Source organism: Helianthus annuus, chromosome 16 (genome assembly GCF_002127325.2).
Source record: "Helianthus annuus cultivar XRQ/B chromosome 16, HanXRQr2.0-SUNRISE, whole genome shotgun sequence".
NCBI classification, from domain to species: domain Eukaryota; kingdom Viridiplantae; phylum Streptophyta; class Magnoliopsida; order Asterales; family Asteraceae; genus Helianthus; species Helianthus annuus.
This window is the reverse complement of record NC_035448.2, coordinates 194,957,535-195,028,844: the sequence shown is the minus strand read 5'-3', so window position 1 is coordinate 195,028,844 and position 71,310 is coordinate 194,957,535. Positions and strand designations below refer to the sequence as shown.

Below are 71,310 nucleotides of genomic sequence, written 5' to 3'. Positions count from 1 at the left end.
CCGAATGTGTTCTAATATGCCCCCGCAAGATGGACAATCGTGAGAGGCGACCAATCTTGAAGGTGAGAAGTTGAAACCGTTGTCGTGGTATTTAAAAAAGAGAAGAAGTTGATGAAGTTGAAGATGTAAACGGAGATGAAGTAGATGAAGCAAAAGAAGATATATTTTGTGTTTTTTTTTTTTTTTTTTTTTTTTTTTTTTGTAGGGTGAATGCAATAAAAGATAGAAGATAGAATGATGGTTGCGGTAGTGACAGGATTATAGGTTTTGCAAAACCTAACTGATATTGACAGAGAAGTTGTGTTTGAAGATGTAACCATGTGTAATGGTGATGTAGGTCGAATGTTTTATTTTTTTATTCTTTTTAGGAGAAGATGGATGGAAAATGGAATGTAGGTGACAGAGGGTGGTGGAGTTTGAGGAGAGAATGATAGTTGTGGCAGTGATAGGATTATATGTTTTGCAAAATCTAACTGATATTGACGGAGAAGTTGTGTTTGAAGATGTAACCATGTTTAATGGTGATGTAGGTGGAAGCTTTTTTTTCAATTTTTTTTTTTTGGAGAAACAGATGGATGGAAAATGGAGATGAAGTAGATGAAGCAAAAAGAAAGATATTGAAGTGGGAATGGAGGAGAAGTCATTGCTAATGGTAGACTTGTTTAGGAGTGTTGGCTAAAGAAATGATGGTTGCAGGATCAAGAGCTTCTCGGTGGAGATAAGTGCTCTGATACCATGATGTGTGTAAAATGCAACATATAAAACACATCAATTAAGGCATAAAACTAACCCTTTTTAAGTACTAATGTTGGAAAAAGAGTGTTTTTGTCTTCCTTTTGTATTTTCAGGATGAAATGAGCTCAAAATCACAAAAGAAGCAAAAAGACCACTAATTCTACCATAAATACAAGAAAAGGAACAAAAGTGGACTGCCCGGACCCTCAACGGCACCTCCCAAGACAAAGAGAAGAAAACAGAGCCTGAACACGCCCCGTGTCCAGCGAACACGGGGGCGTGCCCAGGAAGCAGCAGATAAGACAAACCAGTAGAAGCTTCCATTGCTGGGCACGGGGCCGTGTCCAGCGAGCACGGGGGCGTGTTGAAAGTACAGCAGGCGCATTAATTGTAATTCGCAATTACAATTAATGAAGAGAGAGAGTGTCAGACGGGCACGGGGCCGTGTCCAGCGGACACGGGGCCGTGTCCAGCGTTCTGTCCAGCCTATAAATAGAGGAGCTTGGTTTCATTCTCTCTCATCCCTTGGCACACCACCTCTCTCACACTTCATCCACCACCCACCACCACCATAACACCATCATCCACCACCATCATCCATTGTCCATCGTAGAGTGTGTGAGTCGTCTCGGGATCCAAGATTGATCGTAAGAGTTCTTGACAATCAAGGCCATGTTTGCCTAAGTCTCTTACATCACTTGGTGAAGACAAGTGTTTAGTATAATACTTTTTATTTTTAATCTTTTGCACTTTTTATTTGGTTTTGTATTAATGACTTTAATAACTAGTTACTTATGTTGAAGGTGATCTTTCCTTATCGTTTGTCCGTGGTGTCTTGGCATTATTTTACTGTCTATATAAAATAAAAGATTTTCACCATTCATATCTCCACGGTCTATATGGAGGTATGTTGGCTACCTGGTCGGGGGTTAAGGGAACGGTTTGGTAAGGGTCTTGCCCTTGTTCAGCGTTTAGAGGTCCTGCTTGGGACCTGGGTCAAATTTAGTAGGATCTCCTTCAATGCCCATAGGTATTGGATGGCGGGGATCCAAACTCTTTGACCCCCTCATAAGCTAACTACTATTAATACTATAACCCGGCTATTTAGGACTGTATCCCTGCTGACTCAGACTACTTAGCCGAGGGTAACGTCACCGCCAAAAGCGGGGCCTACCATAATTTGCATTAATAACTTAATTCATTATCTTTCAATAATCCGACCCTTTAGGATTGTATCCTTGCTGACTCAAACTACTGGGTTGAGGGTAACGTCGCCTTCAAAAGAGGGGCCTACTACAATAACTAAGATAATCTCTTAAACAAGTGCAAAAGTGCGAAAATAATCAAAGGTTATACTAATACACGTGTCGGATCCAAGTGATTCATCTTGTCTATCTGTTTTTATTTTATTTTATTTTTCAGCATTTAGTTAGTTTTTATTTTTCTTAGTTTAAAACATTTTTCTAACTTTTTGATTTGGTTAGACGTTGAGGATAAACCGGTATTAAAAGCTCTTGTGTCCTTGGACGACCTCGGTATCTTACCAACACTATACTACGTCCACGATGGGTGCACTTGCCCATATGTGTGTTTAGTGTTAGTGAATATCGTGTTTTATAAATTTAAAACTTGGCTAAAAGTGTAAAAAGGGCTTAATTATACATCAAAAACATATACACACTGACACGCATCAAGTTTTTGGCGCCGTTGCCGGGGACACAAGGATTTTAAGAAAGTTAGGAATCAACGGCCTAATCATCTTTTTATTTTTCTTTAATTTTTAGGATTTTTTTTAGATTTTTTTTTAGCTTCTGCAGAGCTCGACACGGGGCCGTGCCCGCTGAACACGCCCCGTGCCCAATCATTGGAACTGGCAATCCTGTTTTATATCAGACAGTAGGCTGAACACGGGGCCGTGTCCACTCAACACGCCCCCGTGCCCAAGATTCAGTTGCTGAAAACAGAACCGTTTGATCCCGGCGGTTGGTAATTTCTGATACAAACATGAGTGATAATGATTCTTTTTACTTTCGGCACTCTTATGGTTTGTGGTGTCGAATATGTGGAGGCGAACATGAGGAATTAAAATGTTTCTTCCTCACTTATAGGCCACACTATATAGACCCACCAATTCCTTGTAACCTTAAGAGGGGCGAAAGTAAAAATAAACATTATTTCTCCCTTGAATGCGCCCAGCCAGATATTCTAGGAGAAATGCTCCTTGACGAGCTATTTCAACTAGAAGAACTACTTCTAAATTGGTCAAAAGAACTTAGGAAGGATTTCTTAGATCCATCCCAAGATGATGACCATGAGGAAATGTTGGAACCGCATTCTGACAACCTCGTTACTCCCGAAAATACCTTCCTTCCTAAACAAGACGTGGACGATAGTCGTCCCTGTGCCGATTGTGCCGTGAAGGACTCCCCATCGACCTCGTTCGGTGCATACATAGACCTGAGCGATTCGGCATACACCTTCTTTAACGAGAGCCCGGGAAAGGGTTGGACTTGTCCACCTAGAATAAAAATAGGAATTACCCTCACCGACAACCTCTTGCGTTCTCGCCTTAGTATAGGACAATTAAGGTATCTTAGGCACTTTGGGGTTGTTCCAACAAGTCAGGAGCCACCCGATACAAGTTAGCTCCTTAGAAAAGACAAAACTCCATAAAACAGCCCTCCGACACGGGGCCGTGTCCGGCCACCACGCCCCCATGTTCGCTCAGAAGATTTTCTGCTGATTCTGTCAGAATACGGACAAAATGTGTCAGGATTTTCTCTGCACACGGGGCCGTGTCCAGCGGACACGGGGCCGTGTTCAGTGTGCTGTCGTTTTCTTTAAATGCAGCCTGAATCCTGCTCATTTTTGACCACTCCACCAAGCAGAGATCCCTGGAATCTTCACATATACCATCCTAGGTAAGTACCAAAAGAAGGTTCCTAAGGACCATCTTGTCTTTTCCACTTTTGTTCATTTCCTCTTCTTCCAAAAATTTTTCAAACCCTACCTCCATGGAAGCTTGGAAACCCATGATTCCAACCTTCTATGCAAGGTTTGTAGGAATTTTCGCTATGGATTCTTGTCTAAAGTTAGTTCTATAACTTTGTTTTTAAATTATCTGAGCTCATAACGCAACGTAAGTATATGGAAATAATTTAAAAACCTAGAACCATTAGACAAAAATTCCTGCAGACAGTTGAACACGGGGCCGTGCTCACTGAGCACGGGGCCGTGTTCGAGGTACTGTTTTGCAAAAATTTAGTTGTCCTCGGCTTATTTCGCAGAAAATGGCCAGCCGAAACAGCGGAGCATCTTCAAGGAACAACCGAAATGGAAGGAGATCGTCCGCCGCGGAGGATTCCCTAGTAAACTACGTTTACGCTTTAAGGGAAGCCGTGGACGAAATGACAAGTGTAGAAGAAGCTTTAGTGGACCGCGTTAATCATCTGACGATAAGTTTGGAGGGCTGCTTGCAAGAAGTGAACCTTCTGCACCAAAGGTTAAACCTTCTTGCTTCCCCGCCTTTGGTTCCGGTGATAACACACAGGGCGTGGAATGTAGTACCCGAGGTTATCATCCCAGCAGAATGGCACGCCTTGCACCAAGTGCCTTAACCAAGGGTAGTGCAAGGAGTCCCGGTAAGCGCTCCTCCTCAAGAAACCGAAGAGAATGAGGCTACCTTCTACCTCCCAAGGGAGATAGAAGAATGGCTTTGAGTGAAAACCAAGGAGCCATGGGCTGAAGAATGTTTCTACATCGAGAAGCTATTCCCGAAATTTTCCTAAATAAGTAGAACCTTTATGATAACCTTATGTACCCTTTAGTTAATTAACTATCTTTATGTAATTCCTCTATGGTTAGCAATGCTATGATGGTTTTTATGATTTATGGACTCATGGTGGTAATGGATGAAAAAGGGAACGAGAAAAAATGGAACCATGCAGAAAAACAGAACAAACCGACAAAAATCTCCATAACAGAAGGCTCCACACGGGCCGTGCCCAACCAACACGGCCCCGTGCTGAGCCCCCTGCAGGAAATCACCCAGTTCAGGTAACTGGACACGGGCCGTGTTCAGCGGACACGCCCCCGTGTCCAGGCTTCTGTTTCAATTCTATAATTTTTGTTACTGGCACTTGACCACGGGGCCGTGCCCGGTCAACACGGGGCCGTGTCCAGAGCGCCAGTAACACAAAACTTTGTTTTTAAACACACTTTTACATATTCTAATCAACCAAAAACTTTATTTTTGGACACATTGAGGACAATGTGTAATTTAAGTGTGGGGGGGAATGCTAAAACCTTGAAATTTTGCAAAATCCTAAAACAAGCCTTACACAAAACTCTATTGGAACCGCTAAACACCCCAAATTTTTTTTTTCAAAAACTTTTTCATTTTTTTTTTATTTACTTGTCTTAGTTTAAGTTGGGAATAACAAGTTATAAAAGGGTTATATTTTTTTAATTTTACAACCGATAGCGTCGTGATAAAAAGAACTAACATAAGAAAATTATGAAACGGTATAACAAGTCTAGTTAAAAATTCGATTATATATGCTTGGTCACATTAAAAACCCATTCCCACAAAAGTGAATTTTGAGCCTTTATTGAGCATAAAAATATACATATTTAGATTAAATGCTCATTTTTCGTTTCTTGTGTGAATAGCCGCTCGGTCTTTACAAATCTAGAACTTGCCACGACGATACATTCCCGGTCCTTACCAACTTAAACCCAAGTAAGTAAATGATGGAGGCATTAGGACTAACTATTTTTCTTTCAAAACCATTATTTTTCATTTTTTTTTACCTACCCAAAATCCCCCTAGAAAAACCCCTTTGAGCCTAAACCTTTCATTTCATTACCCCCAAAACAATTTTTTTTTACCCACCAAAAACCCTTTTTCATTTTTTCACCCTTATTTTAGTAACAAGCTCGGTTTTTCATAAACATACCCTTTACGTGACGAAAAAAAAATAAAATAAAATATATATGAATAAAGAAGTCAAAAACAAACAAAAGCTACAAAAGCTTGTTTGGAGAAATACTTCAAAAATAAATGTCACTAAAAATAAGGTATTTTATGAAAACCGACACTTGTTACGATTTTCGCCCTTTTTACTAACCACTAACCAACTACCCACCTTTAAACCCAAGCCTTCACCCCAAAAGTCCTCTTGATATTTACAAAGGTAAAAAGTTAAAAAGGAGGAGGATTGATCGCTTGGCAAACCTATGGAAAACGTAAGTCCGTGCCGCTCTCGAGCGATTCACTTAAATATACACCTTCGGCCGAGTGATTGAGTGATCTCCCGTGAGGTATGTGAACTTGTATATAAATGGAATTTTGATAAGGCATGTTATGCCCAAATAAGTAGTTTATCTTATGAAAAGTTCAAAATAAATCATGACGAATAGGATTGTAAATAAAATAAAAATAAAACCTATACAAACCTTGGATTCCCGACACTCTAGGACAAGCTAAAAAACTTCTCTTCTACCTATTCCATTTGGGAGTGTAAGCCACATTAAAAGAGTTTTGCTTGAGGACAAGCAAAAGTTCAAGTGTGGGGGTATTTGATGTGTGTAAAATGCAACATATAAAACACATCAATTAAGGCATAAAACTAACCCTTTTTAAGTACTAATGTTGGAAAAAGAGTGTTTTTGTCTTCCTTTTGTATTTTCAGGATGAAATGAGCTCAAAATCACAAAAGAAGCAAAAAGACCACTAATTCTACCATAAATACAAGAAAAGGAACAAAAGTGGACTGCCCGGACCCTCAACGGCACCTCCCAAGACAAAGAGAAGAAAACAGAGCCTGAACACGCCCCGTGTCCAGCGAACACGGGGGCGTGCCCAGGAAGCAGCAGATAAGACAAACCAGTAGAAGCTTCCATTGCTGGGCACGGGGCCGTGTCCAGCGAGCACGGGGGCGTGTTGAAAGTACAGCAGGCGCATTAATTGTAATTCGCAATTACAATTAATGAAGAGAGAGAGTGTCAGACGGGCACGGGGCCGTGTCCAGCGGACACGGGGCCGTGTCCAGCGTTCTGTCCAGCCTATAAATAGAGGAGCTTGGTTTCATTCTCTCTCATCCCTTGGCACACCACCTCTCTCACACTTCATCCACCACCCACCACCACCATAACACCATCATCCACCACCATCATCCATTGTCCATCGTAGAGTGTGTGAGTCGTCTCGGGATCCAAGATTGATCGTAAGAGTTCTTGACAATCAAGGCCATGTTTGCCTAAGTCTCTTACATCACTTGGTGAAGACAAGTGTTTAGTATAATACTTTTTATTTTTAATCTTTTGCACTTTTTATTTGGTTTTGTATTAATGACTTTAATAACTAGTTACTTATGTTGAAGGTGATCTTTCCTTATCGTTTGTCCGTGGTGTCTTGGCATTATTTTACTGTCTATATAAAATAAAAGATTTTCACCATTCATATCTCCACGGTCTATATGGAGGTATGTTGGCTACCTGGTCGGGGGTTAAGGGAACGGTTTGGTAAGGGTCTTGCCCTTGTTCAGCGTTTAGAGGTCCTGCTTGGGACCTGGGTCAAATTTAGTAGGATCTCCTTCAATGCCCATAGGTATTGGATGGCGGGGATCCAAACTCTTTGACCCCCTCATAAGCTAACTACTATTAATACTATAACCCGGCTATTTAGGACTGTATCCCTGCTGACTCAGACTACTTAGCCGAGGGTAACGTCACCGCCAAAAGCGGGGCCTACCATAATTTGCATTAATAACTTAATTCATTATCTTTCAATAATCCGACCCTTTAGGATTGTATCCTTGCTGACTCAAACTACTGGGTTGAGGGTAACGTCGCCTTCAAAAGAGGGGCCTACTACAATAACTAAGATAATCTCTTAAACAAGTGCAAAAGTGCGAAAATAATCAAAGGTTATACTAATACACGTGTCGGATCCAAGTGATTCATCTTGTCTATCTGTTTTTATTTTATTTTATTTTTCAGCATTTAGTTAGTTTTTATTTTTCTTAGTTTAAAACATTTTTCTAACTTTTTGATTTGGTTAGACGTTGAGGATAAACCGGTATTAAAAGCTCTTGTGTCCTTGGACGACCTCGGTATCTTACCAACACTATACTACGTCCACGATGGGTGCACTTGCCCATATGTGTGTTTAGTGTTAGTGAATATCGTGTTTTATAAATTTAAAACTTGGCTAAAAGTGTAAAAAGGGCTTAATTATACATCAAAAACATATACACACTGACACGCATCAAGTTTTTGGCGCCGTTGCCGGGGACACAAGGATTTTAAGAAAGTTAGGAATCAACGGCCTAATCATCTTTTTATTTTTCTTTAATTTTTAGGATTTTTTTTAGATTTTTTTTTAGCTTCTGCAGAGCTCGACACGGGGCCGTGCCCGCTGAACACGCCCCGTGCCCAATCATTGGAACTGGCAATCCTGTTTTATATCAGACAGTAGGCTGAACACGGGGCCGTGTCCACTCAACACGCCCCCGTGCCCAAGATTCAGTTGCTGAAAACAGAACCGTTTGATCCCGGCGGTTGGTAATTTCTGATACAAACATGAGTGATAATGATTCTTTTTACTTTCGGCACTCTTATGGTTTGTGGTGTCGAATATGTGGAGGCGAACATGAGGAATTAAAATGTTTCTTCCTCACTTATAGGCCACACTATATAGACCCACCAATTCCTTGTAACCTTAAGAGGGGCGAAAGTAAAAATAAACATTATTTCTCCCTTGAATGCGCCCAGCCAGATATTCTAGGAGAAATGCTCCTTGACGAGCTATTTCAACTAGAAGAACTACTTCTAAATTGGTCAAAAGAACTTAGGAAGGATTTCTTAGATCCATCCCAAGATGATGACCATGAGGAAATGTTGGAACCGCATTCTGACAACCTCGTTACTCCCGAAAATACCTTCCTTCCTAAACAAGACGTGGACGATAGTCGTCCCTGTGCCGATTGTGCCGTGAAGGACTCCCCATCGACCTCGTTCGGTGCATACATAGACCTGAGCGATTCGGCATACACCTTCTTTAACGAGAGCCCGGGAAAGGGTTGGACTTGTCCACCTAGAATAAAAATAGGAATTACCCTCACCGACAACCTCTTGCGTTCTCGCCTTAGTATAGGACAATTAAGGTATCTTAGGCACTTTGGGGTTGTTCCAACAAGTCAGGAGCCACCCGATACAAGTTAGCTCCTTAGAAAAGACAAAACTCCATAAAACAGCCCTCCGACACGGGGCCGTGTCCGGCCACCACGCCCCCATGTTCGCTCAGAAGATTTTCTGCTGATTCTGTCAGAATACGGACAAAATGTGTCAGGATTTTCTCTGCACACGGGGCCGTGTCCAGCGGACACGGGGCCGTGTTCAGTGTGCTGTCGTTTTCTTTAAATGCAGCCTGAATCCTGCTCATTTTTGACCACTCCACCAAGCAGAGATCCCTGGAATCTTCACATATACCATCCTAGGTAAGTACCAAAAGAAGGTTCCTAAGGACCATCTTGTCTTTTCCACTTTTGTTCATTTCCTCTTCTTCCAAAAATTTTTCAAACCCTACCTCCATGGAAGCTTGGAAACCCATGATTCCAACCTTCTATGCAAGGTTTGTAGGAATTTTCGCTATGGATTCTTGTCTAAAGTTAGTTCTATAACTTTGTTTTTAAATTATCTGAGCTCATAACGCAACGTAAGTATATGGAAATAATTTAAAAACCTAGAACCATTAGACAAAAATTCCTGCAGAAGAACGTGAGACCAAAGATTTCTTTTTAGTTTTCCATGATATTGGAGCACCCCCCAAGAGCAGAAGATATCCGGTTCTAGACCGTCTAGTGTAAGGACATCCTAGCCAGTCGGAATCACAATAAGCGACCAAATTTGTTCCTCTGTCTCGTGGTAGAAGGATACCTTGACCGGGAGTGGCTCTGAGGTATCGTAAAATTCGTATGGCGGACTCCATGTGGCTTTGACGAGGGTCGGCTACGAACTGACTTAAAATGTTCACCGAGTATGCAATATCGGGTCGGGTGGCTTGTAAGTACAAAAGCCGCCCAACCAAACGTCTATATTCGTTGCCATTGACTGGTGACTCTGCTTCCCTTCTATCCAACTTCAAATTTTGTTCAATAGGAAAAGAACTCGGTCGACATCCTTGCATGCCACTATCTTCTAAAATGTCCAAGGTGTATTTCCTTTGGCCGAGGACCAAGCCTTCCGACGTTTTTGTGACTTCTATACCAAGGAAGTATTTTAATGGACCAAGATCTTTGATACTGAATTGTTCATTAAGAGAAAGTTTGGTTTGTTGTATTTTTGTTGAGTTATTTCCCACAATGATGACATCATCCACATAGATGAGGGCAACAACAAAGGTGTCTTTTGTTTTGTATGTGAACAACGAATGGTCTGCTTTAGATTGGTGGTAACCAAGGGTGAGAAGGGCGGATGTGAATTTTTGATACCAGTTCCGTGATGCTTGTTTTAAACCGTAAAGAGATTTTCGTAGCCGACAAACCCTTGTTTCGTTTTCTTTTGAGAAGCCTTGAGGTATTTTCATGTATACCTCCTCTTCCAAGTCTCCATGTAAAAATGCATTATTTACATCGAGTTGATGGATGATCCAATCTCTTTTGACCGCAACAGCAAGAAGCGTTTTAACCGTGACTAGTTTGGCAACCGGCGCAAAAGTGTCATGATAGTCAACCCCTTCTGTTTGTGTGAAACCCTTTGCACCGAGTCGTGCTTTGTACCTCTCAATTTCACCACTTGCCTTATATTTTATCTTGTATACCCACTTAGAGTCAATGGCGCGTTTACCTTCTGGTAATGTTTCAAGCGTCCAAGTTCCGTTTTCCTCAAGCGCCCGTATCTCCTTCTTCATTGCTTCTTTCCAATTCTCATCCTGCATGGCTTCCTTGAAAGATTTTGGCTCATTTTTTGAACTAATGGCCGTTAGAAAAGCCTTGTGAGTTTTAGAGAATTTATCATAAGAAATGAAATTAGCAAGAGGGTGTACCGTGGAGGTTCCTTGGTTGGAAGCGGGTTGTGCGTGGTCGACCGATGGGGGAAGGTTGACAATGAACTCCTGAAGGTGCTTTGGTTGAGTTCTATTTCTCTTGCTTCTGGTCTCGGTAGGAACACTACTACTGTCTTCAATGTGGTTAGTGTTATTTTCATGTTGGGCCATTTCATTTTCAGCATCACTTTCTACTTGGGCTGGTGTGGCATCTTCATTTGAGACTTCAAAAAACGGGTCTTCACTTGGAAGATTTATTTGCACAGTGGCCTGGTCATTGTGTTCAAGAGGTATAAAGGTGTTTGAATGGACTAACTCTTCTCCTTGGGCTGGCTCATTTATGAGTTCAAAGAACTCGTCATCAGTGGTTTTTACTTTGTTCATGGTCAAAGGAGTAAAAGGAAAATTTTTTCACAAAATTTCACATCTCTGCTTATTATTATTTTGTCACTTTTCATGTCATAAATTTTGTACCCTTTTACTCCTGGAGGATATCCCAAAAAAAAAAAAACACCCGGACTCCCCCTTTCTTCAAATTTGTCACATTTTGTCTCATTGTTTATATAGTAGGCCAGGCAACCAAAAACTTTCATGTGATCATAATCCGGTTGTTTGAAGTATTAATTCATATGGTGTCTTATTTTCAATAACCGTAGAGGGTAGGCGATTGATGATATAGGCGGCCATTAACACACACTCTCCCCAAAACCTTTTAGGCAAACTCGCTTCAAACCTTAGTCCATGTGCCACTTCAAGCAAGTGCCTTTCTTTTCTTTCAACCACCCCATTTTGTTGGGGTGTGTGTGGACAAGATGTTTCAAGCAAAATACCATTTTTATCGTAAAAATCTTTCATCATATTTGATGTAAACTCACCACCGTTATCACTTCTAATTCTCTTGATGGACTTCCTAAAGTGTACTTCTACCATTTTATGAAAGTTAATTAGGCATCTGCTAGCCTCATTTTTATACTTAATTAGGAACACCCATACGGCTCTACTATAATCATCAACAATGATGAGAAAATAATTTGCCCGAGAAAACGAAGGAGTGCGATACGGTCCCCAAATATCGCAATGGATTAGTTCAAAAGGTTCATTTGTCTTAGAGATACTAGTTGGGAAAGGAGATCTGGTATGTTTTGCTCTTAAACATGAATCACAATTTTTATTCAAAGTTTTAAAGGAAACATTACCAAGAGACTGAATTTTATTAAGTTTTTCCTTTGATGCATGACTCAACCTCTTGTGGCATGTGTCAATAGTTGTCTTCATCGCTTTTCTTTCACCCTCAACCATCCCCATTCGGTACAAGCCATTTTTATATCTACCCTCACCAATCAAGGTCCTCGTGCGTAAACCCTGCATAACACAAAAATCTGGAAAAAAGGTCACGGAGCATTGGAGGTCGTTTGTTAGCCGACCAACTGATAACAGATTGCAATTAAACTCAGGAACGTGGAGAACTCCTTTAATTTTGATTCCTCCTGGTAGAGTATATTCCCCTCTTCCATCAACAGGAATAGCCTCACCATTCGGTATAGTAACAGGAGGCTCATATGCCACTTTCTTTTTGTTTTTAAGAAGATCGTTTCTATAGGTCATGTGTTCGGTGGCTCCCGAATCCACAACCCAATCTCCCTCTTCGTGTGACTTACCTGTCATATTGGCAGCCGGTTGTGCTTCATGCAAATGCTTCAGGAAAGTTTGGTACTGTTTTTTTGTCAGACCGGATATGGGGCTCGGTTCCGCCTTGCCACAGGCGGCTCTTGGTTTTGCATTGGCACCCTCAGTTTGTTTGTTTCCCGGCCACCAATATGGGAATCCGATTATCTTGAAACATCCATTCTGGTTGTGACCATCCTTGCCACAGAAGTCACATCGTTCGGCTTTTTCGTTTCATCTCCAGCCCCTTGCAACAGTCTTGTCACGTGTTTTGGTGTAACCGGAAGCGTGTACGTAATAGGGAGAGTTTGCATCTGGTGCACTCCCATTAGCTTCATTTTTCTGGTTCTTGTCGTTCGTCATGGCGGCTGCCGGTGGAGTTTCTTAGGTTAGCTTTTGAACCTGCTCTGATACCATCATAAAATCGATGATATCAAAGTTGTCTGTATATTTCGATAATATGCAGTACAATGTGGAAGATGCAATAAATACAAAATGGGTAATATCTAAACATAGGAATAACAAAATGAATGGTGGAAAATATGGAATCGTGGATCAAACCATGGTTGGGATATTTAAAAAAAAGAGAAGGTTGACCAAGTTCTTTTACAGCCATCTTCTCTTTTCTACTAGTGTGCATTCCTCTATCCGTCTCATGGAAATACATGGAAAATATACTCGTTTTAATGGGCCAAAGTCCTTCGATTTCACATGAAGCTGGAAAATTGAGTAAATTGCCAAAATCGTCCCTAAGGTTTGGGTATGTTTGCCATTTTCATCCAAAACAACTTTTTTGTACAATGTAGTCCTTCACTTTTGGAATATTTTGTCATTTTCATCCAAACGTCTAAATTTTTTGCCAAAATCGTCCTTGAGATTTGAGATTTTTTTGCCATTTTCATCCAAATGTTTGATAGAAAAACTAAAGCAAATTAGATGTTTGGATGAAAATGGCAAAAATGTTCAAACCTCAGGGACTATATTGTACAAAAAAGTTGTTTTGGATGAAAATGACAAACATGTCAAAACCTTAGGGACGATTTTGGCAATTTACTCTATTAACATGGCTTATACCTGCGCTCTATATGCAACACTTCAACCACTTGTTAGATATTTCCAAATGTAAAGCATGTTGTTGGCTATGCTTATTAGCTCAAGTGTTGCTTTATGTATACACATTCCTCTTTGTTGGGTTCTAGTATAGTAGTATATAAAACAGGATTAAAAAAACACTGGAGTAGCCGTATCAATGGATATTGCAATGTGGCTTAATGTTACTTTTCTGTTTTTTTACATGAAATATTCTCCATCGTGTGAAAAAAACTCGTGCTCCTATATCGATGGAAGCGTTGCATGGGATGAAACAGTTCTTTAGCTATGCTATCCCGTCAGCTGTCATGTTATACACACACGTTTTACATAGTAAATAAATTTATAGCCTAAAAATTAAGCCCAATTATTGAATTTTTAATAGTGGATTTTAAATCCTTAAAGGCCCATGTTTAATTTTAGGTTTATAACCAAATAACCATCAAAGGCTTATGTCAAATTAATCGATTACAATCGTTTAACCTAAATTAATAAAAAAGGTAGCATATTATATAGTAGAGTATTCGTCGATAAACGAAAGTGTTTTGATAGACCCTGTGTCTCTGTTAATAATAAAGTCTGAAGACCGAGTGGAAGAGAAGGTTGCGAATTCCTAGGAATGTCTCATATATACTGAAGACCGAGTGGAAGAGATGGTTGCGAACTCCTAGGAATGTCTCATATATACAATAGACGGAGTCAAAGGTGTGATAGGATGGGCCAACAATTCAAATTCGACTTTAATAATCGAAGGTGCTCAAACCCACTAAATAGTTTAAGAGGGAAAGGGGAGCACAATGGAGTGGAAGAGATGGTTGCGAACAATGATTGTAAGCCGATGATAGATGCCTAGTCACCAGCAAAAAGAGTGAAAAAGAAAGAAAGAGTGTTTGTGTTTGAGTAAAAGCAAGTTTTTGGTCACTTTTAGGGCATGTTTGGCAAAACTTTTTGAAACAACTTATTGGCTTTTCGAAAAGTCATAAGCTCCAAAATGATGTTTGGCAATGAAAGTGTATGTGAGGGGAAAAAGCCAATAAGTCAATAAGTCACTCCATACTGACTTTTCCAAAAAACCAATAAGTCAATAAGTTGTTTCAAAAAGCTTAGCCAAACATGCCCTTATTTAACGATAAAATTTGGATGACATTAATTAGGTGGATGGAAAGGACAATAATTTTTTTTAAAGCACAAGAGAGATGAAGTGATAAAAAAAACAAGCTTTGATGAAAGTAAGGGTGGAGGGTACAATGTGCGGTGAGTGGTGAGGTGGTGCGGGGAGTGGGAGTCACCGATCGGTGACTATAGCCGGTTGATGAAGTTGATCGGTGAGTTGGAGAAAGGGTATGAAAATCGGTGTGTAGTCACCGAATGTGAGTGATGGAGGAGAGAGGAGTGAATAACCAATCAAATTTTTTTTATTTTTAACCTATTCAAACACCCTAGAGTGATTAACCATACCCCTGATTGAGTGCAAAATGAGAAGTGAAATAGGGAGTTGACATGACATACTATATTATTGGGTAGGATTTCACTCAATCACCCTAGATTGATTAAGTATACCCTCCATCCACCCTAATGAAAATGAATAAAGCAATGGGGGGTAAAAATGACACTTTACTAATAATTATGTTCCTCCTCCTCCTCCTCCGTTCCAATAAGAAAGAAAGAAGCCCTAGCTAGCTAGGGCTAGAAAGAAAGATTGAAAGATGGAAAACTCGTCGAGTAGAAGAGACGAAGAAGAAGAAGAACAACAGCAGTCGAAGAAGCAGAAAGTAGTAGGTTTTGATAACGCCCTGCTTCCACTTGCAGCATACGAAGACGAAGAAGAGGAAGAGGCAGAGAAGCAACAAGAAGAAGAAGAAGAAGAGGAAGAGAATGGATTTGGTGGTGAAGGGGGGAGGCGTAATAGGACTATTGAACTCCGTAGAGACTGTCCTTACCTTGATACAGTTAATCGCCAGGTATATCTCCTCCTCTATTTGCACTGTTTATCCCACAACTTACTTGGAAGACAATACACTAGAAGAAGAAGAAATATCAATAATAAAACACTCATCACTGTCCATGACATGAACACAGGATAGGACTAGCAGGGGAATTTTTTTCTTTTGTTGTTAACAGGATGGCAACTGATTTTTGGTGTCCTTAGTTTGTTCTTTATTTTGAATGAATGTCACTCACTGCAATTGATTTGTTTTGTTTTGAATGTCTTCCATGTTTCAGTTTCGACTACGACTGTGTGTTAGTTGTTAAATCATATTTGTTATTTGATTGATGGTTTATGTTTTTCATCATATGCATCCCAGTCTCAGTCCTTTAGGCTTTAACCCTGAAACTAGTAAAATTATTAATGGTGACAGTTAGAGATGGTGGGAGGCTTTCTACAACGGTATTGTCATTCAATTTAGGCGTGAAAATGTTCAAATACATGAGGAAGATGATGGGTAAATAGGAAATACTTGTAGGTAGTCATGGGTATTTTTGTAATTTGGCATACCTAATCAACTAATCAATGTGGTACAATGTAATCAAGGTATTGTTATTATTATTATTGTTGAGGATTTTGAATTTCTTTTTCAGGTTTTGGATTTTGACTTTGAAAAGTTCTGTTCAGTGTCACTATCAAATTTGAATGTGTATGCATGTTTGGTATGTGGTAAGTATTTCCAAGGAAGAGGCCACAAGTCACATGCATATACTCATAGCCTCGAAGCAGGACACCATGTCTACATCAATCTTCGCACCGAAAAAGTATATTGCCTCCCTGATGGTTATGAAATCAATGATCCTTCACTTGATGATATTCGACATGTTCTTAACCCAAGGTCTGCTGTCTTCTCTCCCTTTTTTTTTTTTGTTTATACCTTTACGTAACGTAAATAACTCCCAAGCTTTGTGTTTATTCATTTGTTCATCGTTATTACTTTACTGCTTTTATTGGTTTGATAGTTTGTGATTATTAAATCGTTTTTGTGCGTCTATTTATAAATATGTAGTAAAATGCGCGCATAATGAGTGATGCGCCCGTTGCGCTAATGAGAGCACATCGCAACACCTGATGCTTTGCGTTTACATGATGCGATGATATTGCACGCATCATTGTTTATTATGTTTTTCCCAGATTTTATGAAATGGGTTGGGTTGGGTTTTTTCAATAATTAATATTTTAGCATGCTTGATTTGAACCGTTATGGTTCTAGAAACATTTTAGGATGCTTGATTTGAACCTAAAAGCACAACTCTTTATCTTCTTATTACGACAATTGTTTTTAGTTTTAGTATGTTTTTACATACGTGATGCGCTCGTATCACGCGTTACGCATCGGAGCTCATTGCGCAATTTAAAACTCAGACTGGAGGTGTGATTTATATTAAGTTAAATACCTTTCTCATTGTATCGCTACTATGTACTCTCAAGTAGTACTTCTGGTGCATAACATAACTAGTTCTGGTATCACATCGTAGGTTTAAGAAAGACCAAGTTCTGCAACTTGATAGAAATAGACAATGGTCAAGGGCGCTTGATGGTTCTGATTATCTTCCTGGAATGGTAATTCATTATTGCTAATGTCTTGATCCACTTTTTTTTTTTTTTATAAAAAAATACTAATTGTGATATTTTCTTTTGGTGATTTTTCAGGTCGGGCTTAATAACATTAAGGAGACTGATTTTGTTAATGTCACCATTCAGTCTTTAATGCGAGTGACCCCCTTGAGAAACTTTTTTCTCATTCCTGAAAATTACGCTGACAGTAAATCTGTCCTTGTTCACCGTTTTGGTGAGCTCACAAGGAAGATATGGCATGCAAGGAACTTCAAAGGACAGGTTTGATTATAACAAATAGAGTTAATTACTGTTTTCGTCCCTGTGGTTTGTCAAAAATCACTATTTCAGTCCATTGGTTTAAAATTTGCGATTTCAGTCCCTGTGGTTTCACTTTCATAATCATTTCAGTCCACCTCGTAACCATTTCAGTCCCTGTACTTAACATAATAAATGGATTGAAATGGTTACGAAAGTGAAACCACAGGGACTGAAATCGTAATTTTTAAACTAATGGACTGAAATAGTGATTTTTGACAAACCACAGGAACGAAAACAGTAATTAACTCTTATAACAAATACTATGATTTATGCCTTTTGCAGACCTAATAGTTACTTGTTTGAGCTGTAGGTTAGTCCTCATGAATTTTTGCAAGCAGTTATGAAAGCCAGTAAAAAACGATTTCGTATAGGGGCACAGTCCGATCCTGTTGAATTTATGTCGTGGCTTCTCAATACACTGCACACAGACCTTAAAAGTTCAAGGAGAAAGACCAGTATTATCCATCAGTGTTTTCAGGTATCACTTGTTCTTATTGCAATCTTAGAGTTAATTACGTTTTTCGTCCTTGTGGTTTGTCAAAAATCACTATTTCAGTCCATTAGTTTAAAAATTGCTAAAACAGTCCCCCTATCGTTTCATTTTCGTAACTATTACGGTTCACCTCATCCATTTATTCTGTTAAATACATGTGAAAAGACCATAATACCCTTATTAATAAAAAAAAACTAAATTTATCTAAATTAAAACAAAACCACAAATAATCTTTACACTTCTCTTTCTTCTTCAATCATTTTAAACCTGCAACTTTCAAAAATCTCCTTTCTTCACAATTAAAACAAAACGTCAACTTTCAATTAATCTCGTTTCAAAAACCCACTGGCAGAATTCTCAGATTCAATTTCTTTTCATTGTGTCATATGAATCAGTTTATTTGAATTTTAGCAAATCACCTCGTTTGCACCAACAATTTGTTCAAATCGAGTATTATAATTATTTTCTAATTCATGATGATGAGTAATTTCGTTTTAGATCTAAAAAATAATGACAATCACCAAGGTTAACAAACCTACCAACGTAGTCGGCAGTGAGATTTGAACCTCCAGTTTCAGAACCTTTACTTCTCCTTCGGCAGTGAGATTTGAACTGGCGGAGGCCAAATAGAGGTTTCGTTTTTCAAATCCGTTGACTCAGTCAGTCGACTCGGACAATCCAGCCGCCTGCGCCGATATTCTGTCAAAACGATTCGGAAAAAAACGTTGGTGTCCTTCAGGTATGAGGCTCCGGCGATGTGTAGTTTATGCTTGTACATAAAAAGAAACCCCAAAATGATGCCGATGATGATTATGTTGATCCATTAAATTCCACTTAAAATGGTTTCGTAAAGGTGTTTTTGTTGGTGGGGGTGTTAATCAAAGGTGTTAATGGTTAAAGAAATGGCCATATGAAGGATCTAGTGTCCTCTGATCATGAGGCATACAGTCTTCATACATATATACCTTTTTTAAGTTTTTAAAATAAATAAATGAATGGTTTTGAGGAGATGCTAGTTCTGACTAAAAAACCAAGTGAAACCGAAAGAAAAAATTGAAAATTGTTGCCGGAGAAGATGATCGGAGACGAAGAAGATGATCGGAAAAGCTTAGGGTCTGAGAAAGATGAAGTCAAGATGAAGTCTTGTAACTTTGTGAAGTGGGACCCACCAATTGTTTATTATTTTTAGAATTTTATATATTGTCTTTTTTTATTAACAAGGGCATTATGGTCTTTAAGTCTTTTCATATGTATTTAACAGAATAAATGGATGAGGTTAACGGAGGTGGACCGTAATAGTTACGAAAATGAAACCACAGGGACAGTTTTAGCAATTTTTTTAACTAATGGACTGAAAAAGTGATTTTTGACAAACCACAGGGACGAAAAACGTAATTAACCCTAAATTTTATCACTGAACGGAAATCTATTCTTTCTAGGGAGAACTGGAGGTTGTGAAAGAGATAAATGCAAAAGATGGTGCTGAGACCAGTAGGATGCCATTTTTGATGCTTGGACTAGATTTGCCGCCACCCCCACTTTTCAAAGACGTAATGGAGAAAAATATAATTCCTCAGGTTTGTGCTTTGAATTTTAAATTCTTAACTTTTTGTCAACTCTTATTTTTCCAAATTGCCTGGCAATCAGGCTTACGAAGGTTACATGTATTGTCCGTGGAACAAAGGGGTTTGATAAGTTGACGATTTTATACTTGTAGATTATTAAGAGTGAGCTACATAGCTTATAATAGATAATATCGATTAGTTCCTAAGTTAATGTGTATGTACGCGGAGCTCATTTATAATTATTGTTTCTTAGATGCTATCATGTTGTGTATATTTCCTGCAATTAGGGGTGGCATATCGTGTATACCCGTACACGATAAGACACGACACGATACACGAAATCCCATACACGAACACGACACGATAACTTATCGTGTCCTTTTTTTCAAACACGAACACGACACGATATACACGAAAATTACCTGTTAACACGACTGTTCGACTGTTATACACGAAAATTACCTGTTAATACCTTATACACGAAAATTACCTGTTAATACCTGCTAACACGAACAAAAACACGAACATGACATGCTATATGAGAGTTACAGTGGGAGCTTAGGGTTTTTTTTTTTTTTTTTTTTTTTTTTTTTTTTTAAATTGAATGAGGAATGAAAATAGAAAGGAATTAAGGAACCCACACGCACATGGCTGATGAGTTTTATGTAATTTAATTTCTTATCGTGTACTAACGGGTATTAACAGGTAAACAGGTATTTAACCTGTTTATACACGAAAATTAACAGGTAATCTCGTGTCTACCTGTTAAGGCCATACACGATACCTGTTAACTTCGTGTAGGTTCGTGTCGTGTATTCGTATATTCGTGTAAAATTGCCAGCCCTACCTGCAATAGATATAGTCATTTGTTTGGTGGGTGCTGAGTTTTTTTTTTTTTTTTTTTTTAATTAAGAATTGGGTATTTGACTAAAAGGTTTACTGTTATTGTAGGTTCCACTTTTCAACATACTGAAGAAGTTTGACGGGGAGAGTGTAACTGAAGTAGTGCGTCCTCGTGTAGCCAGGATGAGATATCGTGTTACAAAACTTCCACAGTATCTTATTCTTCACATGCGTCGCTTCACAAAGAATAATTTCTTTGTGGAGAAAAATCCAACCCTTGGTGAGTGAGAAGGACTGGTTTATTATTATTAGAGTTAATTGCCCGGAAGGTCCCTGTGGTTTCACGTTTAGTCCCCACCTTTCGGAAATAGCAGGTATACTCCCTATAGTTTGTCATTTTGTTACTCGGATAGTCCCCTAACATTTACTCAGGGGACTATCCGAGTAACAAAATGCAAACCATAGGGAGCATACCTGCTATTTTCAAACTAACTGACATCTACTCAAGGGACTATCCGAGTAACAAAATATAAACCACAGGGAGCATACCTGCTATTTTCAAAAGGTAGGGACTAAACGTGAAAAAAACGTGAAACCACAGGGACCATCCGGGCAATTAAGTCTTATTATTATTATTATCATTATTTGATTGATAGATGTGCTTATTTGTTGAGTTTGTGTGTGTCAGTTAACTTCCCTGTGAAAAATCTGGAGCTGAAGGATTATATACCATTACCATTACCATCTAAAGAGGGAGAGGAAGAAAGAGTGCGTTCCAAGTATGATTTGATAGCAAACATTGTTCATGACGGTAAACCAGGTGAAGGAGCATATAGGGTATTTGTTCAGCGCAAGTCGGAAGAGCTCTGGTAGGCCTTGTTCTATTTCAATTCAAGTTGTGAGCTATTTATTGATTGAGTAAGAAGGATTTTGATATTTTTGTGTATGTTGGTTCAGGTATGAGATGCAGGATCTCCATGTTGCAGAAACACTTCCGCAGATGGTTGCGCTTTCTGAGGCTTACATGCAGATATATGAGCAGCAACATTTGGATTCTCAAAAGCAGCAGGTGGAGGCTGCAAAGTAATGAAGAGCTTTGTGTATGTTGAGAGTTTTAGCCATTTGCTTTGCAGAGATGAATTCGTGTTTCATTGACTTGGTTTTTCTAGACATGGCCAGGCCAAGATTATGTGTTGTTATTTTGATGGAATCAAATAGAATGATTAGATAAATGCAAGACGCATAGTTGGTTAACTAAATAAAAATTTTGTTTAATTGGCAGTCTCTTCCAGATATGTGTACATTTTCAATTCAAACATGGGTTTGATTTACGCTCCATGTTTTTTGAGAAAATAATTACCATCCTAAAAGAGGAAAATACCAAGTCTAAAGAAATAAATGTGGGAAGACATTTGTTGGAACAATTTGTTATAGTAAAATGTTAAAAGAATCATTTTGCCAGGGAGGAAAAAGACAAAAACTGGATGTTAACTGAAAAATCTGATTAGATTTTGATTTTGGATGAAAATGACAACAAAATTGAAACCACGGGAACTCAGATTCAAAAGGTTTGAGTTTTGGACTTAAGTGACCAAACCTCAGGCAAGAACTCGATCCGAACCGACCCGTTCCGATCCAAAACCCACCCCGTGCCAAAACCTGTCTCGGTCCGAAACTCAATTCGAACTAAAACCGTTCCAATCCAAAACCTGTTTCGTGCCATAACCCGTCTTGTGCGGATACTTGTGTCGGTCTGAAACCCATTCTTATCCGAAACCTGTCCCGTTTCTTTAAGGTGTTAACCCACATCGACCCATTTCTTTACAGTTGTCGACCCGCTTTCGCCCGAAAATAACAAGATGAAATTTCAATTGACTCGTTGTGACCCGTTTAGTTAAAATATCTTACCCAAACTAACCTGTGTAATTTTAAAAGCAACCAAAACTAACCCACTTGAAAGCCTTTGGGTCAAGATTGCCACCTCTACTTGTACACATATTTTAACGGCGGCATAAAACATTTTATCAAAAACAGACAAAAACGACTAGCAAGAAACTAGCCGGGTCAAAGAAGAAAAACCGTTACAAACACATCAAAGAGTTTATCATCCACTCTGTCCAAGTAACACGGCATTTACTAGAACGACTTGAATAATGTTAAGCTTTAACCCAGATAGTAAACAACCTCTAGTGAAATGCTCAAAATTTATGAAAGTATGAAACCTTATTACATATTCTAGTGAGATGCCAAAAATCTATGAAAGTAAGAACCATTATACATATTTACATTTACATTTACATTTACAATTTACATTTACAATACATACAAATAATAGTGGTCGCGGGAATAGTGAAACTACGTGGTTGGCCAAAAGTGGCGGCCACTTTTATTTGTTATTTTTTCCCTTTTTTATATAATAGTTATTTATAGGTCATGCCAAATTACAATTTTATCCCAAGTGTAAAATTACGAGTATGCCATCGGTTCAAAATAAAATTTTGCTTTTGCCCTCTGCTTAAATTTACGATTTTGCCCTCAGTTAAAAATTACAAATTTGCCCCCAATTCAAAATAAAATTATGGTTTTGCCCTCAGCTAGAGTCCTGCCAAATTACGATTTGGTTCCCAGTTTAAAATTACGATTTTGCCCCCAGCTAAAAATTAGAATTTTGCCCGTAGTTAAAATATTACGATTTTGCCCTCATTTCAAAATAAAAAAATGGTTTTGCCCTCAGTTCAAAATATTATTTTACCTCCATTTTAAAATTACGATTTTACCTCAGCTAAAAATTGCAATCTTGCCATCGTTTTTTTGGGCAAAACCATGGTAGTGTTTTATTTTACTTGGTTGACTCAATTTTGTTTTTATTCATGTCAAACAGCTGCCTAGCACTCGCTAATTGGTCCTGACAAATTATTGTTTTGCCCCCAACTCTAAATTACACGCTTGTCATCGTTTTAGTTATTTTTTTTAATCATAAGTATGGTACTATTTTTCTTTAATTGGTTAAATTGATATATCTTTTTTGATATCGTATTATAAGTAGCATGTATAACTAACCGACATAAAGACGTACATGTTATTAAACTAAGAAATACTCGGTTTAGCGCCCCTCAACGTGGACGGCCCATAACTCTGGTTAGAAATAATCAAAAGTTATTGGGGTTTATTATACCTTAACCCTTAGTAAATACAAACAAAAAGCCCAATAACATTACAACCCAACATGTTAGAGACATGGACAGTTGGACTTGAAAATTGGCCGTGAAAGCATAACGGTCCAGAGACCCATAAGGCCACACGGGGCGGGTGCGTTATGGCTCACCATAACGCGTTGAAGTAAAACGGCACACCGCCGCCGGTCCTCCGATAACGCGTGGTGGATTCAACGCGTGGTGCACATAACGCGTTGAAAAGTAATGAAATTCGACCGTTGCACAAATTTGACCGTTGATGAACGGTAACTTTAATAAAAAAAAAATCCATTTTATTTATATATATATCCACATTTTAACCATTTTTTCACACACCAAACTATATCTTTTAAACCATTTTAAACCCATTTCACACAATTTTTATATCTTTCTCAAATGGAATTCCCTACGGATTCGACGTTTCCGATGTCTAGCGATACCGATACCGAGTCGTCGTCCGACAACGACACGCTAAACTATTTTGTGTCGGTGTATAACGAGCTTGATGTCGAGTCGTCCCGCCCAAAGAAGAAGATGGTCGGCCGTGATCGTATAAGTGCCAACGAAGTTTTGATGAACGATTATTTTGTGGAAAACCCGCTATACAATGCCGAAACGTTTAGAGATCGTTTTCGTTTACCCAAAGAATTATTTTTAAAGATTGTTGGAGACATCGAGGCAAGCGAGGGATGGTTTCAAGAAGGTTACGATGCGAGGGGCAAACCAAGTTTCACGCCGATTCAAAAATGCACGTCCGCCATTCGCCAACTAGCGACAGGTAACCCACCCGATCAATATGATGAATACCTAGCTATGTCTGAAAGAACTTCACGTGAATGTTTGCAATTTTTTTTGCAATGCGGTCATTAAGTTGTATTCTAACGAGTTTTTACGTAAACCGACGAGCCACGACATCTCACGTATTTATGCCGCACACGAGGCTAGATGGCATTTTCCCGGGATGCTCGGTAGCATCGATTGTACACATATCGAGTGGAAAAATTGTCCAAGAGAGTTGCGAGGGGCGTATGTGAGGGGAGACATCAAAAGACCAACCATCATACTAGAAGCGGTGGCGTCGAATGATTTATGGATTTGGCATTCGTATTTCGGTGTCCCAGGTTCAAACAACGACATCAATGTGTTGCACACGTCGCCGTTGTTCCAAAGCGTAACGGATGGTACCGCACCTTCCTCTCCTTTCTATGTTAACGGTCGACATTACAGACGAGGCTTTTATCTTGTGGATGGTATCTACCCGTCTTGGTCTGTTTTTGTGAAAGCTCCCTCATTTCCCGTCGAGGCTAAAGAAAAGGCGTTCAAAAAATTGCAAGAATCGGCAAGAAAAGATGTTGAGAGGGCATTTGGTGTTTTAAAGGGTAGATGGGGTATACTACACCGACCGGTTCGTTCGATGACCAAGAAAGCAATACATAGCATAGTGTATGCGTGTATCATATTGCACAATATGTTGATCAAACACGACGGACGTGCAATATCCCCGGATTGGGTAACGGATCCTCCTACACAAGTTAAAGTTCCACAAGATATCAATTTACAATTGCGTAACGAAGAAACTCACTTTCGGTTGAGATTCGATTTAATCGAACTAGTAGGTTCTCTAGGTTTGGAGTTTCCGGATTCGGACGAGGAGTAGGTTTTTTTTTTTTTTTTTTTTTTTTTTAAATTGTATGTTTCTAGTATGTTAAATTCGAGTAGTAGGTTTTTTTTTTTTTTTTTTTTACAAATTGTATGTTTCTAGTATGTGAAATTGAAGTAGTATGTTTTAAAATTAATGAAATTTTTAATTTTAGTGTTTTATTGTTAATTTGTAATTTAAAATAAAAAATTAAAAAATTGGGAGGGAGTGATAGAATTCCATCACTAGTGATTCCACCCCTCCTACATTTCTATCACTAGTGATGGAAATTGGATTGATGACATGGCATTACTTGATTGGATAGTGGGAGTGATGGAATTCCATCACTAGTGAACCACCCCTAGTCCCCTAAGTGCTATTATCTTTTTGTTTTGAGGGTGTATACCAGTCGAGTCGTTCATAGGTATTCGAGATCAACTCACCAGAAGTCTGAATCAAAACGAGCTTAAACGATCCAAAGCGTAAAAGTAAGCTCCTTTAACAAATGAGTCTGAGCCCATGCTTCATATATTAATAAAGTATAGCCAATTTACCTAAAAGTTAAAATTGGCATAAGATAGAGAAGTTTAACTATATAATATCCGAAATAAATTATATCAAAATTTGGAATGCTACAAGCGCGGTTTGCTACGTTAAAACTTACTGGAATTAGAATCCAAATTTCATTCCTATTATGTAAGGTTCGCTGATTTAGTTAGAATTGAAATCCAAATTCATATAATAACATGTTTGGTTGGAGATTAAATGAAATTAGAACTAATACCCTATTTAAGTAAATTAGTTTAACTTTTTTTTTTTTGCAAATTATGAATAAATTATCAAAGCCATCACCATCATGTCACAATCACTACAACCACCACTACCACGGTACCAACACATATGTCATTGTCGTTGTGACTACCGCCCCAATTCCACCACCACTGACATCGTCACAACAACAACAACTACCACCACCATTCCGACACCCTAGGATGGATAACGATGGGATGAGTATTGATAGTCCCAGGCCATTGAAAAAACACGAGTAAAGGAAATAATTTAAGATAATTGACGTAAAATAGAGCAGGAGTAATATTTACCATTAAAAATACATGTCAGAAAATAAATGTATTAATTATCAGTTTTTTTTTTTTTTTTTTTTGAACGGCTAACTGCTTTCCACGTGTAAACCCACCCTTTCGGAGCTATGTCCAAAGGCCGAATACTCGACCACTGTTAGAAAGCGTAGCACACCCCTGATGCGCGGGAACCCCGTGGAAAGGGTAAACCCTCGCCCCCCGTTGGACTCGAACCCGGTTTAAATCCCGAGCTGAGCCTTCACCCGGATGTCACAACCACTGCGCTGCAGATGGAAGGACATATTAATTATCAGTTATAGTGATATTTTGTTTGACATGCATGCATTAACTGTCATAAATTAGTTGCCAGCAAAACCATAAATATATTGATTGCTCCTTCAATAATACTTACGTACTCACAGGGTCACAACAACAACAACAGCAAGAAGAAGATTATCGGATTCCGGTTGACCGAAGATGCAAGAGGGTTTATTATCAGAAACAAGAGATAGATATAGTAGACATATAACATGGAGTGTGTTTGGTGAAGAAGCAAAGAAATTCGGGTACATAGCAGGCCCAATGGTGGCAGTGACTCTATCTCAGTATTTGTTGCAAGTTGTCTCCGTTATGATGGTCGGTCACATCGGCGAGCTCGCTCTTTCTAGCACCGCCATTGCCATCTCCATTTCTAGCGTCACTGGTTTCAGCTTACTCGTATGTACCTACTCACTTCTGTCTATATATATATATATATCACACACACATAGACACTCTTATGTATGTAAGTTTTTACAATGCTGAATAGTGAATTTGAAAACTGCAAGAGTTTGCTATATTTTTCACTTTTCTAACTAATTTTGTCAACATGAAGCTTTAGGGACATAATATTGATTTGCGTAGTTTGGTTTAAGCTGACAAACATCCACGGATTGCAAGCGGGATATAGTATTATTGCTCGAGAAATTACAAGTACAAGATCATCATTTTATGATTAGACTATGATCAAATACAAAGGCTCCTAATTGTAAGAAGGGTACAAAGGCTCCTAAAAAAACCCACTACAAAAAAAAAAGGCCTTAAACATCCACCACCACCCAAAAACCTAAACCCCCTTACCCCCACCCCACACCCACCCAATTTCTTTTTTTTTTTCTTTTTGCCGAGGGGTGGGGGGGTGGGGGTTTAGGTTTTTGGGTGGTGGTGGGTGTTTAGTTTTTTTTAAATTTTTTTTAGCTTTTTTTTTTTGTGGGGGGGGGGGGGTGGGGGTTAGGTCTTTTTGAGGTTTTTTTGGTGAGGCATAGTTTTTTTTTGCCTGGGGGTGGGGGTGGGTGTTTAGACTTTGGGTGGTGATGTAGTGGGTTTAATTTTAGGTTGTTGGACACTTATCACTCTATAAATCTTTCTTACACTTCTTACAAATTCGGAGTCTTTGTAGAATAACTTGACCCATGATTACATATTAGGGTTTATAATTTATCCTTAAGAAAACAAGTAAATGGGCTATAATTAAATGAAACGGGTTGAGCCTGCCTTCGGTCTTCAGTTTAATTAGTATGTCGCTTTTGTGTATTCTAAAACGGGCCCAATTAACTAATTAAGCCTCCATAAACCCAACACCAACAACCCTATTTATACATGGACAGAGGTCTCATTAGAAGCGACGCGACACGACGGTTCCCCTAAAAGATGCAACGCATCGGTTAGTTTATTACCTATTACAACATTAACACAAACTATCTTCTAATTACACTTTAGGTAGTAACTCCACTAACGGAATTTTCTAACTAGACTTTAACAAACTAACGAAATCGGGATTAAACCAACAAAGTTGTAGATGCTTGTTCCCAGAAAACAAGCCAAACTCGAGCCTTTTGGAAATTGTTGTTATTATTATAAATGTCCTAAGTATAACTATAACCTAAGTACTATTATTAAATTGGTTATAAGTTAGTTATTTAACACCAACATGAAAAGGTATTATGGTTGAAGATGTCTTTTTCATGTAGCACATAAAAGGTATTAGATTACTCATGAGTCTATTAAGTATCAAATGTCCACTTAATATAATAGATAGAGACTTTATGCACTTAGATTCAATGAGTTTGAAGCAAATCTAATGATGTTTTGGACATTTTGAACCTACAGTTGGGAATGGCAAGTGCACTAGAAACATTATGTGGACAAGCATATGGAGCTCAACAATACCGAAAATTCGGAGCTCAAATATACACAGCCATCTTCTCTCTTCTACTAGTGTGCATTCCTCTATCCGTCTTATGGAAACACATGGAAAATATACTCATTTTAATGGGCCAAAGCCCTTCGATTTCACATGAAGCTGGAAAATTCATAACATGGCTTATTCCGGCACTCTTCGCTTATGCAACACTTCAACCACTTATTAGATATTTCCAAATGCAAAGCATGTTGTTGGCTATGCTCATTAGCTCAAGTGTTGCTTTATGTATACACATTCCTCTTTGTTGGGTTCTAGTATATAAAACAGGATTAAAAAACATTGGAGCAGCCATATCAATGGATATTGCAATGTGGTTGAATGTTACTTTTCTGTTTTTTTACATGAAATATTCGCCATCGTGTGAAAAAACCCGTGCTCCTATATCGCTTGAGGCGTTGCATGGGATGAAACAGTTCTTTAGCTATGCTATCCCGTCAGCTGTCATGATCTGGTAAATTAATCCTGTCTATATCTCTCCCGAACACACGCAATTAATCCATCAACACTCATATGTCCTTAGCTTTGTCCTTACAACTGTCAAGTCATGTCACGTCAGCAACATGAATTTGTTCTTATATCTTAAAAAAATGGAGTGACGTGACATGTCAATCATTCAATGGTAAGGACATAAATAAGGACACCTGACTAGAGATGATCATATACGCAAATATTTCCCATGATTTAACTAGTGTTTTATCTGCGGAAAAAAACCCCATCATATTTGTACATTATTTTTTGTCCAAAACACTTATTTTAGTAGACTTTATTCCTTGTCACATTTATTAATGTGTTCTAAACATCACTTGCAGTCTTGAATGGTGGTCATATGAGTTTCTAATATTGTTGTCTGGTCTTCTGCCTAATCCGGAGCTTGAAACTTCAGTACTCTCTATATGGTACGCGACAATTTCTTTATTGTTTCACTCATTTTCATTAACAAATCGCTATTCGAGGCTAGGAATAAGCACGTGTTCAGATGAAACCAGTTTTATATGCCAAAAAAGGTAATGATATTAGTTAATTTGTTGTGCATCTCTTGAACAGCCTCAACACTATTGCTACACTTTATGCCATAGCTTATGGATTTGGGGCTGGCATCAGGTTAGTAAACTATCATGTTTCATTTCTTTAACAGATGGTAGTCAACCGATTCGTAGGTAAACGAGTCATTATTATCAGTTATCACCTTTAGATCTAATATTACATACATGTATATATAAGGCTCAAACTATCCACACACCCTATCTGCCTATTTAGACACCATTTGCCACGTATATGCCTCGTATAGGCCTATACGAGGCGTATAGGGTTACATCAAATTCAGTGTCTGACTCATGTCAGTTCTGGTTTGACTGCTCCTATATGCCTCGTATAGGCCTATACGGGGCGTATAGGACCCCTCGTATAGGTCTCATATATGACCCATGCCCCATATATGCCACGTATAGGCCTATATGGGGCGTATATAAGTTTTTTTTTAATTTTTTTAACAAACATTTTATACAATATTAATCGTTTTAGCAAACTTTTATACAAAAACAAGTTTTCTATTTTAAATAAATAAAAATAACAAGTACATGATATAACACAACACCTGTATAGGCCTATACGAGACCTAAACTAGACCTATAGTCCTATGCGAGACCTATACTACACCTACAGGCCTATACGAGTTATTATAATTAATATGAGTTTTTATAATTAATACTAGGTTAAAACCCGTGTATTACACGGGTTGCATAAATATAATTTTATATAATAAATAATAAAAGATATACTTTTAAATAAACTCGTATATTACACGTGTTGAATAAAATATAATGTTATATGTTAATACAAACAATAATCAAGATTTATCTTTTAAAAATGAACATTGATGTACTATTTACTTACTATAGATTTATACTTTAAAAATAAACTTTAATGTACTATTTACTTATTATAACATTTTATTTTGTTAAACGTGTATTTTTAACTAATTTTTTGTTTAAAATTATTATTATTATCATCATAATAAAAACAAATGTTTATCCTTATCTAAGTATTTATTCTTATCTAATATTTTTATTTAAAATTATTATTATTATTATTATTATTATTATTATTTAATATTAGAGATAAATAGAAAAATAAGGTGAGAAATCACCAGGAAATGACACGTGTCCAAAAAAGATTTTCATTTATTAGTATAGAAAGATTAGAGTTAGTATAATTAATATGAGTTTTTTATAATTAATATTAGAGTTATTATAATTAATATGAGTTTTTTATAATTAATATTAGTGTTATTGATATTAATATGAGTTTTTTATAATTAATATTAGTGTTATTATAATTAATATGAGTTTTTCATAATTAATATTACTGTTTTTGAAATTTGGACTAAAATGGCAACAAAATGCAAACCTCAAGGACCCAGATTTAAAAATTTTAGAATTTGGACTAAAGTGGCAAAAGTAAGCAAGCCTCAGGGACCATTTTGGCTATTAACTCCTAATATGTTTGTAGTTGCTCTGCCTTTTCTTTTCCAGCACTAGAGTCTCGAACGAACTAGGAGCTGGAAACCCACAAAGTGCTCGTGTGGCTGTCCACGTTGTCCTTCTTATTGCGATTGTCGAGACAAGTATAGTTAGCACAAGTGTGTTTGTCAGCCGACATGTTTTCGGTTACATTTTCACTAATGAGAAGGAAGTTGTCGATTATGTCACAAAGATGGCACCTCTTCTCTGCCTAAACATTTTGATGGATAGTCTACAAGGAACCCTTTCAGGTTATATATATATAAAGCCTTTTGTCTTTAAGACTTTGATGTTAAAATATATTTGTTTTAATAATATGTTAATCTGTTGGTCATATATCAAACAGGTGTTGCGAGAGGCGTTGGATGGCAACATTTAGGGGCTTACATTAATCTTGCAGCATTCTATCTTGCTGGAATCCCGATCGCTGCTATATTGGGGTTTTGCACCTCACTACGGGGGGTGGGTCTATGGATTGGGATACTCGTGGGCGCCTTTATACAACTTACCCTTCTTAGTACTGTAGCGATTTGTACAAATTATGAAAAACAGGTATGCTCTACCTCTAACATATTTGTACAAATTGGTCGTATATTTGTGATGGGTTTTTATATTGTGTAGGCGGTGAAGGTGAGGGAAAGGTTATTCGAGGAAGAATCATTGTTGGAGGGATTAAGTGTACCCATAAGTAACATAGAAAGCACTAGTTTACTTAGTTAAATGGTGCTAGTTTTGTGACTATGCCCATGTTTTGTTGGTTGTTAAAAAGATTAGCATTGTCACTTCATGTTTTTGATTAGCATGTGTGTCATTGGCAATCTTTTTGTTATAAGGAATGGACTTAAAGTTTATTTACTCCCCCCCCCCCCCCCCATAATAACATACCATTTTTGTACAAGTTGTCACATTGAACTTGTATCTTGGGCTCTTGAGTCGAATGTGTTAGGTTTCCTTTGTTAAAAACTTGTCGTAAGTGGATTTACAGTGTTGTATGTTTACATAGCTTATATTGTATTTATCTATACTTTTTTTAGCGGCTTAAATTACATCAGATTTTGACAGGGCTCAAACCCTTGACCTTAAGGGGAGCAACACCTTAACTCCAACTTATATGTACTTGGGTGTGACTTATTAACCGTTATACACTGCAATAAGCTTTGCCAAATGTTGTTTCGCTATCACAATTGACATAACCATTTTGCTTCTTTTCGACATTTATCTAAAGCAATAAAATCATATTTCATCGTGGATAGTTATAAGTTTGAGTTTGGAATCTAGAAGCTGCTTCCAGTTAGACACCCAGCTCGATAGTAGTTTTGCATCAAGCCTTGGACATAAGACATATAACACTCAACAATTAAGACAAAGGCCGATTAGTGCAGATACCCTCTTGTCTCTCAGCTATCAACACCACCACATGATGCATGATTAACCGCCCCTGCTTTTAACGTTATTTTCACGAAATTAGTAAAATAACGTTAAAACTAGTGGACTTTCACTTTTGCCTGCCCGAGGGCCCACACATATATACATTATATGCACATACGCAAGCGAACTGTAGACGATTAAATTTACAAATATATCGAGCACGTTTTTCCTTTATTCAACCCGTGAATACACGTGTAATCAAATGTTGTATAAAAGAAAGTATTTGTAGATGTATAAATTATATAGTTTTTAGTTATAAGAAGTATTTACATGTTTATGAATTATATCATTTTCATTATTTAACTTATATACAATACATGAATTTTAACACAATAAAAAAATTCTCATAACATGTTTCTTAAGCAAAATGTTGTAAAAAAATTCTACATTGCACCATCACCTTCCTTTCTGGACATCATCTTCTTAAATTCTTCAAAATCAACAAATCCATCACCATCAGAATCAACAGACTTGATCATATTCGCGCAACTTTCAACCGTGTAGTTTTCCCCCAACCGACTCAAAATCTGATGCAACTCATTTGCAGATATCACTCCATTATTATTCAAATCGTATAACCTAAACGCTTGCTTGAGATCATCGATCGCGTCTCCTTCAGACTCTATTCCTTTGCAGAATGAGATAAACTCATCAAGGCTAATGAAACCGTCGGAATTAGCATCGATTTCAGCCATTACCCGCTTCACCTCGTCGTGAGATGTGTCGGACCCGAGTGATTTCAAAATGCCAGTTAGCTCGTCTTCGGAGATTTGACCGTCGCCGTTGGTGTCGAAACGGTTGAAGATTTTCTTGACTTCTTCTTTGTCCGTTGGGAATATTGATTGTTTGTTACTTTCTGGCGCCATTTTGAAAAGTTAGTTATGTTTGTTTTTAGGTTTGTAAAGAGGGAGGATGTTTTGATAAGATATTGAGAATGTTGGTACAAATGTGTGGAAATGTGATGTTTGGTATGTTAGTGGATATGAAAAAATGTTAATTTTTAGTTGGTTAAAAAGGTTATGATCAAATAAATAAGGGTGTATATATTTTAGCCAAAAAGTAACCAATAAAATTATATTGATATTGGTCAAAATTAATGGACACCATTGACGTTTGTCTCCTCTTTTTTGCTTTGTAATCGGCTTTTTAAGAGCACAAGGGTAAAGGTGTTAAGCCGCTTGCGAGTTATTTAAGATTGGTTTGTTAAAAGTTTAAATTGAATCAAGTTTAAGTAAGCTTGAACCTTTGTTTCACTTATCGAGCTCGAGTTGGGTTCGGAAGGCTAAAAAGCCTATTATTTATGTAAAGTTTTAATGATATGTCTAATGTATGTTTTATAATAATAATTATTAATAATAATAATAATAATAATAATTATTATTATTATTATTATTATTATTATTATTATTATTATTATTATTATTATTATGATTATGTGTACAAACTACGACAAAATTCCACTTCTAATCCTCCTTAATTACATATTCATCCGATCTAAAATTAAGATTGCATATTTTCAATTCCTTAATGAAAAAAAAAGCAAACTTGCCCATTTTTTTATTTGTTTTATTACAATAAATTATAAAATAACTATTTTATCCTTACTTATACGAAAACTTCAAAATTTCCCAAGTTTTCATATTTACAAATTTTAACTAATCTTTTTATTTCGCCTTTCTTAAAAAAACAAAAACAAAAGACAAATCTTTTAGTACTTGTCACAAAACTAGCAATTAGCTCGTGCTGCGCTGCGAATGTGGGTAGATTTTGACGTTATAGATACGTGTAAGTGAGGAGGTATAAGAAATATCTGTGTAGGTAACTTAGGACTCTTTGAACGGATTTTGTCAACACTATACGTTATCATACAAAAGTTTAAACTCGACTTATGTTGTATGCAGCAGGATTTTTGGCACCCAAAAAACATATGAACTAACTCAACCATTTAAATATAAAAACATTTATAAAACAGAACTCAACCCGCGAATCCTAATCTAACTCGATAGAAATGTTCTTACAACTCATCTTTAAGGATCTTAACTTTAAACTTAACAATAGGACTCTTAGTCTTAGAGCTGCCCTCCATCAGCTGGCCCATTTCACCCATAAAATTAGCTTAAAGCATGTTTAGTTTCCAGTTATGCATGTTTTACATCTTGCATTAAAAAAAACACATCTGTGATTTTAAAAGTCAAATAAACACATCTTTGATTGATTTATAAAAGTCAAATAAACACATCTTAGATTTATAAAAGTCAAACGTAGAATCTTTTGTCATAGGAGATGAAAATTACCAATTGAAACCTCCTTGATTTGCCAATAACAACACAGAAATATGGTTTCGTTGATAACGGCCAAAATTCAGCGCCATCGATGACATTTAGTCATTTGTGAGGTGTTTCTACCACCAATTTTGTTGATTGTTTAAGATTTTGGGTGATTCATCTGCATAAAACAGATTCTTGATATCATATCATATCATTTCAATAATTCATGTATAAAATCATGCCAAAAGGTTCCGAAAATAAAAATATTTGCTACAGGATCATATCGACTATTAATCACACATTATTATATGTATGTATAACTCCCTCCATTTGTTGGTAGTATATGCACAATCAAATTGACAAGTTTTAGTGGGTATGGTATTGTTAAAAATTAAAAGACAATGAATATATGAGCAACTGAACCGTCAATCAAGCCGCACTCTCTCTTCACTGTTTAACAGATAAATTTGCTCCAAGTTGCGCGATTTCACAAAAAAAAAAAAAAAAAAAAAAAAAAAAAAAAAAAAACCCCATTTTGTGTATCCAAACATTGTTCACAAGTAGAAGTTCTTGAAAGCGAGTAAATCGATGGCAAAATGCTTACCAGCAGAATCACAAGCATGAGTTACAATTGAAGCAAACTTCTCATAGTAAACCCATCTGACCCGTTATTCTAATTTCGCTCATTAGAGCATTAGAAAATAAGAAAATGATACGATACAAAAAGGATAGCGGTTAATCTATATAGGTAAACCAATTCGCATCAATATAGAGTGTTCGTTTTTGGGGTTGCTACCCCTCATACTCAACAACGGTCAATTCTTAGTATTCTCATAATCTTCGCAGACCACATTATTCAACAAAATAAAAAATTACAAGTAGGCATCAAAACAGATACAAGTGAATTTCTTTCATAACTCGACTAGTAAGTGTAGCCCTTGACAAACATTCCTTTCTTAGCATCCTCACTTTCACCTTCAGCTGAATACTTTCCAAGCTGGGCCAATGAGTTTGCTTTTGCACGGGCCAATAGTGCTTTCTGGCCCGCTTCTACATTCTCGGGCCTTCCTTGCCATGCCTTGAGCACGGAGTTTTGAAGTGCACGTGCGTACGAGAACGACACGTGCCACGGGTTTGGACTTTGATTCATTGCGTGTAGGTTTAGTGTAGCTTCCATTTCAGATTGTCCTCCTGACAAAAACTACATAACCAAAATTTCTTCACTTAGAAATCAACATAACAAGTTTAAAAGGTTAACTATACCAAATTTAGTTGAACCCATTTGACCTGTTCAATAGACCTATAAACGAACCGAACGTTCATGAACTGTTCGGCGGGAAGTTCTTTTATTTAATAAACGAACGAACGAACATGAACACAATGTTTTGTTCATTTAACATGAACACACGTTTTGTTCATTCATTTATGTTCGTTTATTTACGTTTCTTTATGTTCGTTCGTTTAAGCTTGTTTGTTTCAATTTAAATACATAAGTAGTCAGTCATATTTATATAAATATTAAACATAAAGGAAACTTTCTAACTACATTTATAACTATAACTAATTGGTAATTGGGCTTTCTAGTAATAAAAATGGGTTTTCCAATGGAAATTATCATAATTAATCACTAATTTATAAAAAAAATTACTTTCGTAATTAAAATTACGTTCAGTTGTGTTCATTTATGTTTCTTCAATTACATTCATTAGTATTGTTTACTGTTTGTTAAATTATGTTCATGTATGTTCGTGAACTGTCCGTTTGGGTTTTAAACGAACGAACACGAACGTGATCATTTTCTTAATATATGAACATGAACAAAAAAATGTGTTTGACTATATGTCCGTGTTCGTTCAGTTCATTTATGTTCGTGAACGTCCGTTTATGTTCGTTAGGAATGCATACCATAATTCCTGGAACAGCAGGTGGGACCCGCCTCTTGAGCATGGTGAGTGTATATTTAGCGATGGTTTCGGGATCAGCCTTTTCCTTGTGGTCCGCCCCTGGTGTAACCATACTGGGCTTAAGCAAAATCCCTTCAAACATAACATTGTTTTCCGCTAGGTAATAGAAAACCTCGGCCCAAACTCTTTCAGCGACTTCGAGTGTCGTGTCAATTGAGTGGTCCCCGTCAAGAAGGATCTCGGGCTCCACTATTGGCACCAACCCGTTGTCCTACACAAAGTGATCATAAGTATAATGAATTACATATCACATTTTGTCAAGTCAACTAAATACGTTAAAGATAAACAAACCTGAGAAATAGCAGCGTAACGTGCAAGTCCCCAAGCAGCTTCTTTCACAGCCAAAGCAGAAGGACCACATGGGATGCTGACAACAGTTCTCCTAGAAAAGAACATAAGATGATAGTTATTTATCAATACTATGTCACATTTATATTAGAGTAAAATGTCATTTTCGTCCCTCAGGTTTGACCAGTTTTATGACTTTCGTCCAAAGGTTTGTTTTTTCGCATCTGGATCCAAAAGGTTTGAAATCATTCCATTTTCATCCGGCTCATTAACTCCATCCATTTAAGTCAGGGGGTATTTCCGTCTTTTTTGTTGACTTAAAGGGCAATTCGGTCTTTTTCAGGTGTATTCGGTCTTTTTACATAAAGTGAAAAAGACCAATTTGCCCTTTAGGTTAGCTAAAAAGATGGAAATACCTCTGACTTAACATAGAAAAATAGATGGAGTTAACGAGCCGAATGAAAAAGGCAAGATTTCAAACCTTTTGGATCCAGATGCGGAAAACAATACCTTTGGACGAAAGTCACCAAACTGGCCAAACCTCAGGGACGAAACGGCGTTTTACTCTTTATATTATCTAGTACACTAATTATGATATATGTCTCACCACTTGGCAAAACGAGCTCCTTGCTTGTAATACTCGGCTGATCTAGAAGCCAACCCGTCTAACCCTTGGCACCAAGATTCATTGTTGGATCCTGGTAATGGAACCAAACCCTGTGAAAGACATACATAACTAAACATGTAAGGTAAAGTTATATGGTTAACGAATTGTTTTCGAGAATCTTGAACCATGGGTCGTAAACAGTAAACTCGTACCTTGTCAACTTTGATTCCGGGTACGATGTTCTGTTCACGCAAGCAGTCAACCATTTTCTTTCCATCTGTAGTTGACTGAAATAGAGTTTCCTCAAATAGGATGGAACCGGAGATGTATTGACCTAAGCCAGGTGTGGTCAACAGAAGTTGTCGGTACGCTTGTCTGTTGGCTTCAGTGTTGTCTAATCCGATAGACGCTAATCTCTTTCCACAAGTTGCGTTTGATTCATCGATTGCGAGGATACCGCGACCAGGTGATGCGATTGTTTTCTAATCCAAAAGGTAAAGAACATTTAGTAATTTACCAAAGATCACTTCAGATGTATTAATAGGCCTGTAAATGAACCGAATGAACACGAATAGAGGCACGTTCATGTTCATTCACTTAGTTTTAACCGAACACGAACATTTCATTTAACACATTTTTTGTTCGTGTTCATTTATTAAGAAAATGGACATGTTCGTGTTCGTTTATGTTTGTTTGTTTAAAACCTAAACGAACGTAAACAAACTTAAACGAACTTAATTTAACAAACAATAAACAACACAAATGAACATAATTTACTAAATATAAATGAAGTAATGAACATAAAGTAATTTTTTATATAAATTAGCGATTATTTACAATAAATTCCATTGGAAAAAAACCCATTTTTATTACTAGAAAGCCCAATTACCAATCAGTTCTATTTGTGTAAGTATTAGAAAGTTCTTTTATGTTTAATATTGATATAAATTTAACTACTTATGCATTTAAATCGAAACAAACAAACATAAATAAATGAACAAAAAATTGTGTTCATGTTCATTCGTTTAATATATAAACGAACTTCCCGCCGAACAAGTTCACGAACGTTCGGTTCGTTCACAGGCCTAGAAATATACTTCATTTCAGATGTATATAGTTCACAAATGAAGACTCTAAATTCAATTTTAAATTATCATAAATATCATTTTAGAAAAAGAAAAGGAATTTGGCTTCCAAAAGCAAAGTACATGAAGAATATAAAATCTAATCATGTTCAGTGCATTAGAAAAAAAGTCAACAAATAAGCAACAATTTTTTTTTTTAAATAAAGCAGGCAAGGCCACGTTCAAACATTAACATAAAATGTCCTTTGAACAAAAATAATAAAAATAAGAATAATATGACCACTCAGCCTACCACAACAGTAACCAAACTATCAATAATTAAAATATTAAATCTAATTAAACTAAACTAAACTAAACCCTAAGATCTGATTACCTACTAACTAACAAAGGCAATCAAATAATCAAAATCAGATCAACTTTGTAAAATTCTAAAAACTGAAAAAACAAAAATGAAATCAATTCACAATTAAAAAAAAAAAGAGAAGAAGAAGAAGCAGAAACTGACAGCGGTTTGAACAAGTTCTTCGGAGTAAGATCCGGCACGGATGACGGACACGCGAGCGGCAGGTGAGCGAGAGGAAGATCTGGAGCGTTGATTGAAGGATCGTTGACCGATGAAAGGTGAAGAAGATGTGTGTAGCTTTACGAAACTTGCAGACGCCATTGAAATGAGTGTAAAAAGGGAGTATTGAATTGGATGTGTTTATAAAGGAGAGTGCTTTTATGGGGAAGTCCGCAGGGAACGTTGGGGTTTTATAACAAGACGAAGGTGGTCTGCGGAACTACCAACCGTAGTAGTAGGTGTAATTTCTGAAGAAATGACGATTTTACCCTTTTAAATACTAAAATTTTGAAATATTGGATTTTAATAATCCCAAGTATCCGCCGTTGACCGCCAACCATCCCAACTTCAAAAATAATCACTGTCAGTCATTAACATATTGGCCTCCAATTGACCCTGACTAACAAAACCTTAATGCCGTTAGTCTTCGTTCGCCGAAAAAACGTTTTTTTGCCAGAAAAAAAGTTCCTAAAGGTCTCATCTAATGTTACAAAGAGGTTTATGACGAAAAAGTTGAGTTTTACGGGCAAAAGATGAGTTTTCTGGCAAAAAATGAGTTTTCCGGCGACCTCAATAATTGAGATTTTTACTAGCAAAAGGTTCCTAAAAGTTCGTAATAAGGTTACAAAAAGGTTTGGGACGAAAAAGTTGAGTTTTCCGGCCAAAACGTTTATCTGGCGACCGGAGACTAACGGTGTTAGGGTTCTGTTGGTCATGATCCATTGGAGGCCAATATGTTAATAGTTGGGACTGTAGTGGTTATTTTTTAAGTCGGGACTGTTGGCGGCCAACGACGAATAGTTAGAATTATTAAAATCCAATATTCCAAAAATTTTCTTAAAGGTATGAAAATGGGGATCCTTCGGGTTGAATTAGTGTTTAACTGTTATGACATGAAAATATGATTTCAAACACAATGTGGATCAGATATACCGGTTTTGATCATTTTCGGTTAAAATACATGAACACATTTAGCTGTGAGCATATCCATATTGTGTTGGGATCTACGTGATGGGATCATACGTTTACTCGTTTATATATTACCAAAGTTTACAAGATAAAAGAGAGATGAGTATTATGTTTTATAACTTTGTTTTAAGTATGTAATGTTTGAATATTATTCTATTAATATTAATATATTCAAAAAACTAAAGAAAGCAAAATTTGCTGGTTAAACATGGCGTGCTCTTTGTTAACCCATGAAAGCCCATGTCGTGCTTGAGCTCATTTGTCAAATATTCGGGTTTAACTCAATAGCCCGCAAGCACGTCCTATTTAATAAGCTAATGTTTTTCATGTAGCCTTATTAAGTTAATTGTTTGGATTATTTTAGAGGTGAACTTATTACTGGTTAAATATATATTTAGGGAGAAGATCATGCGAGAACCATCTCTTATTGTGAGAACCGCGAGAACCAATGTGAACACACAAAAAATGCTTAAAAATAGCTAAAAATCACACAAAATTTTTTTTTTAATATTTTTTATATAAAAATCGCTACTTTTCGAAGCCAAAAAAAAATTTTTTTTTTAAATTAAAAAAAAAATGCGATTTGAGCATAAAAAATATTAAAAAAAAATTAGATTTTTTTTTTGATTTTTTTAGATTTTTTTAGATTTTTTTAGGGGTTTAGTTTTTAGCATTTTAGCTTGGGGGGGGGGGGGGTTAGGTTTTTTGGGGGGTGGGGGTTAGGTTTTTTTAACTATTTTAGGTTGTGTTCACATTGGTTCTCAAGGTTCTCACAATAAGGGTGGTTCTCGCATGAGCCCCTCCCATATATATATATATATATATATATATATATATATATATATATATATATATATATATATATTGTTTTTGTATGTAAAAATGGACTTAATAACAAGACAAATCACTAGAAGCATGAAATAAAAACATGGTTGCATCTGCATTGCTAACTGGAAAACAAAACAAACCAAACCTACCACGATATCATATAACCCCAGTTAGACCTGGCAAACGGGTCGGGTCGGGTTGGGTCATGGGTCAGAACGGGTTAGGGTCAAAACGGGTCAATTAAAAAAAGGGTTGTTTTGGTTGGGGTCGAAACGGGTTCGGGTTGGAATGGGTTCGGGTCAGAACGGGTTCGGGTTGGAATGGGTTCGGGTCAGAAAGGGTTTCGGGTCGGTCAGTTAAAAAACACTTTTTTATAAAAGGATTGTACATCAAGGGGGCAATGTTTTCGGGTTAAACGGGTCCGGGTTGAGTACGGTTAATACTTTTTGACACCAATCAATCCATGCTTATTGTTTCATGAATCGTTGAATTGGCTGAGGATGAATCCATGGATATATAACATAAAATCATCCAATGTACAAGAAGCGCGCGTCACAAGCCGTTCTTTAGAAGCTCAACGACATGCAACTAAGGCACTCTGCTGCACCTTTTAAAACACAAATTTCAAACCAACAAAATAGGAACTCAGCATGCCAGTTTGTGATTCATGAATCATCTTTATATCATTTAAAAAAACAATACAAACTAACGAAATTGATTTCAAATAAAGATCATATCAACTATGTTTAGAAGCAGAAACATCAGTTAACTAATCTAAACATTGAAGTTGTCTGAAGTTTACTAACAGAATCATAATAACATAATATATTACTACTACTTGATTTAGCATTATAAAATTAGATTAAGCATACTTGATTTAATGAAGATCGAACTGAAACTAATCGAATAAACCAGTTGGTATTACGAACAACAATTGAATAAACTAATTGGTATTACAAAAAACAACTGAAATTGATCGAATGGACTAATTGATTATATCAAGAACCACTAATATTATTCGAATAAACTAATCGACTTTCACTAAGAACAACTGAAACAATCTAAAAAACTAATCGATTTTATGAACAACGAGTGAAATTAATCAAATAAAGTAATCAATTTTATGAACAACGAACTCAAAATTAAACAAAAAAAACTAATTGATTGTATGAACAACCGCAACTAATCGAACAAACTAATTGATTTTATGAAAGAACCAGTTAAATCAATAGAAAAAAAAACTAGCCGTTTTTATGAAGAACGGCTGAAACTAATCGAGTTTATGAACAAAGACTGAAACTGATCGGAAAACCCAATCTATTTTATGAAGAACAAATGAAAATTAATCAAAAAATCTATGAACATCGATGTGAAAAAAACCCTAGATGCGCAGAACACTTCAACCCGCCTCTGATATTCATAACCCGTTCCAGTTTACAATCAGAACCAAGTTGACCCATAAAATATATCCGTGTTTTAGGGGATGACCCAATTGGACCCGTTAGTTATTAGAAAGAAGCCCAAACCGACCCATTGCAATTTAAAAGAGACCCAAATCTATTAATGCGGGTCAGAATTGCCCCCTCTAACCCCAGTATACCAGTTGCATCTGCACGGCCTGTAAATACATACAATAAAGATATATAATATAACTACATATTCATATTCTAAAGATTAAAGAAAGTTACAGTCAGTTTGGTTCATACGGCGATTCCAGGTTCCAAACCGTTACTGTTAAAACCACCCAAACCAAACCGTACAAATCCTAAACCAACCAACCAACTCGCTTGAAAAAAAATAGTTAAACTAGCCGTTTGGTTTATAGGGCCGTTCCAAGTTCCAAACCATTAAACAGACCATCAAACCAAACAGTAAAGTCCAAACCAGCCAGCTTGCTTATGTTGCAGAGAGGTTTAAAGAACAAACCAACCAGCTTGCTTATGTTCCAGAGGTTTAATTTAGATTTTGAGATTCAAAAGAGCATTGCACATTCAAGTAAAAATACAGACCATTTAATAGATATGTAATACTCGAAGAAATAAAGATAAGGCCTAAACTCAAAAACAATAAATGATAACACAAAGTTCCCAAAAAACCTTTTTATAAAACCATCCATTCTATAACAAATTAACACAACACATAACTGGTTTAACCTTACAAAGTATCATGAAACAAAAACAATGATGAAATTCCATCTAAATAAAAATATCCCAAAAACGATCCACAAATTAGTTGGATTTGGTTTTAGATGCATGTCGCTTGGAATCAAATACCCGTAAAAACTGTAAAAACGCATCTTCCCGGCAGAGCTCGGCCAAAACTCGAAGCTGCAGCATCACACAAATGACATATATAACACAATATATAAAAAATCACTGAAGTATTTCATCGTAACCTGAAACTTGTATAAAAACTACAGTAAATATGTGATGATTAATAAAGAGTACCTTTTATACTGCATCTTTGGATTTGTGTTTCTTCTTTTTATTGCTTTTAGCTGTACTTCCTTCATACGCCATTCGCCTTTTATCCGATATCTTGAATTCCTTTAATCGCATCTTTCGTCGTTGTTTCCTGGATAATTCTTTCTGCTCTTCATTTTCTTTCTGCTCTTCATTTTCCGCATCCGACTTTGACTTTTCAGGTTCCGTTTGACCAACATCATGCTTCCGCTTCTTGCCGCCATCGGAGTGACCGTGACCATCAGACGACTCGCCTCGAAGAAGAGATTTAATCTTCTGCTTTTGCTCTTTCAACTTATGACGGGGAACAACAAACTCATCTTCCCTATACGTAGCCAACTTCTTTAACGGAACTATCTGATTTAGCTCCTTCTCGTCCACTAATAGAATCTCCTTCGGTTTTAAACCGTAAGTGTTTTTATCAACCGACTTGTATCTAAACCTTGTCTTTAAATCCCCGATTGTACCCTCACATTCCAATTTATACATCTCTTCCAACGATTTTTTAATTAACTCTTCCTCTAACTTCGATCTTTTTCTTTTTCCTTCTTCGTCTTGTAATTGTTCTTCATTTTGTTCTTCATTTCCCTCATTTTTAACCTTTTTCTTCAAGATTTTTTCTCTAAAAGCCAAGAACCCATCACCCGACCCGTGTTCATCATCCCATCCTTTTGGAAGCCCGAGCAAATCATCTTCTTTATCGAAGTCCGGTTTTTCCAACTCACCATGTTCTTCATCACTACCAAAACCGGGGTCCACATCATCCGCATCATAAAAGTTATCACCAAAAGTATTTTTCATTTTTCTATCGTATTTGTCCGGATCAAACTCCTCTTCAAGATCATGTTCGTCTAACAAACAATCGTCGTTTTCACCGAACCCTGCTATTTCTCTAATCTTTCTAAGTTTTTCATTCATTTCCTTCTTTTTTAAGTTTTTCAAACGCTTCAATTCCTCATTCCTCTCTAACTCTGCTTGTGCCATTCTCTCTTTTTTATTCATTCTCTGTATTTTTCTCGAGCTTTCCTTCTTCCTCACCGAACCGTCAACTTTACGCGAATGCCCCATTACTCTATCCCCTGCGTTTTCTTCGTATCTAAAATTAAACTCTCGTTCGTAATCTTCTTGCTTCACTAACTCTTCCTCGTCTTCCGAAACGTCTATTTCAATATCGAACCCTTTACTTTTACCGCTATCTTTATCCAACCACATCTTTTTCCTAAAATAATCCTTCAAAAACTTCTCGTTTTCATCTAGTTTATCGTCTTCTTTAAAATACTCATCCAACTTCTTTTCAAACTCGCGATCATCCTCATCTTCGCCTTCATCACCACCTGTGTTATCATTCTTCACCTTCAATAGTTCTCCATCGTCATCTTCTTCGTCGGCAACCGCATCCAAAAACTCCTTCCGCACTTCCTCCTGCTCTTCGAAATAACTCTTTTTCCGGTTTTTATTGTCGCGTTCGTCATCTTCGTCGTCAAACTCCGGCCCGTTCCCAATCAAATGCTTCGCATTCACGTCTTTCAAAAACATCGGTTTCTTCTTCTTCTCCTTTTCCTTCTTACCATCCCCACCCTCATCATCATCATCACCGTCTTCTTCGTTATCCGAATCAAACAACTTCGCTTCGTTACTTTTAAGCAAAGGATCCTTATTCCTAACCTTTATCAACGCATCGAAAAACTTCAAATCCTGCTTAGTTGAATAATTAACAATTTCCTCATCGTCATCAGACGACTCGTCGTCTTCTTCTTCGCTGTCATCGATTACGCCTTTCTTCTTGAGCTCCTCGTACCGCTGCAAGTCTTCGCGCTTCTTGTTGTGCTCGAATCGGCGTGCGAACTCTTGGTTGATTTCGATTTTCGATATGTCGCCTGCTTCACCGCCTTCATCCCCAAACAGCTTCATCCCCATTCTTTCAATGCTGTTAATCAGATAACTTAGGGTTTATGTTTATGGTTGTGTAACTGTAAACTAGGGCAGAGGTTGCAATATAACAGTAATCAATTCGAAAATATAATTCAAATAAAATCAATTTCTAATTCTAAATTAAGATTGAGACGGTTAGGGTTTACAGTTACAGTAAATAGGCAAACTTGTGTAAGCAAATTATGAAATTAATAATCATATAACATAAACGGAATACCTCTTCTGTGTGTTGATATCGGTGGCCGGAATACCGGTGACGGTGGCTGAGCGGCGGCCGGAATTCAGAGGAGAAGAGGGGTTACGGCTTTCTTCAAAAGTGTTGGTTGCAGCAGCTGCTACTAGGGTTTTCAATACGGTTTAAATAAAAATATTTGATATACATACATATAGTTCGTGTGTGAACACTTTCTTTTATTTATTTTTTCAATTTGGTTTATTTTCATTTTTTAACTATTGCAGAATTATATATTCATTTTTAATTAATACTAAGAATGGTTCACGGTAGAGCTGGTAAAATAGGTCTAATCGTGTTAAACAAGTTAAAAACAACACGATTAACACAAATATTAAACATGAATACAACTCGTTTAACCATTTGATATCTTTTGTGTATGACACAGTTGCATGTTTTATGTATTAAGAAGGAGAAATGATAGAGTATAGTCTCCTAATTTAACTATTTTAAAAATATTTATTAAACAAGTTTAATCGTGTATTAAACAGGCCAGAATTATCAGCCCTGGTTGGTATAGTTCATGATTCAATTCAAAAAATATATATATATGAGAATAAAATATGTGTTTTGTTTTTAACAACCATGTCTCTGTCATCATAATTGTTCTTTAATGATATTAATCATAACTGTGTCATTTGGCTGTTACTTTAGCGAGGCTTCTCGTGTAGTGGCATTACGGTTTTTGGGGGAATGCCGTAACCAAGTCTGACCAACCCAGCGCGGACCCGGTTAAGAAAACGTAGTCTGGGCAGATCTTGGCTAGGGCCGCCCTTTAGGCGGTGTAACATTACATCACTCAAAAAGAAAGTCACCGTTAAAATTTTTTTTTTTTTTTTTTTGAACTTTTACCTCAAGCCATTGAATACTCATAAGACTTCACCTAAAATTGAATTAGTTTTTTGGGCTAGCCATGTCAGGCAAATCTTATTTTGCATAGTCTATATAGACATTTTACTTTAATCAAAATCCTTTACTTTAATTGTAATCGTGTCAAATAACATTGTTTTGGTTTGTAAAAAAGTGTAAGAACTTTGTTTTAGTTTGTAAAAAAGTGTAAGAAATAAATACTTTTATAAGATCTGAAATAATATATACGGAATTCTAACGAAAAATAAAATAAACATCATAACTAAAAAAATTCCAATTTGTTTGAATAAACAAATAAATTAGAAAAAAAGAAATATGATTTGACTATTTAAAAAGAAAAAAAAACTTGATTTGATTTGATAAAGGGTGTTTTTTTTTCTATTAAATAACTAAGCCATCCAAAAAGTGTTGCAACAATAACTAAACCGCCCAATAACTAAGTGTAATTGATAACTAATTAAATTAAAGAAAATATAAATTGATATGATTTGTTAAAAGGGGTTAGACCATCTCTCAATAACTTAATGACTGTTCATAAGTTGGCGGAAGAGGGCATTGGCGCCCCTCAAATAACTAAAGGATGTGGTATTTAACGCCACCAATACTAGTTTGGCATGGTGGCGTTAACCTACAACACAGTCTAAAACATGTCTTATAATCCAGAACAAAAAAACCGGTTTTACTTGCCAACAAACAACATTCCATCATCAAGAAAATCACAAAAAGCAAACATTCTATGTTCTAACAACAACATTCCATCATAATAACAGACAACATTAGAACCATAAAAACATGGTGAAAACAAACAAGATTCATAATAATCCTTTGATAAAGATTCAAGAAGCAGCATCTCCTCAACCTACAAGCCCAACTCCTGATAACATCAAACAGAAACAATTAGTTTCTAGAAACTTCCATAAGGCGACACGCAAGCAAAGCAAACACGATATTACCCTTTTCTTCGCAGCCACCCACTCATTACGCCTTGCACTCTTCTGGCTTTGACATTCATCACAAAAGTCTTTAAATCCTTTATCATGTGCTTGCAGCTCTCTAAATACAGAACTGCAAAAAGAATTTAAATAGTAAAAAGATTAGGAAGCATTACAATTACAACAATTGAAAATCAGATAATCACATACCTTTTGAACCACATCAAAAAGTTATATCTATGTCCGAATTTGATGGGTTTCGCACCATATAGTCGACAACCACGGTGAATAATTGCTTGTCCGCCGACAGGTAAGAGATAGTCGAATTCCTGTCAGCGTATACAAAGGGAAATGAAAAGATTCATTTAACACATTAGAAACAACGGAAAAAATATCTGTATATACATATAGGGGGGGGGGGGGGTTAATGTACAATATTCCTTGACGTACGAGCATACGAGATGAAATTACGCACGTTATAAAACTCAAAACCCTAATCACGCATGTTGAAAAAAACATAATCACGCATGGCAACATGCGTGATTATTTGTTTTATAACGTGCGTAATTTCATCTCGTGCGTTAAGGAATATTGTATTTTACACTTTCACTATACATTACATATATACACGTATGTATGTACCTTCTCAATATGTGTTCCATCATTCACATGATCCTTACACCGTTGACCTCCGAAAACCAACTCCCCACCAGCAAACTGATTGCCCAAACATACATGTAAGGTTACTTCTGAGTCATCCACATGCAAATCTGAAACTACTGAAAATATATTATTAACATATAATAAGCGTTCAAAAACAAATAAATCGGAGTCTAAGAATTTTGATAGATGAAACAATCACATACCCTCTTTAATAGCTTTATCCTTTCCATATTGAAGTACATACCCATGACGGGAATCAAGAGAACATCCTCCAACATCAGGAAACAAAACTACACAAATACGGTGTAAGAAAACATGTGGCTGTATAAGTTTTTGAGTAAAATGTCCACTTTGTCCTTGAGGTTTGGCCACTTTTGCAACTTCCGTCCAAACGTTTGTTTTTTCGCATCTGTATTCAAAAGGTTGAAATCTTGCCATTTTCATCCAACTCGTTAACTCCATCCTTTTTCTCCGTTAGGGGCATTTCTGTCTTTTTAGACATTTTTTATTATAATAAAAAACAATATAAGAAATAAAGATCCTCCTCTGTTGACTTTCTCCCCACCCAAACCCTTTAATCATCACAAAAAAATGTCTAGAAAGACGAAAATACCCCTGACTTAACGTTAAAAATGGATGAAGTTAACGGGTTGGATGAAAATGGCAAGAGTTCAAACCTTTTGGATCTAGATGCAGAAAAACAAACCTATGGACGAAAGTCGCAAAAATAGCCAAACCTCAGGTAACTTTTTATAATAAAAATTACCTCTTGAAATAAGGCTTATGTAATCTTCCATCAACTTATCAAGTGTGGCTTTCATGCCAATGTCATCAAGAGAAACACCGTATCCATTCCCTGTATTCGGGCGCAAGATGCTAGAGTCCGTGTTGCGGGCCCACGCATCGAAATGTTTCACCTAAGCAATCGCAGTTTTATTAAAAAACATATAATCAAAAGTTCCTGATCACAATATGGCAGTGTTTTCAGACCCGGACCGGCGGTTTTTAGAAGGGTTGGACCGGATTTTTTTTTGTATATTTTTTTCAGATTTAACCCTATTAAATTTTATAATATTTATGACACCTTCCGGTTCTTACGTCCGGTCTGGTTCTGAAAACACTGCAATTTGGTTAATCATTTAACAACCTCGTGTATTAACTTTTCACAGAAATTCAGATTCAGCATGTTAAATGTATAGACTCCCGGTACGGGTTCAGACATTATGCTTCTAATACTTGTTACGAGATTCTTTCCCTTGGCTCTGAAGGCCTCTAAAAATGTCGGCTGGAAGAATATTTTAGGATTCAACGTATACGGGTCTCGGAATATACGCTGAAAAAATTACACAAAAAAAAATCAAATCAAATAATATACTGACATTTATATGCATACGAACGCATAATGCACTTGTGTAAACTGTTGAATTTTACCTGATAGTCAGATGCAATTTTTTGCCTGTATTTTTCGAGCCCCTGCCGCTGTTGAAATTGAAGCAAAAAAAAATTATAAAAATCAGTAGTGTGTTTAGAGAGAGAAAGTAGAGAGAGAGTAAACGTTCACTATGATTTGATTAATTACAAAAGGAGTGATTACAACGAGATACATATTCTAACAAACAAACTAACTAGCTAGTAGCTAACTAACAAAGTCAATCAAGTCAACACTAGCTAATAATTATGATTTAAAAAATTAACTGAAAACAGTAAAGATAATCAAGATTAAACTCACAACTAACTTGACAAGTGTTATTAATTTACCATTAAAAGGCCAGATTGAAACTGATCAATCAGAAGTCATGTTTACTGCAAAATTAGAAGGTGAATCTAGATGCATTTTAACATTCCAGAATCTAATCAATTTCAGTTATTCAAGAATTTAAGCACAGATTACAACATAATTCGTGTGTGATATGCATAAAATTTATAAACTAATGTGTATGGATTAAGGATGGATATTCTCACTCGATGACATTCTTCTTTGGTCGAATAACGACGTAGAATTTGCTGCATGCGCTCATGCTTCGTGTCTCTGGAAGCATCTAGAAGATGCCGGGGCAAATGTCGCTCTAGAGAACTGAAAAGCTGAGGTTCAAACTCTGTATCAAGATCGTCGTACTTATCGGCCATGTGATCGTGAGTTGGAGCCAATACGAGACGGTCGTTAAACGGAGTCGGTTGGTCCATGTTAGAGTGGTTAATTCGTGTGAAGGATGAAATGTAGGAATTTTTTGGTAGAATTTAGGGTTTGTGGTGAGGAAGTTGTTGTGTTATGATTATATAATCGTTTTTAACCCGATTCGTTTTGATTGGATCCGAGTGGTAATGGAACAAAACACGTTAGCGGATGTGATTTGATTGTATATTATAATGTAATATAACGCAACAAAACACGTTAGCGGATATGATTTGATTGTATATTATAATGTAATAGAACGCAACAAAACACGTTAGCGGATATGATTTGATTGTATATTACAATGTAATATAACCGAACAAAACACGTTAGCGGATATGATTTGATTGTATATTATAATGTAATATAACGCAACAAAACACGTTAGCGGATGTGATTTGATTGTATATTATGATGTAATATGATATGATTGAACATAAACGTAACCGATTGATTTCTAGTAAAATATTGAGTAAATTACTTTTTGAGTCCCTGTGTTTTAGCGGTTTTAACCACTTGAGTTCAAAATCAAAAAGTTTAACGCAATGAGTCCCTAGCCATTTATTTTATAACGTTTTGAGTCCAATTTTGTTCATTTTATAACGATTTTGAGTCCAAAAAATTGGACTCAAAAGGTTAAAAATTGGACTCAAAATGACTCAAATGGTTAATGAAAATGCTTATAGGGACTCAGGTCGTTAAACTTTTTGCTTTTGGACTCAACTAGTTAAAACCACTAAAACACAGGGACTCAAAAAGTAATTTACCCTTATAGAAGTTTATCTAATTATTATTTTTGGGTTCAGGTTAACCGAGATTCAAAAAAGCATGCATCGTAAAACCAACCAGTGCAAAATGATAACCATAACCATATGAGTGAATCATACATTTCAGCATCATCCATACCTTCACAAAACGGTACACTAAATAATTATGCCTCATGACACTAGAATGGAAATGCTAAAACGATTAAAATATGTGATCACATCTGCTATAAATCTGTGAGACTGTGACTTACAAAATAATCCATATAAACGCAAACATTTATGTTACGCATAAACATTAAACATACAAGTAACAAGTTGCATAAACCAAGGATTAAAAAAACGGAAACGAGTTTCGAGGCGTTTTCCCTTCGCCTCACGAGGCGTAAGCCCGAGGCGGAGTTAATAAATAATTTTCATCATCAAATTCATCAAAATAATCAAAAACACACATAAAAAGACACAAATTGCTTGAAATTAACATAAAAACTCAAAAACATCAAAAACAAATATCCAAAACCCCTGAGGCGCACCTGAGGCGCAGCCTTTTTAGCGCCTCAGCCCCTCTGAGGCGCACATACAGTATAAACCCCCTGAGGCGCGCCTCAGAATCGTTTTTTGGCTGTTTCGCCTTGAGGCGCGCCTCAAGGCGCACGCCTCAACCGTTTTTTTAAAACCATGGCATAAACTACTAGTTACTTACCCATAAGATTGAGACGTTAATTATTCAATCAACTTCAATTAAATATAAATTCAGGACCAACGTGTGAACCTAGATTCCGGACATTTATGCAGCAAGTCAATTTTAAACAAACATGCAGTAATGGTCTATGTTAAACAAACACAATGCCAAACTAAAGATATGATGCCAATTATAACACGAACTGATATTCTTTGCCATTAAGTGCAACATCTAGTGAACCTTCTACATAATATTAATAACAATCTTCTACATAATATAACTTTCTAAGCATCACAGTGACTATTTATCTTAACCTGGGTTTTAAAAAGCGCACCTGAGGCGCGTCTAGGAACAGGCCTCAGCGCCTTATGTCACCCGAGGGGAGCTGAAAACAGAAAGCGCAGAAAAAGCGCATTTTTTGGGGTTTTTTTTTTTTGAGGTTGAGGCGCGCACCTCTTGTACCGTACCTGGGGTGTTTTCATGTAGCAAACTGTTGCACCTTGGGTTTTTTGGCTTGTAAATGTAGGTAAAATCGTATAAAAACCTTATGTATAGTATAGCTATATTTTGGGTAGGGGAAGCTAAAAACCTATAAAATATATAAAAAAATTATATAATCGTCTTGCACCTCGGGTACGAAAAGCCCACCGCTTTTGCGCTTTGCGCCTCGGTTTTAGACCTCGTCGCCTTTGTGCGCTTATTTACACGTGCAGCCAAGTACTGAAATAACACAGCTGAAGCTAGTAATGTATGCAAGAAGCTATGTGATGAAATAAACCACTAAATTTGATTGGCCAATTAAACATAAAACAATAAACAGATGCATTCATAGCACACAGATTACAGCCCGGTTGAGGTTTAAGGATATAATGTATATATGTGTTTGTGTGGGTCCTTGGGGGGCAAAAGTGAAATTGCACTAATTTTAACGTTATTTTACTAATTTTGTGATAATAATGTTAAAAGTGACGGACTGTTAATCATGTATCATGTGGTGGTGTTGATAGCCGAAAGAAGGGATCGCATGCACTAAGACCATGTGTAGTGGAAGACACAAATAATGCCCCCACCCTTGGGCGTTTTGCGTCATGTGGCAGTCCAGTCAGCAATAGGGCATTGTGGGGCATTATGTTAAAAGGGGTGTAGTGGGGCTTGAAATCTTGTTGGGCATCATATTCTAATACAATTAAATAAAAAATAAAATTAAAAACCATAAACAAATGCTATTGGCCAAAGACTGGGAAGGTGTGTGGTCATTGGCCAAAATAATTGAAGGAAGGCGTGGAAAAAAGAACGCCTGGGACAAAAAAGTTAGAAAAAAAAAACCGCCCAAGGGGGCGGGTAAGGGGCATGTTTGGGCGTTTTTTTGGGGAAAAAGCGCCAAAAAAACCCCACTACGGGCATGGTTGTAAAAATCCCAACTAGTCTCCGATTAGTCACTAATCGGAGGTTCACCGATTAATGGCCGATTAATCACTAGGCAATCAATGGCGGTCCTATTTTGGGCAGACGCTGGCCAAATTTCGACCAAACCTTATAAATTCCTTCCGGTTACTTAAAAAATGGATTAATAAGGGGTTAAAACATGTTTACTTTAGAAAACTACATAAAAAAATGTGTGTGTGTATATAACTAAAAATTACATATAAAATTCTCAATCCGATTAATTCTGATTAATCCCTATTAATCGCTAGTCGGTACCCCACCGCCCGACTAGCGCCTAGCGATTCTTACAACACTGACTACGGGTGGTCTAATCGGCATTTGTCCCGATTGCTAAGTGTCATGTGCCTTATGTCCAAGGCGATGCAAGACTACGGGGATAGAGATAAGGCTGTCTACATCTTAGCCTCCTCATACCCTACCTTAGCTTTGCTATTGGTGAGATCATAGCACACGGATCCAATGTAATTGTATATATAAAAAGAATGTTAGAATCACCCTTTTAGTTCACAAAACAGGGGTTGAAATTGTATATATAGAAAAAACCCTATTCGAAAGTTATAGAAGAATCATATATAGAAACATCAAGTTTAAGTGCATTCACAAAAATTAAAAAGTCTGTGAAAGACGTCGATGGTACCTTAATCGCAAACCCACCATAATAGTGGCTGAAGCAGGCGAGTGGAGCGACGGGGCTGGTTCATCTGGTGGTGCGGTGGTTCGTCAGGGGTAGTGCTTGCTTTCCCTGAACACATGGAGTGAGACTGAGAGCAATAAGAGATATTAGATGCAGGATGTTTGTGATATGTTGTAATAGTTGAGGGACTTTGAATGTAAATTTATATAAGTATATAGGTAGAGGTGTAAAAAAAACCGGTTTTAGAACCGAAACCGGGAAAATAGATAAGTATATAGGTAGAGGTGTACAAAAAAACCGGCTTTAGAACCGAAACCGGGAAAAAAATCGAAACCTGTTTTTTTAACCGGTTTTTTTATAACTGGTTTGACAACCGAACTGAACCGCCGGTTGTAGACCGGTTACGATTCTTGATCTGAAAAACCGGTTAATAACCGAAACCGGTTTTAAAAAAACCGGTAAAACCGGTTTTTTTGGCAAAAAACGGTTAAAACCCGATCCCAACCGGTTACACCGGTTATAGGCCCAGGATCATTTCAGAACCATAAATATTTACAGAACTCATAGAACTCCTAATAAACAATCTTTTTATTTATATATTTTTATGTTTAGGATTATTTTATCATTTATTATGTGTATTTTTACGATTACATACATGTTAAGAGTAATTTTATCATTTTTATATGTAATTTTATAATTACACATATGTAAACTAGTTTTTTACATATATGTAATTAGTTATGACATATATATATATATATATATATATATATATATATATATATTTGTAAAAGTACCCTCGAGTATGCTTAAAAAATTTTTAGTGGTGTGATGTCAGAAAAAATGGGTAATTATTAGTGAGTCAAAACAGGCCTTGGTGGAATAAACCAACAAACACTTTTTATATTTTCGATTTGTAAATTAGTGTGTTGAATATGAGCGTTTAAAGTTTAGAGAGGGTAATCGGTTGCTTTTTATTTCATTCCTCATATCAAATGAGCTAACCCCACATTGCAATTACTTAATAGATTTTTTTTTAACACAACCCATAACCCGTGAAGCTCACGGATATATAACCTAGTATACATACATATATATATATATAATGGAAGTGTAATGTACAATGTACCTTATCGTACGAGCGTACGCGATGTGAAGTTCGCATGTTATAACCCTCATAAAAGAAACCCTGCGTGTTGAATAAAAACCCTAATGTTGGAAAAAAAATCGGCATGTTGAAAAAAAATCGCATGTTGTTAAGAAACAAAACCCGCATGTTGAAACTGCATCTTGTACGCATCGTACGTTAAGCATTTGTACGCTAACCAACCCCTATATATATATATATATATATATATATATATATATATATATATATATATTTGTTTAGTTTTTAAAAACATTCCACATCCGACTCTCCATCTCTATCACTATCTTACTCATAAACACTCTTTTTTTTTTCGTTTTTTAAGAAACTAAATAATATATAGACGGTTGAATGAGAACCTCTAAATATAGATGTGCATTTTAGTTTATTTAAACTTTTCTCTAGAAAGAGAATTCAATGTAGTGTTGTTTTAGTTGTATTATCTATTTTTTCTCTGTATTATATAAAAAGTACGGATATAGAGGATCCAACTTAAGTTATCTTAAACCCCATATTCGGGGGCCCACTATTGAACACTATCCTAACCATCGTTCCTTTCCCGACCATCTTATCATCTCCCCCTTAGTTCACAAGTATTTGTTGATGAAAGAAAGAATTTGACACCAAATTGATGCCTTCATTATTGCCAATTAGGCTAGACGATCTCTGTTAGCGTAAATTATTAATAAATAATTTATCGTGCCCTTATTGATCATTTATCTAATAACCAGATCTATTTATCTTAATATCCCTATAAAATTAACTGGGCTTTATTTGATGGACATAAAGGCCCATACAAGTTAATTAGGGTTTCCCCTTGGGTGAAGCATATAAATAAAGGTTATTGGAAACCCTAAAAATACACCATAAAGTTTACGGTCCCCCTCACTACAATCTGTAATTATCCCTCTCCATCCTAACTGCTCACCCTAAACGAGAACCGATCAAGATGACTTCTCCTTCATCTCTTACTACTACTGGATTGTCAGGTATGTCAAGATCCCTAAAGTTTTTTTCCATTAGATATTGAAAGAACTGATTAACATGTGGTATCAGAGCTGTGTTACTCAGTTCTTAAATTCCCTTATGATCTGGAATTGAAATAAAAAAAGAAGAAAAAAAAACTAAGTTTTTTTTATTTAACTTGATATAATCGGTTTTGTATTTATCGATTTTTTTGTTGTCGATGAGGGGGATTACGGTTCTACACTCAAAATTGCAAACTTAGTTTAGTGAATTAATTCATTTATGTCGTTCTTTCATTCTCTTTGTCTTTGGAGCATTTTCGGCTGATCCTTCTCCGGTTGGCTTAGCGGGTCTGATATCAGTCGCGACTATCTCGTATAGGTTCAGCTAGACCGTTTCGAATTCCGTTAACACTTCCTCGAGTCGTGTCTTGGCCGGAGTGCTTGGTTTTCCTCTTGCCAGTGGTCGATCCCATGGCCGGTAAGGGGAAGCAGGTCGGTAACATCGTCAAGTTTTTTGTCACGAACCTCCCTGAAGGGTGTACTCCGTGGGAGCTCAGGATGAGCTTGGATGGCTTTGGGGATATCTCAGGCACATATGTCGCAAGGAAAAGAGACAAGCAGGGGAGTATGTTTGGGTTTGTTTCTTTCTCAAGGGTCAGGGATTGTCAGGAGTTGCTGAAGTTGCTTGGAGGGGTTAAAATGGGGAATTTTAAGCTTAAGTTCAACGTGGCTAGGTTTGCCTTGGAGAACTCAGGGGGCTCGGTTGAGAAGGAAGGTAAGACTCATAATTCCGGTGTTGTAGGTCAGTATAATAATGGGGCCAACTTCAAGGTTAGAGATGTCAGAAGTTACAAAGAGGTTGTGGGAACGTCTTGTTTCGGTAGTGGCCCGGTCAGGCAGGAGGAAGTGCAGGGGGTGATAGAGAAGGCGGTTGTGGTTCCAGATAGGACGGGAGCTTTTAGGAATCTGTTCGGTCTGGCCCTTGTGGGTAAAGCTAAGAACTTGGAAACTTTGGTAGACCTTGATAGGCTCCTGAGAATTGCCAAAGTCATCGTGGCTAATGTTCAGTATCTTGGTGGCCTGTCAATGCTTATTTCGTTCCATGATGAAGACTCGAGGAAGCGGTTTTTGGATATGAAGGAGGTTTAGAACCCTTGGTTTGCTAAACTTGATCCGTGGAGTGGTCAAACGCTCCCCCTCGAGAGGGTAGCATGGCTGAAGTTATGTGGGATCCCCCTGCACCTTTTCAAATCTGATATTATGGCACAGGTTGGAGATATGTTTGGTAAAGTTTTGTTTGTCCTGAAGTCGTTTGAGGAAGATCGTGATTTGTCCATAGTTAGGGTGGGGGTTCTGATCGGAGTTTCGAGCAGGATAAATTACGAGGTCGTCTTGAAATGGAAGGATAGATCCTTTAGAATTTTGGTGGAGGAGGATCTCGAGGATTGGATTCCCGATTGTCTTGGTCGTGATCCAGATTCGGAGTCGGGGACGGTACCTCGTCGGAGTCTTCTCCGACTGACGGGATGCAGGTGTCCGGCAGAGGTGAGTTTGAGGAAGGTCAGGGGTCGGGTAACGAGGGGGTAGCCGAGAAGACTCTGGGTGTTGTGGATCCCAGTCCCCATGCAGATCATCTCCCGGTGCATGGGGAAAAGGTCACGTGCGCCGTCTATAATAATGAGGTGAGAGAAGACTGCCTTTTCGGTGTCCAAGATTGTCCGTTGGGTTCCAAAGAGGTGGGGCCAGTTTTTGTTGGGAGTTTTAAAAGTGGGTCAGGAGAAAGTGTGGGTCGGCCCAAGAGGAGAGCTAATTTGGGGCAAAGAGGGTTGAGAGCCCAGGTCAGTTCTCCTTGTAATAGATCTCCGGATGAGATGCGGCCCAAAAAAAGAACCAGGAACTTAATGGAAGATGATACTCCTGGTTTTGGTTTCGTGGGGTTCACCTCCAAGCTCTATACTCCCATTGACCTAAATTCCAAAGCGCAGTCATGAGAGTCACAGGTGGGAGATCCGCCCCAATCGGAACAACAGATCAAGGGTTTGGTTGAAGATAATCTAAGTCAAGGTAATGAAGCTGATAAGGAGGTTGAAAATATCATCAGTATTGGTGCTCAAGTGGGAGTTGAGTTTGGGCAGAAGCTCGAGAAGGCCAGCAAAATTTTCGGTTCCTCAGGTATTAATGGAGTGGAAATATGAATTTTTTATCTTTTAATGTTCGTGGAATTGGGGGGCTGGAGAAACAGCATTGGTTAAGTCTCTGAAATCTAGGCACAGTATTGGATTTATGGCTCTTCAAGAAACAAAATCAGCTTCGGTGAAGGCGGAGGTGATAGCTGGTTGCTGGGGGGAATAAAAACTTTGGCTTCGAGAGTGTTGATTCGGTTGGTCTTTCTGGGGGATTATTGTGCATCTGGGATTCGACGGTATTTCGACTCTCCAATGTAGTTAAAAATAGGAATTATCTGCAGGTCACGGGCACTCTGGCAGGTAGTGGTTTGGCCCTCTGTGTATTTAATGTGTATGCGCCCCAAAGTGTTGTGGCAAAGAAGTCTCTATGGGATGAGTTGGCTCAAGTGATCTCGGGTTGGGATGGTCTGTGCGTTGTTACGGGTGATTTTAACGCAGTTAGGTTTCGTGAAGAACGGAGGAACTGCTCTTTCAAGTTGTCTTGTGCGACCAACTTTAATAATTTTATTTTTGATTCGGGGCTTCTTGAGTATAATATGAGAGGCTCTAAGTTCACCTTCTCGGCGGCTGATGGCAGTAAACAAAGCAAGCTGGATAGATTCCTAGTTAATTCGGATTTTTTAGTGCTTGGCCCGAAGCGGATGTTGAAGCGGTTCCGTCTTTCTTATCTGACCATTGTGCGATTATTTTAAAGACGGACCTGGCCAATTTTGGTCCTAAACCATTTCGGATTTTTGACTCTTGGTTTGACAAGCCGGGTTTTAGTGAAGCGGTTGTTTCGGCTCTTAATAAAGATCCCGGAATTAGTGGGCCTCCGGATGTCCGTCTAATGAAAAAGATGGGTATTCTCAGAGCTGAGCTAAAGATGTGGAGAGATGAAATGCTTAAGAAAAGTTTAGAAGTTGCGACGGTGGCGTTATCAGACCTCGAAGGTATTCATGATATATTGGTTGATCGGAATCTATCGGAAGAGGAGGAGCGGATCCTAATTGAAAATAAGAAAGTGTTAAAGGAGGTAGAAGAGCGGAAAAGTAGAGACATGAAACAAAGGTCGAGAATAAAATGGGCGAAGGATGGGGATGAAAACACTAGATTCTTTCACGCTATGGTAAACTGCAGGAAGGCGTCCAACTCGATCCACGGTTTGGAAGTCAATGGCTCTTGGGTGTCGAAACCTACGCTCGTTAAGAAGGAGATCTACAGGTTTTTTAAAGAGAAGTTTGCTGAAGATTGGGCCGACCGCCCTCGTCTTATATGTTCGGACATAAAGAGGATTTCGGAGGTGGATGTGGTTTGTCTTGATGCTCGGTTCAGTAAAGAAGAAATAAAAGTGCTGTTTTTGACTGTGGCGACGACCGGGCCCCGGGTTCGGACGGCATTAGTTTCCGGTTAATCAAGCGATTCTGGAGTCTCTTTGAAGTAGATTTTTTTAATATTATGGAGGAGTTTTTCGTTAATGGGGTGATAAATTTGGGCTGTGGTTCTTCTTTCATAGCTTTGATCCCCAAAGTTATCGACCCAATCAGTTTGAAAGAGTATCGCCCGATCAGTTTGGTAGGGATTGTTAACAAGGTCATTTCGAAAATCTTGGCTGGTAGGCTTAAAAGAGTGTTAGATTCGGTCATCTCGGGTTCTCAGTCCGCCTTCATCAGGGGCCATTTCATCCTGGATGGCCCATTAATTGTTAACGAAATTCAGAACTGGAGCCGTAAAAGTAAGAGAAAGGTTTTCTTTCTCAAGGTTGACTTTGAGAAGGCGTACAATAATATAAACTGGAGCTTTGTGTTGGACATTCTTGAGCAAATGGGTTTTTCTAGGAAGTGGTGTTCGTGGATTAAGGGTGTTTTATCATCGGCTAGAGCTTCAGTTTTGGTCAACGGTTCCCCAACATTCGAAGTTAAATGCCACAAAGGGATTCACCAAGGGGATCCTATTTCTCCCTTCCTCTTCGTCGTAGTTATGGAAGCATTAACGTGTATGATTAACAAAGCGAGTAGCCTGGGGATTGTCGAGGGTGTTTCTCTCCCGAACGGAGGACCAACCGTCACTCACCTTTTTTACGCGGATGATGCAGTTATAATGGGCGAATGGTCAAAAGATAATATTCGAAACGTGGTTAGAATCCTGAAATGCTTCCATGTTTACTGGGGCCTCAGGATTAACTTGGGTAAATCGAATTTGATAGGGGTTGGGGTGCAACCTAGAGAAGTAGACGAGATAGCGGCTTTTGTTGGATGTTGCCCGGGGTCGTTTCCTTTCAACTTTCTCGGCCTTTGTGTGGGTTCTAATATGAACAGGACGTCGAGTTGGCAGCCAGTTGTGGAAGCGTTTGAGAAAAGACTTTCTCTTTGGAAGGCATCGATCCTCTCAATGGGAGGAAGAGTCACTTTAATTCGCTCCATGCTTGAGAGTCTCCCTTGTTATTATTTTTCCTTGTATCGGGCTCCTGTGAAGGTGATTCAGGTCTTGGAATCTCTTATCAGAAAATTTCTATGGGGAGGAAACTCGGAAATAAAAAAGGTTCATTGGGTTGCGTAGGATAGGGTTGCTTCGCCGGTCGACATGGGAGGTCTAGGTCTCCAACGCCTTAAAGATGTCGACACTGCCTTACTAGATAATGGGGGTGGAGGTTCAAAAATGAGCAGGATAGTCTGTGGGTCAAGGTCGTTAACGCTATCCATTTTGGATTCTCGGAATGGGATTTTCTTCCTCTTAAAAAAGCGGTTGGCGGGGTTTGGAGTAGTATAGTTTCGGTTCTGAAGAGACCGTTGTTCGATAACGTCCCGATTTGAAGTCTTCTTAAAGGAGTGGTTGGGAGGGGAGATAAGATCATGTTTTAGTTAGATCCGTGGCTTTTTGATGTCCCGCTAAAGGATAAGTTTCCTGCCCTTTTTGCTTTGGAAGTTGTGAAGTCTTGCACTGTCAGAGATCGGCTTCACGGGGATGGTCTTTGGCTTTGGAGGCATGATCCGGACTCCCCCGAGGAGACGGCTGAATGGTTCTCGTTGATGGCTGCGGTGGCCTCGGTTAGCCTCTCAAATGGTCCGGATAAGTGGGACTGGTTGGGGAGCGGAGCTAGGGGTTCTCGGTCGCGGCGGTTAAACGCCTCATTGTTTCGAGTCGTGATTTCAGCAGCAGATTTGTCTTCGAATGGTGTAAATGGGTCCCAAAAAAATGCAACATCTTCGCTTGGCGTGCGGACTTGAACCGACTTCCTACGATTGAGGCGCTAGAAAAAAGAGGAATGGTGGTGATCGACGATGGATGTAATTTTTGTAATGAAAATCTGGACTCGGTTACTCATATCTTCACTGCTTGCCCGTTAGCTTTGGGAGTTTGGGAAAAGGTCAGTTTTTGGTGTAAAATTCCCAATTTCTTCGTCTTTTCATTCAGAGATCTTGTCGAGATACATAAAGTGGGGGATAGAAGCTCGGCGGAACGGAATGCTCTTCACGGTATTGTTATTACTACATGTTGGGTTTTATGGAAGGCTATAAATAATCTGAGATTTAATGGTATTAGTAGTAGCGTTGAAGAGGTGTTTAGCGAAGTCTTGATAGTTAGTTTCTTTTGGTTTAAGTATACAGCCAAGAAAGGCAATTTTGACTGGGGGGATTGGTGTAAATTTGTGAATATGTAAGTTTGTTTTGCTCGGCCGTCCCGGTCTTTGGATTCGGTGTTGTTTTAATGAAGTTCACTTTAAAAAAAAAAGTTTAGTAATGATTATTCACATAATATTATTGCGATTGTCAATTTCTTTTACTTTGCAAATTCAAGTATCATCGATATAATAAATGTTGGTCAATGTTTTGGAATTTGCGTGCTGACAATTTTTTGGAATTCAATTTTGGATTTCACATCTTTTTTTTAACGGCATACAACACTTTATATATATATATATAAAGAACCAGCAAGAGACTGGGAAAACTACAACCGAAAACGAAAGAACCAAAAGCAGACAAACATTACAAGAGATTAACTAAATTAAAAACTTGCCAATCCTCCCACGACGGAGTCTTCAGCCTAGCTCGGTTGGAGATCCAAAAGAAAGCATGCTCTTTAATTAAGTCGACCGACTTACGAATCGGGATAAAATTGCCTTCGAACGTTTTAGAGTTTCTCGCACCCCAAATTCTCTAAACCGTCGCCATGTATGCTTAATCAGTTAGTTATCACAGTTATGAGTACTATGAGTACTTTATTGAATGGCAATTCATGCACTCAATGGATTGTCAGATTTCTATGAAAATCGATGAACTGATTCTAAGGCCATGTGTAGTCATAAAGCCTCTTGTGGGGCGTTATGCGACACGTGTCGTGCCACGTCACACGGGGGCTTTATGGGGCGTTATATCACTAGAGCCCGTGGTCATAAAGCCCCTACCCATCATTACCTATTTAATAATTTTCAATATTATTAATTAATTATAAAAACAATACCCTTTTTTTGATTGGTCCAACTTTCAAACCCTCCCTCCACAACGCCGCTATGGATATCGCGCTCTCCCAAATTTTTTGGGGCATAGCGCCCCTCGTTTCGGTGTTCCGGCGCTATGCCGGCGCTATGGGGGGTTATACCGCCCCACTACGTATGCTCTAAGTGGCAACATATGATTTACTTAATTTCCATGGAATAATAATTTTAAATTAATTATTATGTTAACTTTTATTTTAGTTATTGATATGAATGTTTCATATGGTATCACCTAATTTTGTGATAGATTAGATTTTGACTATGTTTTCTAAAGTTGTATAACTTTATCTCCAAGTTTCGTATAAAGATTATTTTATTTTTATAAACGAATAATTAACTTGGATAAACCTAACTTTTGAATAATCATTCAACTAATTTTTTTGATTGATTTAAAATTTTCTTAACTAAAATAACATTTTTTTCAAGTTCTCACTTCTGCCCAAAGGTGATGTGTTTACTTGTGGCGTTATTTTGTGAACTTAAGCATAGTCACTTAGATGTATATCCTTATTATATGAACAAGCATAGTGTAACACTTGCCTTATTACATTTGTTCAGATGATATACACATGACTTCTGCCTAAGATGCATGAGTGTTTCATTTTCTGCCCAAAGGTGATATGTTACACTCATGTCTCGCAAACTTTGACTTGTGCCTAAAATTATGGTGTTTCAACTTCTGCCCAAAGGTGATGTGTTACATCTAATCTGCACAGTCTGACTGTTCATAATACTTGTATGTTTGGCCATAGCCAAAGCGAAAACCGTCATTCAAGTAGAACCTTATTTAAAATTGGTGTGTACAAATAACGTTATCACAGCTTCCTTAGTATAATGGTCTTGATTTCCGCCTGCCTTAGTTGTAGGTTACCCATAAGTCACTCTAACTTCTTCTTTTGCAACGTATCTTATTCTTCTCATTTTAATCCACTATTAGCCCTTGTTATGGCTATTAATACTTTGACTGGTGCGAACTATGCTTCGTGGAAGGATTCTCTTAACCTTACTCTCGCACTCATGGAGTTTGATTGTGCGCTAACTGAAAACGCTCCTCCTGCTCTTACGGATAAGAGTACTGAAGCTGAAAAACTACTATATCAAAAGTGGGAGAGAGCTAATCGCTTGTCTCTTATCTTCATGAAAAACTCGATAAGTCTTGCTATCAGGGGAGCCATTCCTGACGCTGCTACAACTAAGGAATATCTGACTAATGTGGAGGCTCAATTCCAAGGGACGTCTAAGGCGCAAGCCAGCACCCTCATTATGAAATTGGTGACTACAAAGTATGATGGGATTAGCAGTATTCGTGAGCACATCCTGAAAATGAATGACATGGCCCAAAAGCTCAAGGGATTAAGCATGGAGATTAGTGATGGCTTTCTGGTGCATTTTATCATGATGTCTCTGCCCGCATCTTATGAAGCATTCAAAGTCAACTATAACCTTCAGAAGGACCAATAGAAGATGAACGAGTTGATTGCCATGTGCGTGCAAGAAGAAGAACGTCTGCAACTGGAGAAAGCCGATGTTGCTTACCTGATGACTGCTGACTCGAAGAAAAGGAAGGGGAACTACAATAAGAAGCCTAATGTAAAGGTCCAAAAGCGGGATGCAGGCGCAAGTGCTTCTGGCTCTAATGACTCCAAAGGGAAGATTCACTGCAAGCTCTGTCGTAAGGTGGGACATAAGCAGAAGGATTGCCTGGACTTTAAGGAGTGGCTAGCTAAGAAAGGTGATAATCTTTTCTTGATACTTGAGTGATGTAGCGCGTGATACGGAAACGAAGATCAAACACGTTGATTCAAAGAATACCCGTGTGTTCTTCCCCAACCCCCAAGATTCCACCCAAAAGGCACGGAATTTGAAGTGAAAAAATCAATTATGTCAAAATTCAAGTCTGATCGTTCATATTACTAGAGGGACATATAAATAGAAACCGAAATTCGCAATGGGCCTCAAAAAGACAACAGGCCAAACACAAGCCCAAAAACAAAATGCCCAAAATACTTCAAAAAACATAAAAATGTAAATAACTAATAGAAATAAGCATTTTTTTTGGCCCGAACGATGACCCAAACCGCCGTTCGTTTCGCCTGGTCGCACGCCCAAAACGGACCCCCGTAGCCCAAGTTAGAGCCATTTTAGTGAAGCCCCTTTTGTTACGCGGTCTTGGGCCTCCAAATACAAAATAGCCCATTCCTCCACACTTTGGCCCGCATCATTGAGTCCTTTAATTTAAATGTTCCATCTAATACTTGGTGGTTTGATTCTGGTTCTATGGTTCATGTAACCAATTCCTTAAAGGGATTCCATACAATCCGGAAGCTGGAAAGAAACCAAAGAACGCGTAAGTTGGGAAATGGAAAGCCGCTAGTAGTCGAGGCCGTGGGAACATTAGATTTAGTTATGAAAACTGGTTTAACTATTAGACTTTATGATACCTTATATATTCCTGAGATTACTTGGAATCTTGTATCAGGACCAAAGTTAGACGTAGACGGTTTTCTTGTTTCTCATGGTCATGGCAAACTTACTATCAGTTTTAATTCTCAAATATTTGGTTATGGCTTATTGGATGGTGGTCTCTATCGATTAGAACTAGATGATGATTTTTCCAAGTCTTTGTTATCATATAATATTAATGATAACTTAACAAAGAGAAAACACAAACGAGACTTAGAAACTTCATCCATGTTGTGGCATCAACGTTTAGGCCACATTTCACGAGAATGCTTAACTCGACTCGTGAAGGATGAGGTCTTACCACCTCTCGATTTCAATGATTTTGGAACATGTGTCAAATGCCATAAAGGTAAAATGACATCAGCGAATAAGAAAGGTGCCACTAGGAGCTCTAATTTATTAGAACTCATTCATACTGATATTAGCGGCCCTTATAACATCGCTGGCATAACTGGACACACTTCATTTATCACGTTTATTGATGATTATTCACGTTATATGCACTTGTATCTCATTAAAGAAAAATCTGAATCTCTCACAACTTTTAAAGACTATAAAGTTGAAGTTGAAAAACAATTAGATCTCAAATAAAAGTTATTAGATCAGATAGAGGAGGCGAATATTATGGTCGACATACTGACGTAGGTCAGGCTCCTGGTCCATTTTATGAGTTTTGTAAGGGCCAGGGGATCGTGAACCAATATACTATGCCCGGTACTCCTCAGCAGAACGGTGTTGTTGAGAGAAAAAATAGAACCCTAATGGACATGGTATGCAGTATGTTAGCCAACTCAGGTTTGCCCTTATTCCTCTGGACTGAGGCCTTAAAAGCAGCTGTTCATATACTTAATAGAGTTCCTTCGAAGTCTGTCCCTAAAACTCCTTATGAACTTTGGACAGGAAGGAAACTGAGTCTTAGATATATGAAAGTATGGGGTTGCCTTGCCGAAGCTAAACTTTATAACCCTTTCTTAAAGAAACTGGGTATGAAAACAACAAGTTGTTTCTTTATTGGATATTCATATCACTCAAAGGGTTATAGATTCTATTGTTCCTCCCATGTTACTCGTATTGTAGAAACTAAGCGTGCCGCGTTTCTTGAGGACTTTAAGGTCAGTGGGAGCAGTGAAAATCCTTACAATGATTTACAAGAAGAACAAGACGCGGGGCGCGGGGGGGAGACACTCGTCCATTTCATTACCTCATATTACTACTCCTCATGTACTCGATACTGAACCGCATGTCACTGCACCACCTCCAACTCATTCAGAATTAAATGTTGCTCCGCATGTACCTGAGAATGAAGGACCCTCAAATGTCGATGTTGAGAATCAACCTAGGAGGTCATCTAGGGCAAGAAGGCCTACTAATTTTGATGATTATGAAACCTACCTAGCTGAAGCCGTATCTGATGATGGAAAGTTTACCGATCCTACCTCTTATAATGAAGCCATTAGTAGTGATCAGTCTTCTGAATGGAACAAAGCTATGATTGACGAGCTTGACTCCATGAAGAAAAATGACGTTTGGGATTTGGTTGAATTACCCGATGGTGTTAAACCCGTAGGATGTAAATGGGTCTTCAAAACAAAACTAAATCCGGATGGAAGCGTTGAACGATACAAAACAAGATTGGTTGCAAAGGGCTACACTCAGAAAGAGGGAATCGATTATCAAGAGACCTTTTCCCCTGTCTCTCGAAAAGATTCCTTAAGGATCGTCTTGGCCCTAGTAGCTCATTTTGATTTAGAGTTGCATCAGATGGATGTCAAGACTGCTTTCCTCAATGGAGACTTGTATGAAGACGTGTTCATGAAGCAACCTGAAGGGTTTAAACCTGAAGGTCAAGAACATCTTGTCTGCAAGCTGAAGAAATCCATATACGGTTTGAAGCAAGCATCACGCCAATGGTATCTTAAGTTTGATGAAGTCATGAAGAAGCAAGGCTTTATGAAGAACCAAGTGGATCAATGCACCTACCTCAAGATGAGTGAGAGCAGTTTTGCTATACTTGTTCTTTACGTAGATGATATTCTATTGGCAAGTAATAGCTTAGACATGTTGCATGAATAAAAGCGCTTACTCTCGCATAACTTTGACATGAAAGATCTCGGAGAGGCTTCTTACGTTATTGGCATCGAAAAACACCGATATAGGAGAAATAGAATTTTGGGCTTATCACAAAAGGCTTACATTGATCGTGTCCTTAGTCGATATAACATGTAACACAACTCTCCCTCTATAGCTCCGATAGTTAAAGGAGATGTTTTCGGTTCTTTTCAATGTCCGAAAACTGAGGATGAAAAGGCGCAAATGAGATTGATACCTTATGCCTCAGTAGTTGGGAGCCTCATGTATGCTCAAGTCTGCACTCGTCCAGATATCGCTTATGTTACAGGGATGCTAGGCCGTTATCTATCTAATCATGGCCTTGATCACTGGAAAGCAGCGAAGAAAGTACTTCTATATCTTCAAGGGACGAAAGACTATAAACTGACTTATAGAAGAAATGACGTTTTGGAAGTGGTTGGTTATTCTGACTCTGACTTTGCTAAATGCAAAGATGATAAGAAATCCACTTCAGGGTATATCTTTATGTTAGCCTGCGGACCTATTTCATGGAGGAGTCATAAACGACAGCTAACTTCAACATCCACTATGATGGCAGAATACATTGCTGTATATAACGCTACCTGTCATGGAATGTTGCTAAAGAATCTGATTACTGGACTCAAAGTTGTTAACTCCATATCTAGACCATTGAAGCTATACTGTGATAACTCAGCTACCATTAACTTCTCGAACAGTAACAGTTCGACCGGAGCTGGATTATTTCTTGATACAAAGTATTTGTTCGTATGTGAACGTGTTGAGGAAAATAAGCTTTGTATTGAGTATATAAGTACGAAAAATATGCTTGCGGATCCGATGACTAAAGGTCTCCCACCTAAAGTATTCTAAGAACATGTTTTGAAGATGGGCTTTTGTAAAGACCTTATTTAAATGCATATTGTACTTGCTTACGTTTTAATGATAAGATTTCCTCATTTGATTTGTTTGTCTCTAACTACGTTTCGCTAGCCTCGTAAAGACTATTATTATACAAATCATTGTTTAAGGGCTTACTTGTAAATTGATCCTTACTATGCTTAGGTTTTAAATTTGGGATTGTAGTATGATTATTGGGGGTCCTGAGCTGAATAACTGACTCAAAGACTGTATTTTTCTGCTGCAATTTTGGTTTAAAACTAAAACGAGTATTAACTCCTGATCAGGCTTATCTAATACTCATAATAAATGATCACTTGGCCAAGTGGGAGAATGTTAGCGTAAATTATTAATAAATAATTTATGGTGCCCTTATTGATCATTTATCTAATAACCAGATCTATTTACCTTAATATCCCTATAAAATTAACTGGGCTTTATTTGATGGACATAAAGGCCCGTACTAGTTAATTAGGGTTTCCCCTTGGGTGAAACATATAAATACAAGTTATTGGGAACCCTAAAAATACACCATAAAGTTTACGGTCCCCCTCACTACAATCTGTAATTATCCATCTCCATCCTAACTGCTCACCCTAAACGAGAACCGATCAAGATGGCTTCTTCTTCATCTCTTGTTACTACTGGATTGTCAGGTATGTCAAGATCCCTAAAATGTTTTTCAATTAGATATTGAAAGAACTGATTAACATGCCCTCTCTGTGTAACATCAAATGGATGGATTTTGATTGGCCTATGGATTGACTCAGGGGTCCACACCACATATTCACTCTCACGTTTGCTAAGCCACTGATCGAAGAGCCCTTGCCCCCCCCCCCCCCCCCACACACACACACCACCACCCTTTGATTTATCTATATTACAAGTATAGTCCCTCACCTACCTATAGACTTATCTAAATTTACATTCAAAGTCCCTCAACTATTACAACATATCACAAACATCCTGTATCTAATATCTCTTATTGCTCTCAGTCTCACTCCATGTGTTCAGTGAAAGCAAGCACTACCCCTGACGAACCACCGCACCACCAGATGAACCAGCCCCGTCGTACCACTCGCCTGCTTCAGCCACTATTATGGTGGGTTTGCGATTAAGGTACCATCGACGTCTTTCACAGACTTTTTAATTTTTGTGAATGCACTTAAACTTGATGTTTCTATATATGATTCTTCTATAACTTTCGAATAGGGTTTTTTCTATATATACAATTTCAACCCGTGTTTTGTGAACTAAAAGGGTGATTCTAACATTCTTTTTATATATACAATTACATTGGATCCGTGTGCTATGAATCATCATCATCATCCCATCAATAGCAAAGCTAAGGTAGGGTATGAGGAGGCTAAGATGTAGACAGCCTTATCTCTATCCCCGTAGTCTTGCATCGCCTTGGACATAAGGCACATGACACTTAGCAATCGGGACAAATGCCGATTAGACCACCCGTAGTCAGTGTTGTAAGAATCGCTAGGCGCTAGTCGGGCGGTGGAGTACCGACTAGCGATTAATAGGGATTAATCAGAATTAATCGGATTGAGAATTTTATATGTAAATTTTAGTTATATACACACACACATTTTTTTATGTAGTTTTCTAAAGTAAACATGTTTTAACCCCTTATTAATCCATTTTTTAAGTAACCGGAAGGAATTTATAAGGTTTGGTCGAAATTTGGCCAGCGTCTGGCCAAAATAGGACCGTCATTGATTGCCTAGTGATTAATCGGCCATTAATCGATGAACCTCCGATTAGTGATTAATCGAAGATTAGTCGGGATTTTTACAACCATGCCCGTAGTGGGGGTTTTTTGGCGCTTTTTCCCCAAAAAAAGCCCAAACATGCCCCTTACCCGCCCCCTTGGGCGTTTTTTCAAACTTTTTTGTCCCAGGCGTTCTTTTTACCACGCCTTCCATCAATTTTTTTGGCCAATGACCACACACCTTCCCAGTTTTTGGCCAATGTCATTTTTTTATGGTTTTTATTTTTATCTTTTATTTAATTGTATTAGAATATAATGCCCAACAAGATTTCAATCCCCACTACACCCCTTTTAACATATTGCCCCACAATGCCCCATTGCTGACTGGACTGCCACATGGCGCAAAACGCCCAAGGGTGGGGCATTATTTGTGTCTTCCACTACACATGGTCTTAGTGCATGTGATCCCTTGTCTTTCGGCTATCAACACCACAACATGATACATGATTAACCGTCCGTCACTTTTAACATTATTATCACAAAATTAGTAAAATAACGTTAAAATTAGTGCAATTTCACTTTTGCCCCCCAAGGGCCCACACAAACACATATATACATTATATATGCTCAAACCTCAACCGGGGTGTAATCCGTGTGCTATGAATGCATCTGTTTATTGTTTTATGTTTAATTGGCCAATCTTGAACCGGTGAATCTTGGTTTAGTATTACATTATTTTCTTCATTTACTCTATGAGATCTGCACCTGGTTGCTGAAAATTGGGTGGAGACCGAGTCCAATCAAATTTAGTGGTTTATTTCATCATATAACTTCTTGCATACATTACTAGCTTCAGTTGTGTTATTTCAGTACTTGGCTGCACGTGTAAATAAGCGCACAAAGGTGACGAGGTCTAAAACCGAGGGGCAACGCGCAAAAGCGGTGGGCTTTTCGTACCCAAGGTGCAAGACGATTATATAATTTTTTTTATATATTTTATAGGTTTTTAGCTTCCCCTACCCAAAATACAGCTATACTATACATAAGGTTTTTATACGATTTTACCTACATTTACAAGCCAAAAAACCCAAGGTGCAACAGTTTGCTACATGAAAACACCCCAGGTACGGTACAAGAGGTGCGCGCCTCAACCTCAAAAAAAAAAAACCCCAAAAAATGCGCTTTTTCTGCGCTTTCTGTTTTCAGCTCCCCTCAGGTGACATAAGGCGCTGAGGCCTGTGCCTAGATGCGCCTTAGGTCATCATCATCATCATCATCATCATCATACTCGGTAAATCCCACCAATAGCAAAGCTAAGGTAGGGTCTGAGGAGGGTAAGATGTAGACAGCCTTACTTCTACCCCGTAGGAATAGAGAGGCTGCTTCCAGTGAGACCCCCGGCTCGATGGTAGTCTAGTTTTGTATCAAGCCTTGGACATAAGGCACCTAACACTCGCCAATTAAGACAAAGGCCAACTCGGTGCGCTTTTTAAAACCCAGATTAAGATAAATAGTCACTGTGATGCTTAGAAAGTTATATTATGTAGAAGGTTCACTAGATGTTGCACTTAATGGCAAAGAATATCAGTTAGTGTTA

The 71,310-nt window shown here is 37.7% G+C and overlaps 6 protein-coding genes across 8 annotated transcripts; 2 read left to right on the top strand and 4 right to left on the bottom strand.

Annotated features, from left to right (window-relative positions):
- Positions 1–15,185: 15,185 nt before the first annotated feature.
- On the top strand, positions 15,186–21,587 carry LOC118488037 (U4/U6.U5 tri-snRNP-associated protein 2-like). The gene is made up of 9 exons (XM_035985078.1): positions 15,186–15,498; positions 16,118–16,362; positions 17,003–17,087; positions 17,178–17,363; positions 17,713–17,880; positions 19,335–19,472; positions 20,412–20,583; positions 20,992–21,172; positions 21,261–21,587. Exons 1-9 carry the CDS (start codon positions 15,244–15,246, stop codon positions 21,388–21,390), a joined length of 1,560 nt encoding a protein of 519 aa, XP_035840971.1. The 5' UTR covers positions 15,186–15,243; the 3' UTR covers positions 21,391–21,587.
- Positions 21,588–26,625: 5,038 nt separating this feature from the next.
- LOC110920302 (protein DETOXIFICATION 12) lies at positions 26,626–31,846 on the top strand. Its single transcript, XM_035985077.1, has 7 exons — positions 26,626–26,932; positions 28,364–28,908; positions 29,267–29,353; positions 29,502–29,558; positions 30,989–31,227; positions 31,323–31,528; positions 31,598–31,846. The coding sequence occupies exons 1-7, from the start codon at positions 26,693–26,695 to the stop codon at positions 31,694–31,696; spliced, it is 1,473 nt and encodes a 490-aa protein (XP_035840970.1). The 5' UTR covers positions 26,626–26,692; the 3' UTR covers positions 31,697–31,846.
- Positions 31,847–32,741: 895 nt separating this feature from the next.
- On the bottom strand, positions 32,742–33,377 carry LOC110917753 (calcium-binding allergen Ole e 8). Its single transcript, XM_022162213.2, has one exon. It carries the CDS (start codon positions 33,268–33,270, stop codon positions 32,788–32,790), a length of 483 nt encoding a protein of 160 aa, XP_022017905.1. The 5' UTR covers positions 33,271–33,377; the 3' UTR covers positions 32,742–32,787.
- Positions 33,378–35,386: 2,009 nt separating this feature from the next.
- On the bottom strand, positions 35,387–39,366 carry LOC110915139 (fructose-bisphosphate aldolase 3, chloroplastic). Its single transcript, XM_022159782.2, has 6 exons — positions 39,121–39,366; positions 37,743–38,012; positions 37,531–37,640; positions 36,927–37,017; positions 36,577–36,846; positions 35,387–35,872 (listed from the first exon to the last, which is right to left on the bottom strand). Exons 1-6 carry the CDS (start codon positions 39,277–39,279, stop codon positions 35,594–35,596), a joined length of 1,179 nt encoding a protein of 392 aa, XP_022015474.1. The 5' UTR covers positions 39,280–39,366; the 3' UTR covers positions 35,387–35,593.
- Positions 39,367–43,048: 3,682 nt separating this feature from the next.
- On the bottom strand, positions 43,049–45,736 carry LOC110915141 (protein kri1). The gene is made up of 3 exons (XM_022159783.2): positions 45,586–45,736; positions 43,422–45,363; positions 43,049–43,301 (listed from the first exon to the last, which is right to left on the bottom strand). The coding sequence occupies exon 2, from the start codon at positions 45,351–45,353 to the stop codon at positions 43,425–43,427; it is 1,929 nt and encodes a 642-aa protein (XP_022015475.1). The 5' UTR covers positions 45,354–45,363; positions 45,586–45,736; the 3' UTR covers positions 43,049–43,301; positions 43,422–43,424.
- A 1,389-nt stretch (positions 45,737–47,125) lies between these two features.
- LOC110915142 (2-oxoglutarate and iron-dependent oxygenase domain-containing protein CP2) lies at positions 47,126–50,264 on the bottom strand. 3 transcript variants are annotated; one of them, XM_035985074.1, is made up of 9 exons: positions 50,028–50,264; positions 49,497–49,544; positions 49,213–49,398; positions 48,832–48,982; positions 48,269–48,355; positions 48,045–48,181; positions 47,613–47,731; positions 47,424–47,535; positions 47,126–47,344 (listed from the first exon to the last, which is right to left on the bottom strand). In XM_035985074.1, exons 1-9 carry the CDS (start codon positions 50,247–50,249, stop codon positions 47,330–47,332), a joined length of 1,077 nt encoding a protein of 358 aa, XP_035840967.1. In that variant the 5' UTR covers positions 50,250–50,264; the 3' UTR covers positions 47,126–47,329. The 3 variants fall into 3 exon arrangements, with proteins under 3 accessions (XP_035840967.1, XP_035840968.1, XP_035840969.1); XM_035985075.1 differs by having other exon boundaries at positions 48,045–48,178; XM_035985076.1 differs by having other exon boundaries at positions 48,045–48,172.
- Between the last annotated feature and the right edge of the window lie 21,046 nt (positions 50,265–71,310).

Bases quoted from the DNA above. Each gene is read 5' to 3' on its own strand.
- LOC118488037 (XM_035985078.1), top strand. From the start codon at position 15,244: ATGGAAAACTCGTCGAGTAGAAGAGACGAAGAAGAAGAAGAACAACAG. The intron at 16,363-17,002 runs GTCTGCTGTCTT...ATCACATCGTAG, and splicing joins CGACATGTTCTTAACCCAAG to GTTTAAGAAAGACCAAGTTC. The intron at 17,881-19,334 runs GTATCACTTGTT...TATTCTTTCTAG, and splicing joins TTATCCATCAGTGTTTTCAG to GGAGAACTGGAGGTTGTGAA.
- LOC110920302 (XM_035985077.1), top strand. From the start codon at position 26,693: ATGCAAGAGGGTTTATTATCAGAAACAAGAGATAGATATAGTAGACAT. The intron at 29,559-30,988 runs GTTAGTAAACTA...TTTCTTTTCCAG, and splicing joins GGATTTGGGGCTGGCATCAG to CACTAGAGTCTCGAACGAAC. The intron at 31,529-31,597 runs GTATGCTCTACC...TATATTGTGTAG, and splicing joins GTACAAATTATGAAAAACAG to GCGGTGAAGGTGAGGGAAAG.
- LOC110917753 (XM_022162213.2), bottom strand. From the start codon at position 33,270: ATGGCGCCAGAAAGTAACAAACAATCAATATTCCCAACGGACAAAGAA.
- LOC110915139 (XM_022159782.2), bottom strand. From the start codon at position 39,279: ATGGCGTCTGCAAGTTTCGTAAAGCTACACACATCTTCTTCACCTTTC. The intron at 37,018-37,530 runs GTGAGACATATA...GTTCTTTTCTAG, and splicing joins GGAGCTCGTTTTGCCAAGTG to GAGAACTGTTGTCAGCATCC. The intron at 36,847-36,926 runs GTTTGTTTATCT...CACTTTGTGTAG, and splicing joins GTTACGCTGCTATTTCTCAG to GACAACGGGTTGGTGCCAAT.
- LOC110915141 (XM_022159783.2), bottom strand. From the start codon at position 45,353: ATGGGGATGAAGCTGTTTGGGGATGAAGGCGGTGAAGCAGGCGACATA.
- LOC110915142 (XM_035985074.1), bottom strand. From the start codon at position 50,249: ATGGACCAACCGACTCCGTTTAACGACCGTCTCGTATTGGCTCCAACT. The intron at 49,545-50,027 runs GTGAGAATATCC...CAATTTCAACAG, and splicing joins CCAAAGAAGAATGTCATCGA to CGGCAGGGGCTCGAAAAATA. The intron at 47,732-48,044 runs GTACATACATAC...ATACGCTGACAG, and splicing joins ATGGAACACATATTGAGAAG to GAATTCGACTATCTCTTACC.